Here is a 72089-nt window from a genome sequence, read left to right on the forward strand (position 1 = left end):
TTTTATTACTTTTGCACTAGGTGGCTGTGTTACGTCAAACCTCTTAATGTTATTTCAATATTATCAAGTGCAACACTTTTGGAAAGTTATTGTCTTACTGCATTTAAATTATTCATATGTTGTTTCCTCTCAATCCATAGTTTTTAGTTGTCATGTTAACCTTTTTTTGGAGAATGGTGAATTTCAAGGTTTTAGCCCAAGAATTCTACAGTTCAGCCCTTTCATGAAATGTTCAAACTCTGCAATTATTCATTTTATTCACTTCAGATGATGAGCTGGCTGGGTTCTATTGGACATAATGATCCATGCTTGAGCAGTAGTCAGGCCTGATTGGAGCAGCTCGTTCTTATAAAGTTCTTTTGTTCATTTACTCTCTTGTTTTAGCTGTTTCACTTTCTTTTGTTGTAATATTTCTGTTTCTCTACCTTTTTCTATGGCTACAGAGGAAGACTGTTCATTTCAAGCGGTAATTAGCATCCGGGAAGCTTTGTAAGTTTATGTTGCTGAAGATACTGCTGCAGCTTTCAGGCACTATCCTTGCATTGCAGCATGCACACCAGAAGGAGCTGCATTTCTGTGGCAAGCACAGCACTGGTGCAAAGAACAGAGTTAGAGGAAACATCCACAGCCTTGGGAAATTCTTCTAAATAGTACAATATTTTCTATATCTCAGTCAAATTTTAACAATACCTATCTGTCCTTCCTGTCCTACTAGCACTTCAGGGTAATGTAACCATTCAATAGGCTGCCCATCATCTGCATTTTGATTCCTCTTGGCCATCAATGCATTGATCTAAGCTGTTGTGCTAAAAGAAAAGAATTAAGTCAAAGTCAGAATTCTTCCTCATAGACTGAGAGAGTATTTCATTCAGAGGCACACCTGAAACCATAAGTATCAAAGAGATTGAGAGTGACACAGGTGAACTCTGAGGGCTGAATTGTTGTGAATTCAGAAACGTTTGTGCCTCAGCCAAAGGGTGCCGGAACCCAGACTCCAGAATTCCCAGCCACAACACCGGAACTCTCATATTTTTGCTGGGTTATTGGGAGTGAGGGGTTGGGTGGGGTCATTGGTAGAAATGGGATAGAAGATATTTCACACATCGACAGTTCGGAGAGACAGTAGTTCTTCTAAAACTGTGGCTGCCTGCAAACAGAAGCAATTTTGCTCATCCAGATTTCTGAAACAAAACATTTGGGGCAAGTGTCTAAACCTACTGGAGTTCTGTGATAAGGTCAGATAACTCTTTGGGAGTACACAGCTTCCCTTTTGGGAGAGGACCCATTCTTCTTTGGGATTGGAAAGATTAGATATCAGTATACATATGTGGATAAGGTCTTTGGAACTTTCAAGCTGTTAAATTATTTAAATATCCTGCCCTTTAAATTCTGGAAAAATCATACAGCCATAAATTGACACTAAGTTGGCAGGCTGGGAATAAAGCACTAAAGGAAAGATTGGACGTCTTCAATTGGCTCTAAGTTGACATCAAGATAATAAGAGATTATAGTGACGAATGGGAAGTCATGACTTGGCACTGAGTTAACATGTGGGTATTAGAGGCCATGGGTGGATAGGGGTTAGTGGTGGATAGAGGGGCATAGCTTGGCATGGAGAGTATGAGGAACCATGGTCATGTGCATAGGTTGGCCTGGAGGATATGAGAGGCCATAAGGCTGGGTGGATCGCATAAGTTAATACGGATGATGCCTTGAGCATGTGTGGGGTTTGTGAAGGCTTGTGGGCTGTTTTTCGTTTTATTGGTTGTTTCAAGATGGATTTGAAATGCCAGAGCACTGAGACATGCCTTTAAAAAAGGTCACACTGGCACAATGCGATGTCTCTAAATGATTTCCTGTGATGGCAGGCCTGTCCCTAATTAATGCATAGCCCCCATCCCCCCGGAATGAAAATCAGACCATTCAAAGTACTTTCTCTCATGTCTGACTCAACTCCCCTGCAGGAATGAAAATTCAGCCCAGAGAGTATATTGAGCAGCTTTATTAACAATGACATTTTGCAAACATAAACCAAAAAGGAAATGATTAGGAAATTTGTGATAGAGATCCAATAAATCGGTATTGGTAAATATGTGACTACAAGGATACTTAGTTGACTAGTTAAGTAAGCTATTTGAGATATAATCAGATTTTCAATGTGCTCAGATTCCTACATTTTCAGAAATTAGCTTAAATTCATAGGGTAATTAAGATGTGTTTGGATAGCCAGTGATGTCGAGGGATGGAGCAGCGAGCTCTGGCGTGAGTTACTGCAGCTTCAGTTTCCAATCCCAGTAATTTCCTAATCTGCTCTGCTCCACTGCACAGCACAAACTAGAGATTAATCTGGTGCTGCTTGGCAGATGCATAATCTTAATGTGAGAGCTCTGTAGCTCTCAAAGCCGATCATGAATGAGCCTAAGTCGAAGATTCCTCAACATCAGACCATTCCTAGAACAAACAGCAACTGCAAAATTGCAGAATTCGGTCAAAAATTTGGGATTTTCTATGATTCACAAGAAAAATATTTAAATGTAATAAAATCTCTCACACCAGATTAAGGGTAAGACTTGGCAGGTTTGCCTGTATTATGCTCTTTTGACTCTGTCCTTTGAACCGGCTGCAAATGTGGGACTTCATGTGTGCACTTCACCTGCAGTAATGCTAGATACCAGTAACTGGATCATACAAGTGCTTGGCTGTATCATTCACACTCGGGTTAGTTACAGTAGGACGTGTCACCCTTAATACAAAAGTAAGATACTGCGGATGAGGGCATCTGAAATAAAAACAGAAAATGCTGGGAACATTTTGATCACTGACAAGAGGTCATCAGCCTGAAATGGATTCAGTCTGACAAGCTGTGTACTTTTTTTTTTGCATTTTCTATTTTTACTTCTCACCCTTCAGTCAGTTCTAGCTAGATTTCTCACTCCTATTTGCTGGTTCCTTCCGGATTGCTATCAGTCCTGACATTGCTTCTGATATTTTACTGACTAAAGAGGCAGGTTTGCAGTTTCCAATAGCATCAATGATTCGGAAGTGGAAACAGTTGAAGTTAATTCAAATTAATGTTTCGATGGTATATGACTTCAACTTCACAATGTTAATGGAATGTAACAGGTAAGGGAGTAATCCAGTGCATGAAATCAGCTTTCAAACCTGGCTTACAATTATGTTTTCTTCTTTACTGGTGAATCACTAGGAGAATTAAAAGGGGAGATGTTGGCTGATGAGGGTGAGATGGCTATATTGCAGAGTAGCTAGAGTGTGAGGTACAGAAGATCTGACAGCAGAGGTATCTTCAGTAGCGTAAGTTGCTGACAGCATTATATGATTATTGCTGATAGGAGATTTATTAACCTGGGTCATGGCTAATAACAGCCTCTCACTTGCTTTGCATGATCCTGTTGTGACTGGCTAACACTGTACAGCCATTGCTTTTTGGATAATTTGCAGCATTACGTGGCTACACTGTCTTACAGTCTTCAAGGTCCGTGATAAAAATGCTGTGTTTGTGGTTCAGGTTCGCAAGTATTACAGATGTGTAAACTCGAACAGTGTCTATCCAGAATCAAAAGTTATCACAGAATTCACAGTGTTTCCTGCTCTCTTGATACGTGGAGCAGGAAATTATTAGAAGACCAAGGTTCGCCCTACTCCATTCTGGTATTCACATGATGCATTGGTGATGGAGTTATTGACTATTTATAACAATGAATCTCTTACCATCTGAGATGAGCTGTGCCAATCAGTTGATTGTCTATTTTGAGATAACAGTGCACTATGTTAGTTGATGCCTAGTACTTCTGATCAGCTCTTCTTTGGGCAACACTAGTTTCGTGTCTATCTGTTCTTTATTGGACAAGGTATGAGACAGAACTACCCCATTTCTCATCTTGTCTCCCATTTTCCCCACTCTTTGCCCTCTTTGAGAGAGTGACAGAAGGTAAAGTGCAGAAAAGTGAAATTGTTGTGTAAGAAATGTACAATTCCCATTGTATTCAGATTAATAGAAGCAAATAAATTCAATTACCCTGTACCTTCAGCAGGGGCAGCTTTTGATATGTGTTATCCCTTTTAATCTCAATTAATTAATCTGAGCCAATTTCTTTTGTGTGCTTGCATGCTTGTGTCTCAGTTGTGTACATTACATTGATGCAAAACAGTTTCTTCTGCACAGAGACAGAAAGCAACCAACAGAGTAAATCAGATAGCGAGCAAGACCAACATAGAAGAGAGGCAGTTTCACATTAAAAGCTAATGTGCTTCCACTCTGCAACAATTAATGTGAGAATTTCTTTTTAAGTAGTTAACAAAAATCAAAGCAATTAATTTTAAAATGTAAGTATTCTTAAATTAAAATTTTTGGGTTGGTTGCATAAAACAAATACTAAATCAGCATTAAGTGTTTTTCAAGTCTTCATTTTTTAATTGCTGGCCAATTTTCACACTTAGAGTAGTGCATGCAGCTTCAATCCCCTTACCCTTACCTGGAGAACTATGTGTGGTTTTGGGCTTTTTATCTTAAGAAGGATATTATATAGGAAGTGCAATGAAGGTTCAGCAGACTGGTCACTAGGATGGTAGGACTTTCCTGAGAAGGAAAATTCAGTCTGTATTCTCTGGAGTTTCGAAGAATGAGAGCTGATCTCATTGAAACCTACAAAATACTTAAAGGGATAGACAGGATAGATGCAACTAAGATGTTTCTTCTGGCTGGGAAGCCTAGAATCAGGGCAAGCTATTTAAAAATAAAGGGGGAGCCCCTTAGGAACAAGATGAGTTTTTTATTCAGACACTTGTGAATCTCTGGAATTCTCTGCCCCAGAGGGCTGAGAACGCTCCATAACTATGTCTAAAGTCGAGACTGACAATTTCTTAATACCTATGATGTAAAGTGATATGGAGATAATGTTGGAAAAAGGCATTGAACTGGATGATCATACTGAATGGTAGAACAGGCTGGATGGGGCTGACTGGGGTATTCTTTCACTGATGGTCTTATTTCATAAAGTAAATATCTGAATGCTGGTGGGAATGTGGGGCGAAATACTGAAAGTGAAAAACAGCAATGAAATCCCATGGACCTGTGATTAGATTTGCCATTGTTCTGCTCTGAAACATCATCTTTAAGAGGAAGTTCATTTAAGGTCCCAGCCATTAGCATAAGAAAAGAAAGTAATCTTTCCAGAGACATAAATGACAAGCTAAAGGAGAGTTGTTTTAACAAATTATATTTGTGTGGGAGATATGAGTGAATGTCAGAAGAATTGTTGTTGTTAGCTGACAGAAATGACTCAGAGGAGAGAAATGGAAGAGAACTGATAAGCATCCAATTCTGCCTTTTGATTTTAAGCAGAATGCCAGAATAAAAAAATCAGCCATTTCTGATAATCAGGGTCACTGTGGGGAGATTATGATAGGTGAGGTTACAGGATTTATACAAGACAAAAGCCAATCTTATTAGCTGACAGAGCTCAGTTACTTCCTGGTTCAGGTCGATATGAAAAAACACTTTTCACAGAACAACAGGGAATTCTTCTGATATTTTGATATAATGTCCAGCCTTTCTCACAACTATTACTACATGAAATTCAACTGGTCATTCATCCCATTGTTAGATGATGTTAAGCATAAAATATCAACATTTTGATGTTTCCAGTGCAAGAACACTGGCTATGTTATTGCGAAACATTTCAATACATTTCTGATAAGGGTGATGAATAGTTTGAGCAGAAAAATATCTGACAGAGTTTAAATAGAGATTGAGATAATTGTGCCAAGGTTTACAGAGTTTGAATGCCTGTGGGATAACTAGTTATTGACGTAAGGTCAGAATCAGCCAAGTTTGATGCAATATCATTTGTCTTCAGTTTGAAGTGTCAGTTCAGATTGCAACAAGTGTGTATTGTGGAGTGTGTCTCTTGCTGTCTTCTGTCTGACATCCATAACATTTGTCCTGATTTTCTTCCCTCAGCTGAGCTTGGATGAAGCTGCGGCTGTACAGCCTGTTGTGCAAGAAACCGATTATCCTGCTGTCACAGGATTGTGTTTGGACAATCAGGGATGCAGTGAGAATGTCTCCAATAACAAGAAGAAAAAGGGGTTTTTTTCCAAAGGAAAGAAACTGTTCAAAAGGTTGGGATCCAGTAAAAGAGAGTAACTTAAAAATGGGATCCTATAGTAGCAAGTACTCCTACTTGGGATCCAGTAAAAGAGAGTGACCTGATCTTGGATCTAGTAACGTTGTAACTCTCACCTCGCTTCCAGCAGCAGAGTAACTCCCACCTGGGATCCAGTAATGGAGAGTAACGCCCATTCAACCTCCAGTAACAGGGAGTTACTTCATCTTGAATCCAGTATATCACTTCAGATGGTGCAGGACCTTAGAAATGATTGGAAACTGAGTGGATTTGTTGACATCAAATAGGATCACATCCACTGATGCAGAACCCTGACCACTGCAAAACCTAAAGGTATTTCCACCGTCCCTTTACTGTGATTGAAAGAATGATTGGCCAGAAAATCTAATCTCCCTGCTGAGCTTTAATCCTGTAAAACCGTGAGAAGAGAATGCCTTTTTACAGATGGTAATAATTACAAACCATGAATTTTCACCCAACTGGAAATATCTAGTTTCAGATCACCTCATTTCTTAACTGTTGGAAGACCTGTCACTAATATGGTTCATGCATTGATGCTCCAGTTACTGCTTAAGAGCACAGAGCTGTTCACTTCAAGTAGCTACATGACAATATTGCTTAAGATTTGCAGAGGTATAAATCTCTGCATTTCGTAAACTTCAGTCTCAGACAGGTGGTACCTGACTGATAAGGAAATTGTGATGTGATCACCAGTTTGTTACCCAGTGTTGTCTCACTGGTCCATTCTTTATGGAGTTGCACACTGGTGAGTTCTATTCCCTTGTTATCAGCAGTCACTTTGTGTCTAGAGTTGTAACCATTTACCAAGTCCCAAAATGGCACAGGTGCAGGGCAGGGATTTACAATCAGGGCTGGTGTTCACTGAAATGGTTTTAAAAATGGCTCTATTTCATGAAATATAGAAGTAAATGGAGATATATTATTCCATGACTGATATCAGACTTCTGGAGTCCTGTTTGTATGTTAGAAATTTTCAAACAGACTGTTCAAAGTCTAGACAGTTAGGTGCAAAACTGGAAGATAACGACTTTGCCTGAAATCACAAGTGTGCAAAGTGTCCATATATTTGTGATCTGATCTATTATATTGCTAAAGGTGAGTAATTGGAAAGTTTGTCCTTTGCCTTATTCAAGAAAGACAGCTTAATGGATTTCTAAACAAGAAAAGTGGATTTTCAGATGCCAAGCCACAATACCCTGCCAGTTTTCAGCTGACACCCTCAGATTGTGCACATTTACATTCTGTGCTCCAGGCTCCTGAGCAGCTGTCACACATAAAACAGAAACTTATTTTCATACCTTAAAGAATTGCCATCATGTTTAAATTCTAGCACGCCACTTTGTAATATACAGTCAAGATTTTGTAAAGAAGAGTTTATATGATTGTTTGTGACATTTATAAATATTTTCACCTCTCGTTTTGCATGCATCATTGGGATCAAGTCCGGCTGTGCTTTGCATGGAGGACAGTTATAAACAGGGCCAAGCCCTTACTGTTAAATGCTTTTCCCTTGTTTCTACATAGAAATGTTTTTACTGAAATAAAGTCTATTTTCACAGAAACTGCCTATGCATTTTAGTAATTATTTTAAACCGGTGGGAAGGGAATGCAGGAATAATTATAGAGAGGCTATGGTGGGGTGAGCCAGGCTATGAAGCAGAAATACGGAATGTCAGGAGGGAGGGCCATGGAGAGAAACCATGTGCTAGGTCCTTTTCGTGATTCCTGGCCCCATTGATCTCAGTATGCAACAATATTAAATAATTAAATTTAACTGAGTTTAATCATTCTGTTTGCTCTGGAATTTCAATTCCTAGCACGAAGGAACGTGGCTGTAGTTCTTGAAAGTCAATCATCTCAGCCCATGGATATCATTGAAGGGCTTCCACAAGAATATTGTGGTAGGCTGAACCACCTGCAGCTGTTCCATCAATGACCTGCCCTCAGATATTTGGTGATGCTTGCACAATGTTCAGCAACTCCTCAAATACTGAAGCAGTCCATGTCCGAATACAGCAGGACCTGGACAATATCCAGATTAGGGCTGATAAGTGGCAAATAATATTCATGCTACACAAAAGCCTGACAACAACTACCTCCAGAAAGAGAAAATCCAACCATTTCTGCTCGATGTTCAATGACATTACCATCATTGGATTCTGCGCTATTAACATCCCCGGTTTCCATAGCCAGAAACTAAACTGACCAGCCATACACATACTGTGGCTACAAAAGCATGTTAGAGGTAAGGAATTCTGCTGTGAGTAACTAACTTCCTATGGCTCCAAAGCCTCTCCACTGTCCACAAGGCAAAAGTCAGGAGTGTGACAGAAGGCTCTCAAGTTACCTGGATGGATGTAGTTCCAACAATACTTGAGAAGCTTGACACGATCTGCAACAGAGTGGTCCACTTGATTGACACTCCCTTCACCATTGATGCACAATAATAGCACAATGTACCATCTACGAGATGCACTGCAGCAAGTCACCAAACTTACCTGCACACCTTCCAAACTTGTGACCTCTACCATCTGGCAGGAACGCCCCCACATGTAAATTCCCCTCCCCATCACGCAATATCCTGACTTGGAAATAGATCACCGTTACTTCACTCCAGCTGGGTTAAAATCTTAGAACTCATTTCTTAACAGCACTGAGGCTACCCCTACACCCCCAGGACTTTAGAAATTCAATAAGGCAGCTAACTGCCATTTTCTCGAAAGCAATTAGGGATGGAGCAATAAATGTCAGCTAAGCCAGCAATGCACACATCACATGAATGCATAAAATAAATCTTTGCACACAATACCAAATTGATCATAATGGAATTTACTATGTTATCCTACATATAGACACTGACTATAATGAGGCCATCAAAACACTCTGTACCATATTCATTTTCATGCTCTGCCCAAGAGTCTTTCCAGAAATCGTTTGAACAACTAAAACTTTCACTTCATATCTTTTGACTCAAAGGAAGGTAACTGGTGTTCCATCTGTTGTTTGTAATTTGGAGTCAAGAACAACTCTTCAACACAGAGCTGAGCACCGTGGAATATAAAATGTGGATTACTACATCAGATAAATTATACATGTTATGGAATTCCTGACTAACAGTACCAACACTTCTAAAGGGAATGCACTGCACTTTTATTCATTAAACAATGACCTGGTTTCTGCACTTGGAATCTATCACCTATAAAGTCCTATATACACAAATCACCCATGTGTATAAAAGAACAACAGCTGTCACCTGTCGATCAGCTATTCATTTCCTATTTTTAGTTTTGGGAACAATACCAGAGAGGTCATTCAAAGTTACAGGTTTTGAATAATGAAGTCCATATGATCACAATCAGCAGTTACTGCAAAGAGCTGGGTATTCGGGATCATTAACATGCATATTCCATACTCTGGTGCTGTATGGATGCTACAGCAAGTTGCATTTTATAGGTCTAAGTAGGTGAGGAATTTGAATGGAGAAATGATGAATTAAATATGATCCATTTTTTAAATTCCAAAATTCTTGGTGTATACAAAACAGTTTGTGTAAAGTCCAGAGGAACTGACCAGATTTTAGACTTGCAATTAAATTTTGGCTTCCCAAAACGTCATGTTATGTATCCAGTATTTCACGCCTCCTCCAATTACCAGCATGTCTGTCCCAATTTGTGCCAGACCAGCTCAACCAATCATTTGTGGGTGCTGCATTGATGTTCAGCACCATGGACAATGGAAAGCTGAAATCTCATGTAGGCAGGTCCACGGCTCTGTGGTACTTGACCTCTAATGCCCACTTGTCACTCATGGAGGAAAGAAGCAGGACACAATAGAAAATAAGAGTCCATTTATCAGAAGAATGTAATTAGTGATGCACAGTATTGATCTTTGCATAGAAAAGGACAACGTGAACCTGGACTCCCCTGGAACATGGGCCTTGGTGTTTTGCACTGTGTACAGCACTCCCTCTCCCAGGACTTTGATACTATTCACAATGGGGCAAGACCTTAGGGAATATAGGGACAGTTTGAGAAAGTTCACATGGGAGTACATTGACAATGTTGGGTGAGACTGCAATGAAAGTGAGAATGAAATGATTGGGAAAACAGAGAGCTGGAGTGAAATCAAATGGAGTGCAGTAACAGTGAGGCAAGTCTACAGGAAACCTTATGAATGAGCCCACAGAGAGTAGAGTAATAGGGGACTGAAACTGGAGAATATACAGCATTGGCAAGAATGAAACCAGAAAGCCGCAGTGCAAGTGGGAATGAGACCATTGGTCTATACGCACTGATAGAGGGGTCAGGACCATTGGAACCTTGGAGGCGATCTTCATAGTTGAGAGTTTTGGATAAATAGTGACTGCTCTCAAGGAAAATTTCTGATCCCAGTTTGCTTATGCCAAGCAGAAAACTTGAGCTGGAATGGGCAATTGTGTCAGAAATAGCAACATTTCCAGAGGAGCTTTGAGATCCTAAGCTGCCATTGCTTTGTTTGGGATTCTTCAATGTAACTGTCTGTGGTAATTGTGTCCCTCCCCACAGGGCTGCTAGGGTATTACTATCTCAGCATCTGTCAGGATGGCTCCAGCCAGTTCTCAACCTTTCCCTTATTGAGCTCTGTCCTCTCCTGGCTGTAGGAATTTGCAGGCTTTAGTGAGATTAGTCACTATGTCGTCACTTCAGACCTAATTACACTAGCTGCTTATATGTCACAACTAGTACCAATGTGAACATTGAGTAGCACCACATGGAGTTGGTAAATTATATGAATAGCAAAATTAGTGATAAAAATCCAAATAAAGAGGTGTGAAATTTTGGTCAGATTTTTTAAATGAGGGGCTTTAGGCACAGCATTTGGTTATCCCAATGCTAAAAATTGGCTTTTCTCAATGCATTGATAGTGAAGCATCACAGTTAAGTCACAGAGAGAAGAGATTGAAGCCCTTGTAATTTTAGGTTGGTTGTAGCAGAAGCCTTGGGGAGTTGTGATCTTCGGCCTGTTTATGCGTTATGTGGTCTTTCCAAGTTTCTAACTATGTACTGTCCCAAGTTTATTGAAATGGTTGGGAGTTTGTCCAACCATTAGACAATGTTTATTAGTAATTGTAACTGAAACTTAAAGGCTCTTACACTCTGTCCCTAACTGAGGCAGCTGGGTGAGGTCTGACCAGGCAATGATTTTTATTGATATACCACAGAATTCCCACTTTCTACTTCCTGTCCAGCTATCAACTCGATTATTCCAAACCAGCAAGTGTTTGATCACTTTTAATATTTTTCTTGAAAGAAATGATTGCAATAGAACTTCATTAATCAGAGAAAATTATGCAAAATATTTCTTGGTTGCCATGCAATGTGGGTGGGTGGGAATGAAAGAGACAAAGTGTGTTTGAAACACGGATCTCAGCATGAAGTTCCGGCTCCTTTCCATCCCCAAACAGTGAATGTAAACTCCACAGCACAGCTTTTATCACAATTGAAGCACACCTAGACTTTGTAAACTGGTGAAAATTGAGATATTCAATGTTGATTTTGGACTGCAAAATTCTCAAAGGCAATCAGAGATAGATAATAAATGCTCACATTTTGTGACCGACTTATAAACAATGAAAAAGGTCATTCAGTCTATAAAACTGATCTCATTAATAACAAGAGCACTTAATTCTAATTTCAATGCCTAGGTAATATAGTCATGTTTATTAACAAAGCTAATGGCAGTACATAGTCACAAGATGAAATGATTTTGCTGAGGCTTTACAATACATGATCTGGCCTAGATTTGCCAATTCTCCCAGATTGTCAGGAAATCTTGCTTCACAGCACAATCTACTTACATTGGGATGAAATTTATTTCTGCTCTCTGCACTCACTTGAGTTCTTTTTAAGTTATTGTGACCTGACTTGGTACAGTTCTCCAAGTGAAGTCCAAAAAAGTTTGTCACGGAACAACTTTCTGACACAAATTACATGAGATCTGATTATATATCACTTTCCTGCAGTTTGATTATCTGCTGTACTTGTTCTAATAAAGGTTGAGTTTCTTGCAGTCTTTGTGGTTTTATGCACATAGCTGTGGTGTGAGAAGTTAAATAACCTGTTTTTGGGGATTGGTTATCAATGACACAAATGCCAGTGCAGCTACAATGGGTTGAATAGCCTCTGTCTGCACTGTATGAATTCTGTGACTCTGTGACACAGTTGCCAATTACTTCACATCTCTCGTTGTCTTTGAGAAGGTTGTGGTAAGTCCACATTTTGAACCATTTCAATGAGATGCTCCTACAGTGTTGTTCACTAGGACATCCCAGGATGTTGATCCAGCAACAATTAAGGAATATGACATGTCCACATCAGGTTTGCATGTGACTTAGAGGGAATATTAGGTAATTGATGGTGTACCTTTGTCACTGCTTTTGGAGGTGCTGTTGAATTTCTGTTACTGATTGAGACAAAGTAAATTTATAATTATAAATTGCAAGCAAAAGTTTCCCCCCAGATCATTAGCAGCAGTGCCCAGGAGATTAACATTTCCTTCCAGAACATCCCCTGACAATCTGGGAGAATTGACAACTCTGGGTCAAGTCATAAAGTGTGAAGCCTCATCAAAATCATTTCATGTTGTCACTATGTACTGCCATTTAATTAGCTTTATTAATGACATGACCATATTATCTAGACATTGAAACACTTTATAATGATTGCTTGTCTTTTTAAAAACTGTTATAGTTGTTAAATTAAACTGTTAACATAATTAATTAAATCTTTCTGTAACTAATTCACTGCATTTTCCTCCCTTACTGTTTTACGTATTTCAGTGTCATTGGCAAATTTGTAAGTTTACCAGTGGTTTCAATATCAAAGTCAACAATATAGATCAGGTACCACAGAATGTAAAGATGTTATTCCTGTCCCTCCTAGGCCCAACCATCTTCAGCTACTTCATCAATGACCTTCTCTCCATCATAAGGTCAGAGGTGGGGATGGTCACTGATGAATACACAATGTTCAGTATCATTCAAAACTCCTCAGATATTGTAGAAGTCCATGGCCAAGTGCAGACAGATCCAGGCAATATCCAGATTTGGGATGACAAGTGGCAAGTAACATTCACACCACACCAGGACATGACCATCCCCAACAAATGACAATCTAACCATTATCACTTGGTATTCAATTGCATTACCATTGCTGAATCCCTCACTATCAACATCCTGGGCTTACAATTGACAAGAAACTGAAGTAGACCGGCTATGTGCCTGTGATGTTCTGTAACATCAATAAACACAGAACCCGGACTAAGTTTATATGCCTGTGATATTGTGGCCTTCTAAATAGTTTGTGTTATGAATAAGCTTCCAGATATTTGTGTCAGCAAGAACCCAATTCTGGCATATGCCATGCAGACTCACATATAGAAAACTACAAGATGCAGTATGCAATTAGGCACTAAAACTGAGTCGCGATAGCTAGTTAGTGCCAATAAATGGACACTAAAGGCTGCAAAGGTGACAGCAGCATTATGACTGTGATGAATCACTTTTTCCTAACAGTTATCCATCAATCCATCCAAATTCAGAGCTGAAGTTACAACTACGACCAAAACTAAAGGCAACAAACTTGTACTGAAGCACAGAGAGTACCATCTATCTCTTTCTCTATCTTTAAATAAAAAAACCTGAGAAGCTGCAGCCAACCCAATGTGAAGATAAAAGATAGCTCCAACCTAAGAAAATCCTAAAAAACAAGTTAACAAAGCGAAAGATCAAAGATACTACTAGTAAAAGGATTGTTGACGCATTGACTACCATACTCAAGATGTCTGCTGTAAGGCAACAGATTATGTCTGACAATGGTCTACTGTACACTAATGCACCCATCCAAGGCATGTGCAGGTAATGGATGTTCAACGTGCTACCTCTACACCTCACAACCTTGGTCAAATGGTCTCACAAAATGTTCTTCTTTACCAATAATAACTAACTAGTATAGGTAGTACAGCTAATATAATCACTGTGACACGATGGCTCAAGGACTCTTTTTTGCATTTCTTTGCATTCTTCTGAAACTTTGATCCCAATCTGAAGCTCTCCTTTCATGAATAACTTGTTCCTCTCATTTCTCCGAGTGGTGGTCGCCCTGGAGAAAACTCATTCTGTGGGAATGTTGCTGCATGGCCTGGAGAATATATACGGGCCGATTTTTTCTGTTGTAATTTTTTGTCCTTGGCCTTAACTGCAATGTTTCAAGGACCTCTCCTCTCTTGCCTGACAATGCATCAACTCTGGGGGTTAAAGGCAGATTACATCATGCCACTGGTGCTGGTGAAACTAACATTGTCAAGTCAGTGATGAGGAGTTAGCAGCAATAACTGAAAATGAGGTGAATGCTAGGTAAAAGCACTCAATCAGTTGTGGAACTTCCAAGAGTGCTGTGAGATGAGGGAGATGTCTCTGCATCGTTTGTCATGTAAATATGATCATGGACCCAAATGAATACAATGGGAAGTGGAATAGTTGAGATGGGTCTGGGATGGGAAGTGGATTGGAGCATATCAGGCAGCCCCTTTTCGCCTATAATGTGTTGGTCACTCAGCCAGTGTAGCACCTTCACCAAGTCTGTGTACATGGGAGCAAATGATAAGGCTGAGGAAGGACTGGTTCTGCAGTGTGCAGTGTGCAATTGGGGAGTTTGGCTGGGGTTTGACTACCATTATAATCAGGACAGAGTGTGCCACACCATCCTGACAGCTGTATTCTACACAATTGGAGGCAATGGATTAGATGCTGAGGAGCTGGGAGAATTGTCTTAGGAGGAGGATGAGAACATTGAGCTGGAGGAAGCCGTCCTTGTTAATGACTGAGTTCAGCTATGTCCAGTGCTACAAGGCAGACCACTTAATGTGATCTGGGTGCAGCAAATTGTTTTGAATGGACAGGGTCAGGATGCCAGCATTTGATTTGCACTGTGGGGGTTGCAAACTGCAGCTTGGATTCATTTCTTTTGCTTCCCTTTTTTCTCCAGGTATCACCTCGTAAGTCAGGACAGAATAATGAAGAGTTCCAGCCTCTTGATCAATACCTCTCAGGAGGAAGAGTTCTGAGTCTCAGAGATTGCACAATCAAGAAATTCCTCCACACCCTCCATTAGTATACAGGCCTTTACCTCAGTGGGTGATCTAGCTAGAGGAGGGTTAGAGTCGCATACTGGTGAACACAGAATTGAAATGTGTCCACAGCTAGAGGAACAAGAAATGGTAACGTTTGCTGACTCTGAAGAGGATTTTGAAAGAACAGGTACCTGTTGAGCTCAGTACAGCCAAGAATTCTGAAAGCAGCTATGAATGAGCTGATGAAATTGCAGAAAAAAGCAACAGAACACCTGGCAAAGATGCTTGAGATCATGCACCAGCTGGTATGAATGTTAGAGGAGTCTGTCTGATGTTGTGTCTCTGGCATAGCTGTTTCCATGGAAAGAGGTAAGGAAAGCCAGACCCAGCAGAACAACCAATATCTGCAAAATAGACATGGGTCCTTCACTCCATTGCTCAAGCTCAATAATGTATTCATTCACTGGCTAAGCAAGAGGGGACTGAGGGTCCTTGGCTTTCCTCCAGATGCCCTACTGCCTGAAGGGTTGAGGGAAGTGCTGTTGCACATCAACAGGAAGGAGAAGCGACAGACAGGCGGACGGACACTCAGGGATTGTCATTTTGTGGACACTGCCATACCACACCGCCACCTCGCCTTGCCAGGGTCCTGAATGCTTCCATCAGATCCAGCTAAGGAGGTTGAACCTGCCCCTGCAGGCAAGAGCCTTGTAGAACCCAGGCCACCAAATGATGCTTACTAAAAGGGGGGTCTGAGGCAAGCTAAGAAAGCAGTCAGCAGATTTCCTCCAATACAACTACAACTGCCAAAATGGTACCAAGATATATTGATAGTAAAACAAAGACTAAGCAATACAGGAGTCCCTCTCGGTGCATAGGAATCAACTTTCTGTACAGCTGACACAAATATGACACTTTGCATGATAGTTCTGTTGTCTCTTTCAATGAAGCCAAACAAGGCTCTTTGGCAGACTTGAATTTGCAGCAAATGGTTTGTAACACACTGAAGAAAACACGTTTTATAGTGGAATAAATGTTTTACCATTCCATATTTTATTATGATGTTCAATGAATCCACAGAATGGCCTTGTAGATTCAATTGTTCTGCTTGGCTCAACATTGCATTTGTTACATCAGGAGTTTTGAAAATGTTTAAATGGGTGGGAGTATGATTTCTCTGTGTCTTCTCACAATTATTTATTGTGTCAATTACAGACATCAATGATAAATTGATCTCCCTCAGGTGTCACATATTATTGGTTTTCTGTAAGGTGCAATCATCTGGATTGTATGCACTTTAATGGTAGAAGCTTGGCCCTCACAGACTTGTTTAGGAAGATCAGCAGCAAGAAAATAAAAGGTGAGTCAGAACAACAATTACAGGAGGTCAAATAATCTTTAAGCAGCAATTTAGATTTGTGTGAATCATAGGAGCATAAGAAATCATTCATCCCAAGCAGCAAGCTCTTTGAAAACCCAGTGAATGCTGAAATTACAACTCTATGGGTTGGTCATAGAGAGAATGTCACATGAAAAGGACATGAAAAGATAAGTGTCTTAAATAATTGAACAATATAAATTAGGTGATGCTTTTGGATGTATTGTGTAGCCAAAGAAGTTAGGGTGCACTTTACCATATATCAGATAAGATTGTGCATCATGCTATATATACTTTACATCATGAGGAAGTTTCAGATGAAGAAGGCCTTTCATATCCTTTAGTCAGAATACCAATTGTACCATTTAACTATTTCTTGAAGGAGCCCATTGTGCTGTTCTCATTCATGTTTCTTGTGAACCTGCTTCATTTGTTGATTTCCCTCTGATCGAGAAATAGCTCTTGATATTTGATTTAGATTTAAGAACACAAACCCACTTCCCCCTAGTCTTCATCTATTCCTCATATTCCCTGAATATTGACACTTACTTGCTTCCATTCCACTCAGGTGATGCTTGCAGGGTTGAATAACTGGGGTGTTCAGAAGCTTGTGCATTCTTTCCAGTGCATTGCTTTCCCCTCTGTATATAGCTGTTAAAGCCTCTCAATGTATTTGCTGCTGGAGCCAGGGTCTCCAATAAGATGGGGAGATGTTTAATCTCTTCCCGAAGTAACTGTTTTGTTAGGATCTCAGTTATGGCAGGAGACTCCCTAGAAGGGAATAGAAACACTTCAGTGATGTTCTTGAAGCTCTCTAGTCCTGTTGCCTGAAAGTATATGAAAAATTATTCCAGGATTACTGCCAGGAAAATAATAACCCATAAACACTTATCCATAAACACTAACCAGTTAGCAATTGTTTCTGTTAATGGATTTGCTATAAGTTTAGTTCTTCTTATTATCAGGTTTGATAATAATATTACAGCCAGATTCTCGGCAAGGTTCGCCAAGTCATTACAGTTCCAGACCAGACGAGGAGGGATGAACTTGATCCACTTCTTTATTCATCCAGCCCCTCAACTAACTACAAAATTAATTTACAAAGTTCCCCTCCCTTGTGGATAACATTCACCCAAGCCAAATGAATTTATACTTTAAAGGAGCCAATTTAACCAGGCTTTCTTGAATTAATAAAAGCAAGAATTTATCAGTTGCTAGGTGCAAATCAAAACAAAAACACAACACTCATACATAATGATTAAAAATGAGAATTGAGTCCAGAAAGGAGATATAAGTTAAAAGCTCCATAGGTGGTTCAAGTCTCTATCTCCATCTCCATAGGTGGCTCATGAAGAGTGGTTAGTGAAATACTGATAGTTCAGCGGTCAATTTCTAGCTTCTTGGCTTTGCAAGATGACTAAAATTCTTTTGTTCTGTTTTCTTTTGACTGGCCTGCTTGATAAATAGCTTTGAGAACTCAGAGTAAGACAGTCCTTTAACTATAAAGGAGGGGTGACTAGTGGGTAGTTCTTTGATTGTGATTTTTATTAGCATTGAACCCAGGCTAGTGCACATGAGTATGTTAGCTCAATAGCATATCTTGTTCCACTAGCACACATAGGCCATTTTAAAACTAGCTTTTGAACCCTGTTCTTGCGTATTCTTCAAAGGAGAAGACTCAAAATATATCTTACACTCATTACTGTATTTTTCTCATTCACCTCAAAGGCTGAGGTAACTCCCAGGAGATTACAATTTGTTTTGCAGTGCAATTTCACCCTTTGAGCTTTCTTTGATACATACAACTGTGACATTTCAGACTTCCAGAAAGCCACTAGATTTAGTAGAATTGGCACCCTTCTTTAAAAAACACATGTCCTTGGGTGAGCCAGGGTTATGACCTTTAGATGCAGATTTGGCCTTTCAGCTGTGTATTGTAAACACTCATTTTGTTTTATTCATTAACAGGATGTGAGCATCTCTGGCTAGACTAGCATTTATTGCACATAATTCATCGCACTTTAGAAGATGGTAGCAAGCCAGCTTCTGCGAACTGCTTCAGTGGACACACCAACAGTAATGTTAAAAAGGGAGTTCCAAGATTTTGACCCAGTAACAGTGAAGAAATGGTGATATATTTCCAAGTCAGGGTGAAGCGTGGCTTGGAGGGGAACTTTCAGATGGTAGTGTTCATATGCATCTGTTACTATTGTCCTTCTGGGTGGTTGAGGTTGTGGATTTGAAAGGTGCTATCGAAGTAGCTTTGGTGAATTATTGCAGTGCATCTTGTACATGGTGCGCACTGCTACTACTGTGTATTATGTGGTGGCTGAGGTGCCAATCAAGTTGGTTGTTTTGTCTTGGATGGTATCAGATGTCAGAGTTGCTAGAGCTGCACTCATCCAGGCAAGTGGAAAATATTCTGCCACACACTTGACTTGTGCCTTTTAGATGGTGCATAGGATATCGGAAGTCAGTTGATGAGTAAATTGCTGCAGAATCCCAGCCTTTGATCTGCTGTTGTAGCTGATTGACACAGAATACTCATTAAAACTGATCAATGGGGCATCATCATTAAACACAGGTCCACATACACAATACTCTTAAATATTGACCACACATCATGACCTCAATTACAGATACATTTACATAATAATCATCAAATACTAACCTCCATACAATGTTCTAGAAATGCTTAGCCACACACAATGATTATCAAACACTGGACCAACATTGAGGGAATGCTACTGTTGGAAAAGTCGTCCACCAGATAACATAGCTAAGTAAGGTGCAGGTTTGTTTTTGTGCGCGGACAGAGGCCCTATGGTGCAGTAGATAGTTTCCTGCCCCGATCTAGTAGCTGTGGGTTCAAGTTCCACTCCAGGACATGATGGATAAAGAAGGTGTGTTCATTATGTGGCCAAACAGGTTGAGGATCAATTTGCAAATCCATCCAACATAAGCCAGTGGCAGGTGATAAGAGCAGGCCCGGCACTTGGTCATCTGTGTTATGGGAACTGGAGCATCCAGCATCATTTCCACTGTTCCTGCCTGCAAACAACATGAGGTTCAATTCCCACTAAGTCCCATTCAAGCCCTGCCTTGTTGCCCTGTGATGGTGATCCCAGCGCTGTGGGTGGGACCTGCCTTTGGGCAGAAATCTGTCAGAGAAAAAGTTACATGTTTGTACTCAGGTATGTGTGAGAGTGTTTGATGCTCATTTAGTGTGGGGACATTTTTCAAGTGTACATTGACTCATGCTGGCTTAGCCAGACATTATCATCGACTTCAGTTGTACACAGGAATCCATTTTCATTCATCTACACAGAATGATCTACACATACAAATATAGATACTGAGCACTGGCAGTAGAATATTTGCAAAAAAAATTGGCATTTTTTTCTTTCTGTTCTTGGAACTGCGTCACAAATGGGCAAACATCTTTAAATAACACAGTGTGGAGCTGGAGGAACACAGCAGGCCTGGCAGCATCAGAGGAGCAGGAAAATTGACATTTCGGGTGGGGACCCTTCTTCAGAAACGCCTGACCTGGTGTGTTCCTCCAGCTCCACACTGTGTTATCTCTGACTGCAGCATCGGCAGTTCTTTCTATCTCTGAACATCTTTAAGACATTGTCTAGAAAATTATAATGACAGTAGTCCCATAAGTCGGTAGTTTTGAAATAGTAGGTAATCTGCGAATGGACTGACGCGTCGTTTTTGTTACTTTCTGAGAAATTTTCATTTATTAATAGATCTTTACAGAGCAGCAAACCAATATTTGCCAACGGATCACAAGGATTCAGCGCGCTTTTGAACATTGATATGACTTTATAAGCCTTCTCGTAAATAAACATCCTAAATAAGAATCTAAACAGATGGCACAGATTTTGACTTTATGCAATAGTATACGACAGGTGAAGTCATGGAAAAACAAGTCGGTAGAGACGTACTGCAGGCGGTTGGATTAATGATGTCCATTTTACACAAGTGCACATTGTTAAACTCCTCATCCCAACATCTGACTTGAGCCGAGCAAACCTTCAGTGGACTGTAACTGCCTGGAGTAGATTTCAAATGCCTGAAATTGCAGGCAGTGGAGCTCAATCGATAATAATCGGTTACAGTGACTGGTGTTACTTAAACCTCATATTACACATGACACGGATACTTGATTTGGCATCCTTAATGTTGTTGTCAGTCTTGTGATTTGCATGCATTTGATATCTGATTAAATAGAGACAGTCACGCCTGCATAAAGCAGACGCGATGCACGTAACTTGAGCAGCTAAAAGGGGCGTCAGTCTTGGGAGCGATTCTGCTATTAAATAGACTGAGTCAGTCAAAGATCCAAAAGATCTGAGACTTGTGGAAGGTGAGTGACAATCGTCTGGATAACTAACTACAAAAACTTCAGTGAGTCAGGCATGTAGAATGTAGGACAGACTTGATCACAGAATAGATTGGCGATCTTTTGAATTGTTATGAAAGAAAATCAATACACCCTTTGAGGAAGGGTCACCAGATCAGAAACATTAACTCTGATTTCTCTTCCCAGATGCTGCCAGACCTGCTGAGCTTTTCCAGCACCTTCTGTTTTTGTTCAGTACATCCTTTCCTTAGAGACAGTAATATGATTACTTTTGGTGTACATTCTAAGGAAAGAGCACCTCGGATCGAATCATTCTGGCTGATTGCCCAGTTATGTGCCCACGACAGGAAATTTATAGGGTTTAACTGTACCCACCATTCAATAGCGTGATTGCGGCCTGCAGATGTGTGGATGAGGAATATGAGTGCTAGCTGAATAGGAGGCATCTCAGTGTCTCTCTGTCGTTTCATGGGCCATTGCCAGATTGCTGCTTCCATTTAATTATCCAGCATCCAGAATTAGTGACTGTATCTCTGGATTTCATTTGTACACTTGCCTTTTATTGTTCAGTTAAAAATTTTGTATGATATTTGTTTTATTTTCATTTGGATTTGACAATATGGTTGAGAAAGGAACTGCTTTGCTCAACTTACAATTGGCATCCCATTCCAAATTAGTAATGTTTCATTGGCTGTACTTATAAAGACATATTTTAATAATTCATGGGATGTGAGCACCATTGGCTGGTCCAGAATTTTTTGCCCATCGTTAGTTACTTTTGAGAAGTTGGGTGAACTGCCACAGCCCATTTGGTGGAGGTACAGCTATAGTGTTGTGAGGGATGGATTGCATGAATTGAACAGGAACGCTGCAGAAACAGTGATATATTTCCAAGCCAGGATGATAAGGGGCTTGGAGAGGAACTTGCAAGTGGTGATATTGACAATCACCTTCTAAATAGGTTATGTCTTTGGAAAGTATTTTCGAAGGAGCCTTGGTAAATTGGCGGGCAATGACCTAGCGGTGTTATTGCTGGACTGTTAATCCAGAGACCCAGGTATCATTCTGGGGACCTAGGTTTGAATCTTGCCACAGCAGATGATGGAATTTGAATTCAATAAATATTTTGAATTAAGAGTCTAATGATATCCATGAATCCATTGGCAATTATCAGAAAAACCCACCTGGTTCAGTCGTGGCCTTTAGGAAAGGAAACTGCCATCCTGACCTGGTCCAGCCTACATGTGACTCCAGACCCATAGCAATGTGGTTGACTCATGACTGCCCTCTGGGCAACTAGGAATGGACAATAAATGCTGGCCTAGCTGGCGATGCCTTCATCCCATGAATGAATAAAAATTTCTGCAATGAGAATAGTACACACCATTATTGTGCATAGGTGGTGGAAGGAATGAATGTTTGTGGACCCGGTTCCAATCAAGTGGGCCCCTTAGTCCTGGAGGGTGTCAAGCTATTGCGTGTTGTTGGACCTGCACTCATTCAGGCAAGTGGGGAATATTCCATCACAATCCTGACTTGTACCTTTTAGATGATGAACAGGCTTTGGGGAATCAGTAAGTGGCTATCTGCTGCAGCATTCCAAGTCCCTGACCTGCTCTTGTAGCCACTGTATTTATGTGGTGAGTGCAGTTCATTTGCTGGTCAATGGAATACCCCATGATGTTGAGAGTGTGCTAGATTTGTGAGCAGATGCTGGGCTAGGGTGCAAGAGGGTAACTTGTTTGGCCATGTGACTGTATGGTTTGGTGACATGACTGGGTCTGAGATTGACGTGACTTGATGCTGGGTTAGGGCTGCAATTTTGAACCTTTTGTTGTAAAGTACATATTTTTTCCTTTATTCATTCACGGGATGGGAGCATCACTGGCTAGGCAGCATTTATTGCCCATCCCTAATTGCCCAGAGGGCAGTTCAGAGTCAAACACATTGCTGTGGTTCTGGTCACATGTAGACCAGAACAGGTAAGGATGGCAGTTCCCTTCCCTAAAGGACATTTGTGAACTAGATGGGTTTTTCCCCAACAATTGGCAATGGGCAATGGTTTTATGGTCATCACGAAACTCTTAAATCAGATATTTCGTGAATTGAAATTCCACCATCTGCCATTGTGGGCTTTGAATCTGGGTCCCCAGTGGCACAATGGCTCGGTGGTTAGTACTGCTGCCTCACAGCACCAGGGACCCAAGTTTGATTCCACCCTCAGGCGACTGTCTGTGTGGAGTTTGCACATTCTCCCCGTGTCTGTGTGGGTTTCCTCTGGGTGCTCTGGTTTCCTCCCACATTCCAAAGTTTTGCAGGCTAGGTAGATTGGCCATGCTAAATTGCCCATAGTGTTCAGTGATGTGTAGATTAGGTGAGTTATAGGAGGATGGGTCTGGGGGAATGCTCTGAGAGTCAGTGTGGACTTGTTGGGCCGAAAGGCCTGTTTCCGCACTGTAGGGATTCTATGATAACATTATCTAGGTCTCTGGTTTAACAGTCCAGCGATAATACCACTAGGCCATCGCCTCCCCTATATGCAGTTGTAAGTGTATACTGGTTAGATTCCACCTCTACATTATCATCCTAACTTATAGACTGAATGTGTTTCTTTTAGAATGGCCTCCGTGTGGTTTCTGAGCATGGTCCTCCCAGGATTTCTCATGTCTTGGACCAGTCGTGTTCATGCAGGTAAGAGGCTGAGACTTGAGTTTTGTAATGTCACAGAGTAGGAGAGAGGACCTGAGGTTTCCTACACTTAAGGGGGATGATGGCAGCAAACCACATCATGAGTAGTAGCTTATTTGGTGTAGTGAGCTGGCATGCCAGTGCAGCATGGTAGATAGTGGTGTGGATTTGAATTGACCACTCATAATCATGCACCCTAAGATCCTCGAACTTAGTTTTAAGTCACCTGCTTATGTCTGCAGCAGGGAAGAACTAAAAATTTAAGAATCCCACAGCAGAACCTCTTATGACAATCTTCAGCAATTAAGAATACACAAGTAAATGGTAAAGTATTTCAGGCCTGATAAGAAATGTGCCACAACAGGGGAATTAGCAACTCCTTGGAGAAGGAGAATTAATGACTTCAAAGCCAGTCTGCATTGCAAAGCCATAGTCTATGGGAATCGTCCCCTTTCAAAATTCAGGGGTGAGCAAAGAGCTATTGGAGGCTCAGTGAATGAAGCTTAATATCCTTGGTGAGACAGGGGATACTTTAAAATGGCACAGTAATACAGTCTGCAAAAGTGAAAAGTTAAAAAGATTACCCTAAACTCAGATTGAGCAGTCTGTCCACAGGGAGGAGGCACCACAACGAATGGCTACGGAAATGAATTTAAAGGGCCATGAAGCATTATTAATCTGTGGTTGCAGACCTTGGGATATCATGAAGCCAGTAATGAAAATGATAATCAGGCCGAGTCAAAGCCTGAGCAGGACTGATCTAACAGGGACTGAAAATTTGGGATACTTTAATCACACCACAGAAAAGGTGGGGATCCATCATAAGAAATGCAATAAAGGTGAGAATTCTTTCTTTAAACTGTAAGGAGTGGGCCTCATTCAGTAAAGCCACAATTTAAGCAGGGTCATTTATTCAGGCTGCAAACAGTGGGATACATACAGTGTGGCCATGAACAAAGGCAGGAATCCTACATGTGAAAGTTGATGGCATTTAAATTCAATTAATAAATCAGGAATTGTGAGCTTCTTACAGTAATAGTGACTGTGAAATTATTATTGTTTGTCATCAAAACACATCTGTCTCATTAAATAAAAACCGAAAGAACTGCGGATGCTGTAAATCAGGAACAAAAACAAAGTTGCTGGAAAAGCTCAGCAGGTCTGGCAGCATCTGTGAAGGAAAAAAACAGAGTTAATGTTTCGGGTCTGGTGACCATTCCTCAGACCTTTCCAGACATCTGTCTCATTAATATCTTAAAACATTTTCACGCTGTGAATGGTTGGGGTTTGCAATGCACTGCCTTGGAATGATCGAGTGATAATTCTACGAGGCCATTGCATCCCTCTCTATTTGGTCTATTGTACAGCCTCATGGGGGATGTAAGCACAAAAATGTAGGCCAGTTAGCTTAATACCGTCAATCATAAAGAAAATATTAGAAACTATTAGTAAAGCTGAGTTAACACATCGTAATATCTTAGCTTAGATAAATTCAAGATAATCAGGCAGGGTCAGCATGGTTTGTGAAAGGTTTGAACAATTTTTGGAAATCTTTGAATTGAGAACATTTGCTGTCGATGTAAGGGAACCAGCAGCTGTGGTGCGCTTAGATTTCCAGAAAGCTTTTGGTAAGGTGCAGAATAAAAGATCATGGTGTAGGGGATAACATGTTGGCATGGATTGGAGATTGGCTAGCTAACAGAAGACAGAGCATATGCATAATTGGGGCATTTTACTGTTGGCAAGAGGTAGAGTGTCACAAGATTAGTGCTGAGAATTCATATTTTTACAATTTATATAAATGATTTGGATGAAGGGACTGAAGGTATGGTTGCTAAATCTGCTGATGGCACAATGAGAGAGAAATTAAAGTAAGTTCTGAAGAGGACACATGGACACTACAAAAAGGCAAATTGTGTATTATGTCCATTTTGACAGGAAAGATAAGAAAAAAAATATTACCTGAGTGTTAGAGATTGTAGAGTTCTGAGATGCAAGGTGATTTGGTGTCCTCATGCATTAAGAGCAAAATGCTGTTCTAAAGGAACAGAAAGTAATTAGGAAAGCAAATAGAATGTTATAGTTTATCCTGAGGGGAAATGAATGTAAATTGTAAGGAGCTTATGCTTTTCCTACATAGGGTGCTGGTGAGACCATATCTGGAGTGTGTGTACAGCCTTTGTCTCCATATTTAAGGAAGGATATAACTGCATTGGAGACAGTTCAGAGAAAGTTTATCAACATAGAATCCCTACAGTGTGGAAACAGGCCCTTTGGCCCAACAAGTCCACACTGATCCTCAGAGCATCCCACCCAGACCCATCCCCCTAATCTAGGCATCCCTGAACACTATAGGCAATTTAGCATGGCCAATCCACCTAGCCTGCACATCTTTGGACTGTGGGAGGAAACTGGAGCACCCGGAGGAAACCCACGCAGACATTGGGAAAATGTGCAAACTCCACACAGACAGTCGCCCAAGGGTGGAATCAGACTCAGGTCCCTGGCGCTGTGAGGCAGCAATGCTAACCACTGAGCCACCATGCTGCCCCACTTGTCTAATAACTGGAATAGTCAGATTTTCCTTTTGAGGAAAGACTGGGCAGGCTCAGCTTTAGAGACAAATTTGTTGAAACATATAAGATCCAGAGTGGACCTGAGAGAATGGGTATGGAAAGGATTTTCTTCATATGAGAGAAACTAGAACTAAGTGTCACTATTTAATAATAGGGGTTACCAATCTAAAATAATGATAAGGAGAATTAGTTTCTCCATCAGTGGGTTGTGAGTGCTTGGGAGAATTTTTGACTGCTTTTAATGCACAAGTAGATCACTTGGTTTGCAAAGGGATGAAAGGTTATTGGGGTAGGCATGAAGGTGGAGTTGAGGTAAAATCAGATCAGTCTTGATCACTTTGGTTGGTAGAGCAGGCTGGATGGGCTGATTGGCCTACACCTGCTTCAGATATTGACATGTTTCAGCAGTACCCTTCTCTCTCCCATCCAGTCACTGTAAAAGACAGAAGGAGCATTGTTAGCAGTTGTGGTTTCCTTTGTAATCAATAGCCACAATATGAGGAAGAGTTATGTGATCTGTACTCCAAACTTAATTTCCTCCTGTTCCCAGATCTAGGAACAATTACACTGATTGTCCCTGTGTACAGTTGGTAACAACTCCATGTATGCTCCAAGAGGGACTTAACTTCTGGAGTTCCAGACTTGCCATTCCCCATTGTCTGATAACAGAGAACAGTTCCTGCTTCAGCCTGGAGGTTGTATCCTACTCCATAAGGTTCCAGCTCTAACTTTATCAAATTGCCCAGGTTTTCTCCAAGGCTCTATTTTATAACCATCTGGTATCGGACCCTTTAGATAACCATGCTTCTCGACTGACTGTGTGATTGAAGCTGCTGATATTCCTTCTGTGTGTACAGATCCAGAGAAAACCCAGGGCAGTCAATTTGTATACAACTCAGTAGAGGAAGCTATTAAAATGGTGGACAAAGCATATAAAAGGACCAGAGATGGGTGAGTAATTATCTCAGTAACACTAGCCTCAGATTGGAGCTTTTTGCATTATGTGATCTATATCCAATGCTGCCTGTTAGGCTCAGAATTGAGGATTAAGAATCTGCTGGCATGTTTTTTTTAAAGGCGTATACTGCTACGAAGGTATATTTAGCTGTGTTTCTACGTTTTGACATTTATTTCACTATTTGATTTTAGTCTTGAGTTTTCTGTCTCATTCTGACAGCGGTTATAATGAGCATGGATAAGGAAGGGAACCATGGACTGGAGAGGAAAGAATGGATAATTTAGTTGGGAAGGTCTGGTGGGGCTTTATGAAGAACTGTCATCTCTAAATTGTGCTGTGTACCAAGTGTCAGGAACTATTTACAAATCATTGTTTAAAGCACGGAACGTTCTTGCAGTGGGAAATGGTTTTGTCAACAATGCAACAACTCCTGGCTCTGTATTCCTCCAGATTTTCAAAGAATGAGAAAAATCTTATGGAGCATAACATGATGGATGTAGATAGGCTGTTTCCTCTCACTGTTGAATCTAGAACCAGGGGACCTAATCTCAGAATAAGGGTGTAGCCATTTAAGACTGAGATGAGGATAAATTTCTTCAGTCGGACTTTGGGGAAGCTTTGGAATTCCCTACCGCAAGGGGCTGTGGAAGCTCAAACATTGGGGAAGTGTAAGATGGAGATCAATGGATTTCTGGAAACTAATGTCTTCAAGGCATATGGAGATATGACAGGAAAATGGCATTGAGGGATATAATCAGCCATGATCCAATTGAATCCCAATCAGACCTGCCCAGCTGAGTAAGCTAATGTTGTTGCAATGTTCCTTAGTACTGTACTGAAATATCAACCCAAGTTACTTGCATCCATGATCACCTGGTTCAGAACAATGAACAGTAAGGTAGTGATGAACGTCCTGGAATCACTGAATCAATTTGATGTTTTTGGTCAAAGAGGAACTGAATAGTTGGATTAATGGATAAACCAGGATCAGTCAAGGATCTTCTTCATCTTTAATTATGTTGTGATTGTAATTTGTTATCTGCTAACTGACTTCTGTAATGGTGTCTTAGTTATTTATACCCTTATGGAACACCTTGGAATGTTACCCTACGTTGAAAAATCTGTGATTATCTGCTGTATGACATTTTATTGTTTGGCATCTGTTGTTTTATCTGATGACTGTTATATGATGCTTCATATTTGTTGTCTTCTTCATTTCAGCCACAAACTGAAGATTGCTAAAAGGACTTTCACCTCATCTGACCTCCTTGCCTACTTCAAGCAGCCTATGGCAGAAACGAGAATGGCAGTGAGGTCTGCAGAGTATTTAGAAAATGCACTGACTCTCATCCAGAATAACGTCAAGAAAGTCTACAAACGTTCACTGAATGCAACAGGTCAGTTTGGAAAGAGGCTGTGGACTGATATTCTGGGCAGCCATCCCTTCTGTCACCATCTGTTGGTGAAGTGTAGGTACAGCCAACTATACTTGTAGATATCTTCTGCCCAAATTTACCATGTTCCTCACTGTAACTTTTATTCCTTTGCAAAAATACAAAAGCTTTCTTACCATAGACAAGACAAATTGAACCCCAGCTTGACCGAAATGTTCTCAACAGGAACAATCTATTAATTAATTTATAGAGCATAAATCATAAAGATTGATCGTAATCAGCAAATTAATTTCCCACCTTGCATAAATTAAATGATACACCACATGTACAATATTAACTTGGGGTAGAGCCGTCAAATTTAGTTTGATCTTTGTCTTACCACAGCCAATAGGACTTTGCTAGAGATTGCAATGTTCTCACGAATGTGTATATCATACAGATCTATTAACACAGGCTGACCTGGACACCATCTTGTGGATCACAGGCTGTTCAGCTAGCTTCCTGCCCATAGAGTGTGAGGACAATTGTTGGTCAAACCAGTACAGGACTATCACCTCCAACTGCAACAACAGGTAGGTTCCGCTGAAGCTGATGAGGATTTTCTTCAGGATGAATTCCGAGTCAATTACTCAAGCGCAAACTTGATGTAATTCATCAACCATTGGAACTGCAGTGAAATGTGTTCTTATTTGAAGCAAAAATCCGACCATTTGGATTATTTTCAGAACCACATAGTAGATATCCACAATTAAAGTGGTAAAGTACAACATGTGATTTAACTAAATTCACCAGATGTTAGACAATATCCACCTGGACCACATAACCACCACACACTTAGCAATACATCTATGTAAATGAGCTGGCAATTTTAAGCAAGTTAATATGGCTGAAGACAAATAAAGGCTCCCTAATTAAACTTGAAACTGTAGAGGTTTTTTTTATTCATTTGTGGGACAAACATTTATAGCCTGTCTCTAGCTGTCCTTGAAAAGGTGGTGGTGAGCTGCCTAAGACCCTTTGAATATGTACAAAAATTGCTGGGGTGAGTCTGAATCCAGGTTTAATGCAAAAATACACAATAGTTCTTCTACCAGCAATTCATGAGTAGTTTAACATGTTATAAATCCTTTCGCAACATCTTCTATTCCAGTAAATTTCTTATTTAGAATCTCCACAGTTTCAAGTGAAGTGAAGTCAGCTTTATTTTTGTCAATTCATTCGTCAGATATGGGCATCACTGCCTGACCAGCATTCTGTTGTCTATCACTGATAGACGGCATTTAAGACTACAACTACAATGTTGTGGTCTGAGTCATATGTTGACCAGACTAGGTAAAGACAAAAGTTTCCTTCCCTAAAGGACATGAATGAACCAACAATGGCTGCATGATCATCATTAGATTCTTAATGCCAGATTTTTACTGGATTTAATTTCCATGGTTGGATTTGAATCTGGGACACCAAAGCAATAGTTGGATCTCTACCATAACAGCCCAATGATAATCCACTAGGCTATTGCCTTCCCCATGTTATTTTCACTCCTTTTATCACTTAAGTTATATTGATGTTACTGATTTTTATGTAACTATAAATATAACTTTAATTATATTTTATGTATTATGTTTTATAATATTTCAAACTGTACATAGATTTCTAAATCTTAGAGACATGAAGAGAAATGAGTTAGTGTAGGAAAATGACATTAAGCTAGAACAGCATTTGAATGGAGACTTGAGGGGCTGAATGGCCTACTCCAGTTACTTATTACTATATGTTATTTACAGATGACAGTAATTGAGGAAAATCTTTGGAATTAAAAGAATTCATCTCAGAAACTACTAAATGACAGACAAAATACTTAAGTGTGCAGAACAATAACAAATAAACTTTAATGCAGATAAGCGTAAAATATTGCATGTGAAATGAAATGTGTTCCATAATTGTGTTGCAGTAGCACAATCAACATTTGCACTCAAGGCAGGGGAACAATTAAGGCTCTTGGAGTTTTTCAGCAAATAGCCAAAATAGCAGAGTACAAGACAAAGACTTGCTGCTCCAATTGTACAGTGCTCTGGTCAGTCTGGTTCGGAGCACTCTATAAATAGTTCTGAATGTTGAAGCACAATCGACGTATGTGATCATAGATACAAACATTTATTCAGTCCATCTTATCCGTGATGATAAAGAAAGGTCTGTCTACACTAATCTAATAATCTGGTCGGAGACTATGTCAATGCAAGTCAGTATCTAAATACTGCTTAAATGTTACACAAGTTTCTGACTCAACCTCCCCTTTCAGACTGTGAGCTTCAGACTATCATCCCTCTCTGAATGAAAAACATTCTCTGCAACTCTCCTCATAGTCTTTTACCTTAAGTCAATGTCTCCTGGTTATTGACCTTTCTCTTCATGGAAAATGTGCCTTTCCAACCATCCTATCTATCCCCCTCCTAATCGTATACACCTTTATAAATGTTCACTGCTCCATGGAAAACCACCCCAACCTGCCCAACCTTTCTTCGTATCTCAGACCCTTCTAGACACCATACTAGTAGATCTCGTCTGCACCCTTTCTCGTGCAATGAATCCTTCCTATAATTTGATGACCGGAACTGCAATCTGTACACCAAATGTGAACTAACTGGTGTTTTATGCAGTTCTATCAAAACCTCCATTTGCTCTTCCATTCTGTGCTTAGGCTAGTGGAGGCAAGTATCTTATTTGTCTTCCTTATTACTTTATAAACAGCCTGCTAACTTCAGGAATGTATGGTCCCTCTGACCTCAAACACTTCACATAGTCCTATGAATCACAGTGTAATCCCTTGACTTGTTCGCACATCCCCCACCTAAATGCCTTACCTCACACTTGTCCAGGTTGAATTCCATTCACCAATGCTCTGCCCAGCTGACCAGTCTGTTGATATTCTCATAGAGACCTAGAGATATAAAGCACTGAAACAGACCCTTTAGTCCAACTCATCCATGCTGACCAGAAATCCTAAATTAATCGAGACCTATTTGCCAGCATTTGGCCCAAATCCTTCTAAACCCTTCCTGTTCATGTACCCATCCATATGCCTTTTAAATGTTGTAATTGTGCCAGTCTCCACCACCTCCTCTGCAGCTCATTCCATACATGACCACCGCGTGAAGAAGTTGCCCCTTAGATCCCTTTTATATCTTTCCCCCTCTCACCTTAAACCTCTGCCCTCTAGTTTTGGACTCCCTTACCCTGAGAAGATGACCTTGGTTATTTACTCTATCTATACCCCTCATGATCTGGTAAATCTTTATAAGGCCACCCCTCGGCCTCCAACACTCCAGGAAAAATAACCCCAGCCTATCCAGCCTCTCCCTATAGCCGAAACCTCAAGCAGTGGCAACATCCTTGTAAATCTTTTCTGCACCCTTTCAAGTTTAGCAACATCTTTCCTATAGCAGGGAGGACAGAATTGAAGTCAATATTCCCAAAATGGCCTAACCAATGTCCTGTACAGCTGCAACATGACATCCCAACTCCTATCCTCAATGTGTTGACCAATAAAGGCAAGCGTACCAAATGCCTTCTTCACTACCCTGTCTATCTGTGACTCCAAGGTCACTTTGTTCAGCAATACTCCCCAGGACCTTATCATTAAGCGTGCAATTCTTGCCTTGAATTGCCTTTCCAAAATGCAGCACCTCACATTTATCTAAATTAAACCCATCTTCTACTCCTTAGCCTATTGGCCCAACTGATCAAGGTCCCATTGTGCTCTTCTTCACTGTCCACTACACCACCAATTTTGGTGCAATCTGCAAACTCACTAACCATGCCTCCTATATTCACATCCAAGTCGTTTGCATAAATGACAAAAAGCAATGGACCCAGCACCAAACCCTGTGTCACAGCACAGGTCACATGCCTTCAGTCTGAAAAAACAACCATCCACCACCACCATTGTCTCCTATCTTAAAGCCAATTTTGTATCCAAATTGTTAGCTCTGCCTGGTTCTCCGATAGCTTATGGCTATCTTCCTTGTTATTGACCATCCTACAAACTTTTGTGTCATCTGCAAACTTCATCATACCCCCTACATTTAAATGCAAATCATTAATGTAAACACTAAGGACCCCAGCATAAAGCCGTTTGGAAATCCATTGAAGACAGATTTCCAGTCACAGAAACAGTCCTTGACCGTTACTTTCTGCTTTTGCATCTCAGCCAGTTCTGGATCCAATATGCCACTTTGCCTTGAATCCCACAGGCTTTTACCTTTTTGACCAGTCTACCACGAGGGGCTGTATTAAAAACTTGCAAAAGTCCACATAGACCACATCAAATATATTAAAAACATCAATGACTACTGGCTACCCTCTCAAAATAATTGATCAAATATGGCAAACATAACCATTCATTAAAAAAATACATGCTGAATATCCCTGTTTAATCAGTCCATGTTTCTCCAACTGCAGATATGTTCTGTCCCTCAGAATTCTTTCTAATAACTTCCCCATTACTGAAGTTAGACTGACTGGATTGTACTTTCCTGAAAAAAAAATCTGGAGTAGTCAGTCTCAGGCAGTTCTAGCATCAGGATTGGAAGTGGAGGATTAGCCCGATGTAGCTCTTGGGGTCAGTGGACGTTAGAAGGACAACCCTAATAATGTGGTGTAGTTATTAGTAAATGGAAGGACACATCTGTACAACACCTACAGTCAATAGGGTTGGATGTGCAGCCCCCTCATGTCTAAAATAGGGAGGACAATTCTGTCAGCACCTTGGATCAGATATTTGAAAGGGCAGTCCTGAGGAAACCTGTGTCAGTAGAGGTTTAGAGAAACATTCCTGACACATTCCGAGTCTTTGAGGGTTGGAAAAGAAGTCCTGAGGGAACCAGGGTCGGCAGATTATTGAAAGTATGGTCTTGCATTGGTCTTGAGACCATTAGGAGTTGGATGTAAAACAAACATGATATTAGATAAATTGACCTGGTATTGTTTGTATTTTTTCAGGAAGAATCCTTATCTGGGAGCAGCTAATAATGCGCTTGCCCGCTGGCTCCCAGCTGAGTATGAGGATGGTTTCTCATTTCCAAAGGGGTGGACTGGGAAGAGATTATATTCGCGATTTCGTTTGCCACTAGTAAGTTTAAAGATAAGCTGAGGCAAAGGATTTGATCAGTTCTGGCTCAATCACTGCTTGAACCTCAGCATTCAAAGAGAAATATACAGTCACTAAATTATTTATATAATTCAGAGGCAGTGATTCTAACTAAACAACTGATGAAAACAAAAAAGGAAAAATTATAAAGGCATGGATTCCTTTCCAGGTGTCAGCTCATCCTCTGAAACTTCCTCTGGTGAATATCAGATGTTGAAAGTTGTTAGAGCTGGAACTATAGTGCTCATTTTTCTATTAATTTGGACAGTGTATGGAAATGGATGCTGACTTAAAGAAGTTTATTCAGGAAACAGCAGCCATCTGTGCTTTGGACCTAATGGATAACTCAATATTGTGTGATTGAAAATGTTGCATACGTCGTGGTTTCCCACATTTCAATACCTTTCAATAATCTTCATATCCATATATTACAGTAGGGAACATTTTCAAGATGTAATCTATAATTCAAAATCTTGACAGCCTCACATTTTCTGAAGCTTCACCATATTAACTTGTTGCGCAACGACTGAGTTTAATGATTCAGAGTTCTCTACTGAAATTGAGGCTGATGTATATGTCATGCTTATTTATGCAAATTTATGGGTGATCTTCCATTGTTTATGGGACAACTTTCATTGTCTCCAAATTGTTTTTCTATTGATGTAATAACATGAGATTTCTCTACCTTGAGAAAACCTTCTGGTCCAAAGAGGACAGTGAAAGCACATGTTTACTGACATCGAGTCATAGAATCATATAGCATGGAAATAGACTCTTTGGTCCAACTCATCCATGCTGACTAGGTTTCCCAAACTAAACTAGTCCCACTTGCCTGCTTTTGGCCTATATCCCTCTAAACCTTTCCTATCCATGTACCTGTCCTTTAGATGTCTTTTAAATGTTGTAATTGTATCCACCTCTACCATTTCCTCTGGCAGATTGCTCCATACACGCACCACCCTCTATGTGAAGAAGTTGCCCCTCAGGCCCATTTTAAATATTTCCCCTCTCACCTTAAACCTATGATGTCTAGTTTTGAACTCCCCTACCCTGGGGAAAAGACTTTGGCTAGTCACCTTATATATGCCTGTCACGATTTTATGAACTTCTGTGAAGTTATGCCTCAACCTCCTACACATCAAGGGAAAGGTCCCAGTCTATCCAGCCTCTCCTTATAACTCAAACCCTCCAGTCCTGGTAACATTCCTGCAAATCTCTTCTGCACTCTTTCCAGTTTAATAACATCCTTCCTGTAGCAGGGTGACCAGAATTGTATGTGGCACTCCAATTATGGCCTTACCAATGTCCTGTAGAGCTGTAACATGATATCCCAACTCCTATACTTATTGCTCTGACCAATGAAGGCAAGTGTGCCAAATGCCTTCTTCACTGCCCTGTCTACCAGCAACTTCACTTCCAAGGAGCTATGTACCTGAACCCCTAAGTTTCCTCTGTTTGACAACACACCTCAGGGATGCCTTCAGGATTTATGCACCCAAACACTTGGAGAATAGTGCCTTCGTAATACATTTGAACAAGTTTACTGCTGCAGGAAGAAAATCAGATCACAAACTTGTTTGTTTTATACCGATATACAGTTAGGATATTGTGTAGGCCTGATAAGAATCACAAACTTTAATGAATTGAGTTTCTTACAGTTTCTCCACAGCTTTTGCATATAAAGTAAAAGGTAAAAATCACAATCTTAGTGGACTGTAGGCTGCTGCCTCATTAGAGAGACAACTAGTTGTGGTTATAACCTGCAGGGCACCATATCTCAAGCAAGTGGTGAAGGTTGAATAGTGGGACCATTATGGTAACATCAGCTGGCATTGGAATTAAACCTATGTTAATGGCATCACTCTGCATCATAAACCAACCATCCAGCAAACTGAACTAACTGACCCCGGCTGCTCAATATTTTTTAATGCCCATTTTCCATGGCTGTGTGTCTGGCACACATACCACTGATACATGGGAGCAGAAAATCCCCTCCCCAATGTAAGGACAAAGGTTCTCAAATAAGCCTTGTATGTCATATAGCATACTTACCATAAGTTGGGTAGGAGTGTGACCAAAGGCCCAGAAATTGGAATTCAAGCAAACCCAGGTGCTAGTTTCTACTATGTCTCTGTAAGAGACTGTTTGGAGCCGAATCTCCATCTTCCCCAAAGCTTAGTTCTGATATCGAACATGATGTGGATGATGTTGAGAACTGCCAGGTAAGGACTATCCCTAACCGTTGTTTAGGGTTCTGTCTGGCAGATAATCCAGATGGAGAGAGGTGCAACAACCTTCTTTCAATGTTGTGCAAGCCACCAAGTGGTTGATGCCCATGTATAGACCTGGACTAATGAGCATTTAGCCTCTGTTTTTAGTCTATCTAGTTCCCTTTACTAGGGGCTGAGAGAGCCATTGAAATGTACACGTTTGACTGGAGTTGCCAAAGTGGCTGGACTATGTCACTACCCTGCCTCCTTACTCTCATGTGACTGCCAGGCAACCATTCATAATAGAAGCTTTTAATCCCAGATACTCCAGTAAGGTCAGAGGTGAACGTTTTCAATTGATGCATCCTGGCACTTTCAACAGATTTGCAGCCTGTAGATTTTCAGAGCCTGACACTGTGTTCTCAAAGGTATGACTGAAGTTAATGGTTTCATGTTAATTTATTTCTTTTAATTTCTCAGGTACGAACCGTATCAAACCACATTCTACAAGTGGCCAATCAGATTGTACCGTTGGATGAGGATCATACTCACTTCTTTGTACAGTGGGGCCAATGGCTTGACCATGATCTAGGTCTGGTTCCTCAATCTGGCAGCATCGAAACATTCAATAATGGTGTTAGCTGTGATAAAACATGCACAAAAAGAAGTCCATGTTTTCCCATCAAGGTTAGGACACTTTGTACTTCATGCAAAGCCCGAATTAGCAAACTGCCAGATGATTTTCTCAAAAAAAAAGAAAAATAATTTGTTTTCCACCATTATTTTCAAAGATTCCCATCAGTCTGCTGGTATAGTTCAAATCTCAAAGTCTTTTAGAGACTCACTGTGTCTCCTTCTTTTTCCTAATCACAATTACCACTCCCTTCCTCAGAAAATGCCTCTTCTACCCCTCTGTCCTTGTAAACTGCAACTTCATCCTAATTTCCCTTCCTCTTCGATCTTTGAACATATTGTTTCCCAAATCCATGTTTATCTGCCTTGCAAATCTAATCCGATTTTATAACCAGCATGGCAATGGTATGATTCAAAGCCACAATTGACATCCTCATTGACTTTGACCTTGATAGATTATCTCTCCTCATTCAATGCAAATTCAGTGCTGCTTTTTGTGTTGTTGACTGCACATTCTGCTGCAATACCATTCCTCTATGCTACAGGTCAATCTGATCTTTCTTGCTGATTTACTTCTACTGATCTGATTGTCATCAGAACATCTCCATAAATGGTTTTTCTTCTGCTCTCTCTCTCACATTTACCTTGAAAAATCATAAGGATTTACTCTTAAATCCCTTCATTCCTTCATCTACATTCCACTATTTTGCAACATCCACTTGAGACATGCTTATCAGCTCCCAGGAATACAATGAAGAAACCCAGTTTTATCTCTCCATTTTCGGTCTCAAACCTTCCCCTGCTGATCTACAGGTCTGTCTTGAATAAACTGTAACATCCTCCAGAAAAATTGAGAGGAATCATCTTCAGTCCCAGACATTTCTGGCACATTCCTGCTAAGCTGAACATGACTATTTACAAACTTGGTATCCATTTGACCTTTTAACCCCATACTGTCTCTATCACAAAGACTTATTTTCACCTTTGCATCATCTTTGAACTTTACCCCCCACTTCAGTCCATTTGCCACCTCCAGGTTTAACAATTCCAATGCTGTTCTGTCCAGTCTCATGTCCTTCATGAATTTTAGCGCATCCAAATTATCCTCTCTACATTCCATTCATCCCTAACCCCTGTTATTACTAATCTACATTGGTGCCAGGTTCCATGATGAATTCAATTTTATGTTCTCAACCTTCTTTTTAAAATTACTCATGGCTTCTCCGTTCTCTATCATGGTAACCACCCCTGTTCTTAAAAATGTCCTCCTGAACCATCAGTGACCAAATCTTCAGCTGTTCAGACTCCATGTGCTGAAATTCTCAGCCAAAACCCGATTCTGTTCCACTTCCTTCTAGTGTTTTTTTAAGCGTTATTTGAGAACCCACATCTTTTAATAACCAATCTACTGTTCCTTTGCTAACCAATTCCACCTTTGAAATACCTTTGGAAGCTTGTGTTAAATTAAAGGCTGTATTTAAATTACTATTCCTGATACATGCCCACTGAAAACACAAAAGGTCACTTGTATATTCCTGATAAATACCTACAAGTTCTCTGTCTGTAACAGTCATACACCTAAGATACTCCTACAGACATGTGCAGCCTTAACAATTTAGAGATGAGAGATCATTAACTCATTCTGTGTTCCTGAACAACTCTTCTTACCCTTCCCCACCCATCTCCTCCCCCTCTCCTGGGTGACACCACCAACACACACCAGTAACTGTAAACAGTATTGATGTACGCACTTTGACATTAGATCAGACTCTGCTGCTAATGACAACCTTTTGATTGAATCAAATCTTTGTTATTTTCTTATTACTCTGTATTGCATATATGTAGCAGTACCATATTGTAGCTTGTAAATCATCAGCTTGCTTTTAACTGGATGCTGATTCACTGGGCAAGCATGTACCTACATCTATGAAAATTGGGATGTACACATCTGAGCTCAATGAAATCATACAGTCATAAAGTCATACCACATAGAAACAGGCCATTCAACCCCCCATATCTGTGCTGAACAACAAACACCAAACTACACCTGGTCCATAGCCTACAGTGCCCTGGCATTTGAAGTGCTCATCCAGATGCATCTTAAATGTTGCAAGAGTACCTGCCTCCACCACCCCCTCAGGCAGTGCATTCCATATTTCTACCACCCTCTTGGTGAAAAATCATTTCCTCAGATTCCCTTGAAATCACTTACTTCACCTTAAAGTTATGCCCTTTGGTCTTAGACAATGCTGCCATGGGGAAGAGATTCTCACGATCTACTCTGTCTATGCCTCTCATAGTTGTGTATACCTCAATCAGATCCATCTCCCCCCCGCTCCCCAGCTTCATCTGTTCCAGAGGAAACTAACCCTGCCCCACCTGGTCTCTCTTCTTAACTGTGATTTTTCATCTAAGGCAACATCCTCATGAATCTCCTGTGCACCCTCTCCAGTTCTTTTGATGGTGTGGTGACCAAAACTACATACAGTATTCCATCTGTGGCCTAACCAAAATTGTATAATGTTGCATCAAAACTTTCATACTCCTATATTCTATGCTATGGCTAATGAAGACAAGCATCTGTTTGCCTTCTTCACCAGTCAGTCTTCCTGTGCTGACACCGTCAGGGTTCTATGGGCTTGTATATCAAGGCTCCTTTCTCCTCAGTACTGTCCAGGATCTCCGATCACTCAACTATAATAACTGAAATATTATAGATCTTGGCATTCACTCAATGCCAGTCCAATATCCTGCATAAATATCAGTTTTTTCTAGTATCCCATCAGTTCCTCAATCCGACTAAGAGAAGAGCCTTCGACCAATGGTATTTTTAGTTTGGAAGTCTATGATAGCTAGACTTCTAACTTTTGACAGCTCCATGGATGTTTTGTAGAAATTTCCAATAAGTGTTCGGTTTGCTAACTTGAGTTACTTGTATTCTTTGACATGAACAAAGAATTGTCAGTTGTAACAGGCATTCTCATATGAACAGCCACAATCTCATCACCACCTCCACCCAACCACTCCATTCAGTCAATGAGCCAGTCTGCTATCTTCTACCTTTGTTTATAACTGGTTGAATGAAAATGAAAAGGCATCATTTTTAAAAGTGCTGTTGTTACATTTCTCCTGGATTGTTGTTAGCAGGTCCAGGACATTGATCTGCAATTTCTGGAACCTTGTGCACAATCTTGGAGACATGATGACTCTATTGATACTTGAGGTTAGGTCTCACGTCATTAAGGGAAAGGTTCTCAATTTTGTCAAAAAAAGCTGCATGCATTTATATTTGCAAATGTATCTCTGAGAGACAACACAAATCTTGAAATTTAAGTTATTAATTTACTTATGTGTGCATTGATGTTTGAAATTAATTGTATTCTTGTGCTTGTCTTCATTGTCAGATACCTGTGGATGACTCCAGGTTCAATAAGAGCACAGGCTGCATGCCTTTTTTTCGATCTGCTCCTACGTGCAACACTGGTAACCTGGGCTCACTGTCTGGACATGTTAACGTTCGGGAACAGCTAAGTGCAGTGACATCCTTCATTGATGCCAGCATGGTGTATGGTAGTGGTAAATCCATTGCAAATCAACTCCGAAACTATACAAATGATTTAGGATTGCTGGCAATTAACCAGAACCACTCTGACAATGGGCTGGAATACTTACCATTTAGCAGCAAACATTCAGAGAGCCCTTGTGCTAAGAACCCCAATGGTACTGGAGTTCCATGTTTCTTAGCAGGTAAGAATTTCAGTACATGACATGTCACGTACATATGGAATACTTCTCATTAATGTGCTACGGCATCTTCCCCAATGAAATTTTAAGCACAGAACTCCTTGGATGAAAGCTTCTTTAGATCAAGGAAACACGTTCCAAACTATTCTGCTGAGCACTGTAACCAGTGAGTGGGGTGAAGTCTGTTAAGCATGCTTTCTCTACTCACATTTTAGATGCACTGTGCCTACATCACTCAGATTTAGTGGATTGGAGAAGGAAATGTTAAATCCAAAACTTTCAGAGCTGAAAATGAATTAAATTGCAAATGAAAGGCAGGAGATGGACTGGTGCTCGATTATGAAATGCACTGGTTAAAATTGCTGAGCATTTACATTGCCACTTAGTAGATGAAAAATAAACTGCCCCCATTGTTTCCAAAGGGAAGCCAAAAATTAATCTAAAAATTGAAAGAACTGTGGATGCTGTAAATCAGGAACAAAAACAAAGTTGCTGGAAAAGCTCAGCAGGTCTGGCAGCATCTGTGAAGGAAAAAACAGAGTTAACTTTTCGGGTCCGGTGACCCTTCCTCAGAACTGAACGTAATTAATTAATCTTTTCCTTAAGCTTTCTGTTTTGAGAATGGTTTAATGAATTGTTATATAGATTTTTTTTGATCAGGAAACCTTCCTTCATTGGCCAGGTCACTTATTATTCCCAGTTAATGAAACCAATTTAGTTCTATCATGGGAATTTGTTCCTCTTCTGTTGGACTTTTACTGCTACTGGTATCAAGGAATAGCAGGGAATGGTTCATAAATGTCAATTTGTTGGTCAAATATGTAGACTCATCTCATTGATGCTCGTGCAGGGGTATGGGTCCACGTTAGGTTATGAAGCACAGCGAAACGCAAACTAAAAAGTGTGCAAAAGTAAAAGAAAAAAAAAAATAGTCTCAGAGTGGAAATGTTTCTGTCGGAAAAATTTTAAAATGTTTTTCTACAATTGTGCAAAATTGCTATCAATATGGCCTTCACCTTATCCACAGGAGATGGACGAGTAAATGAGCATCTGGGGATATTATCCTTTCATGTACTGTTTCTGCGGGAACACAATCGCTTGGCGAGAGAGCTGAAGAGGCTGAATCCACACTGGAGCGGTGAAACAATCTACCAGGAGGCGAGGAAAATCATGGGCGCATTTCAACAGGTAAAATATTGCAAGTGACATCCAAACTAAAAGATACATTTTGTACAGTATATTATCTGATCTTTTTATGCTGCATCCTGACCTACTTTAGCATTCAACCAATGCTCAATTGTAAGTTTTGCTGAAGAGTGCTAGAACGCCCTTAAATTGGGCAGTCAGAGTTCAATGAGATATTAATAAATATAGTGAAATTGTAGAATTGTTTTTCCATCATTAATGCTTCCATTGCATTTAGCAGAAATTGTATCTGTACATAAAGACTTTTTAGGTTTGGTAGATTATAAATAAAAGGTTCACAATTGATTAGCAGCTTTTATAACCTCAGAATGTTCCAAAGCACATTGCAACAAACCAACAGAGGATTTTAGAAGTGTAGTCACTGTTTGCAATGCAGGAAGCTGGGTTGTCAATTTACAAAGAGCAATCTCCCACAAATAGCGATCCGATAATGACTAGATTCATTTTTAAATGTTAGTACAGAAATACATATTAGCAAGGACACCGGGGATAACTGACATGATCTTCATCAAAATAATGCACCAGAGGGAGTAATGAGGCCATACTCTAATGTCTCACCTGGAAGATGGAATCTCCAACAATGTAGCACTCCCTCAGTGCTGTGGGAAATCACAAAAGACTCAGCCTGGATTTTTGTGTTAAAATCCCTGCAGCAGCACTTGAAACTACAGTGTTCTGACTTAAAAGTGAAAATGCTATCAATTAACCCACTGCTGTCTATGCTTGAAAATAAAACAAGTAAATTTAATGAACCTTAATCATGTTTTAAATTTTTGCAAAATCCTAACTGCATCTCTGATTTTCAATTATTCTCTTTTCCTGCCAAATTCCTGATCTTTATGCCATTATTGACAACCCTGATCCATAGAACCCCTACAGTGTGGAAACAGGCCATTTGGCCCAACAGGTTCACACTGACCAAGCCTCCAAAGAGTATCCCACCCAGACCCATGCCCCCACCCCTTCCCTGCATTTCCCATGGCCGACCCACTTAGCCTGCACATCCCTGAACACTATGGGCAATTTAGTATGGCTAATCCACCTAACCTGCAGATTCTTAGACTGTGGGAGGAAACTGGAGCACCTGGTCGCAACCCACACAGACACAGGGAGAACATGTAAACTCTACACAGACAGTCGCCTGAGGCTGGAATCGAACCCAGATCCCTGGCGCTGTGAGGCAGCAGTGCTAAAACTGAGCCACCGTGCCGCTCTATAATCACTTCTTTCGTGACTAATTGGAATATCAGTTGTTTATTGGATGCTTGAGCTCAAAAAGAGTTGCCATCAAATGAAGAAAACTTTATTTCACTTAGCATTGAGTGAAAGACTGGTGCTTTGTTCTAGTCTTAAATCCATACTTTTGTAGAGATCTTTCTTCTTGGTAGACAATACATTTACCCATTCCTCTCCCTGACTCCTTTTTGACAGATAATAACCTACAGAGACTATGTTCCTCGACTGATTGGTTCAGATGCAATGCAGAAATATCTTCCTCCATACAAGGGTTACAATCAATCTATTGATCCTAGAATTGCCAATGTTTTTGCTACAGCCTGTTTCCGGTATGGTCATGTCACCATTCAGCCAATTGTCCATCGTTTCAATGAGAGCTACCAAGAACATCCACTTTACCCAAACCTGCTCCTACACAATTCCTTCTTCTCTTCTTGGAGAATTGTCGATCAGGGTAAGTAATAAATCTCAACATAAATTAATCAAATGCTGCCACTGAAGCAGCAGTGTAAAAACAAACTGCCTCTGGATGTTGCTCAAACATTACACCCATTTCTCAGCAGTCAGTGCACATTGAAGAATGCCAGTGCACCACATGGATGTGTTGTATTAGTAAGTTGGAGCATTGTCACCAGTGAATCTGACACCATTCCAGAACAGGCAAATACCCAAGATCTCCAAGGATGCCACGCAAAGAGTTTGAGCTGCACTTCACCAATTCCTATTATTGTAGTGTACAACAAATAATTTGCAGAGGTTGTAGAGATGTGATCTAGCCCAACAATGTATGCTTCACATAAAGCAACACTGTTGACAAATGTAAATTGTCATGTCAGTTGTAAATGTAAATGTCTTCTGAATCTGCCGAATGGCATGACTAACTTGCTGGTGTTCCATAAAAATTTATAAAGGGCCTTTAATAATTGTTTGCAATGTAGAATGCTATTTCTTGTATTTTGGGGAATACTGTTGTGTTTAAGTTTAAGATGTGTTGAGAGTTGTGTGTGCATTTTTGTGTGTATTGTCATTAATGCACACCCACTCAAAAATGTAAATGCATTTCTGTTAGCAGCTTTTTAGCCTGTTTATGATTACTCAAACATTTTTCCACAGTTTTGTTCCAGATTTGCAATTTCCCTTGTAATGCTGAGTAAGTTTAGTGATTACAGGATGATTCTCATAGATGTTCAGCTACAGACTCTCGCTCTCTTTTTATAAATAATCTAATGTGCCTGATTTTGTGAGATGTTATGCTCTTTAGGCGTGAATGTTAGTACAAATTAGTAAAACACTTGTTGATTTTTTGCATCTAACATTATCAACGTTTTCTACTACACATTAGTAAAATTTGTTATGCGTTGTCCATTTTAATACTTACAGATGTGGTGAAAGTGTGTTTGCATATAACAATGTACACTGATTTTTCTAAGGATACATTTGTCTTCATGTGAGTATGTTTGTGCACTCAGGCCCATGTGAGCATTGTACATTTATGGAAATACAGATACCATGTACAAATGCATTCATCTTTTGGCATGACAGAAGACAGTCATCTGACTTTAGAATGACAGGACTTGAAGTAAATCTTTGAGGTCTCAATGCAATGAGGTATAACTGCAATATTACAGTGAACAATTAGAGCTATTGGTTTTGTGGGAGGTGGCTACGAAGAAACTCTGTGTTTGATCAAGAGCTAGGTGCTTATTACTGTCTGTAATTATTAGTACTCCCCAACCAATGGAAATTGAAGATAAGAAAACAAACTGAAAAATACTGTGGAGAAAACCTGTTACTAATATTAATTGCCATGATGTTTTATTCTTTCAGGTGGAATTGATCCAATCCTTCGGGGGCTACTGGCCAATCCAGCCAAGCGTCAGGAACAAGATCGGATGATAGTAGATGAACTTCGGCAACATTTATTTGAGTTGACAAGTCGCCTACCATTGGACCTAGCTTCGTTAAATTTGCAACGTTCCAGGGATCATGGACTACCAGGTATTAGGAAACACTTACACACATTTGAGCACATGAATAATTTCTTATACTTACAATGAAGTGCATCCCAAGATAAAAACATATACAGACATAAAAATACGTAAACATTCAGATTCACATGCTATACACACAAATGCATGTATGTAAGCATGCAGTCAATATAAACACATCCATACAGACACACATTTGTACACTTTTCCAGCATACTTTGTATTCAAAGTACTTTGTGCTCATTGCAGAATGCTGCAGCAATGTCTTCTTATGAACAGAAATTTAACCTTAGTACCTGATGTGCAAGGGATAGCATTCTTGCAGTGCAAACAATTTCCTTCTATACTGTTGGGATATATGCTGGAAATGGTGCAAGTTTCCCACTTGTAACTATTGTAACAGGTGGAAATAAATGATGGTGAATCATGTGAAAGGTGTTTGTTCTCTAATTTGGTTTGCACTACTGTAAAACACTGTTGCACCTCAAGTACTAATTATAAACAATTTTATTTTCTAACATCATTCTCGTAATTATTCTGCCTGCAAACCGTAGTGAATCTAATGGTCTAGAGTAAGAGGGGATCATGATATATGAGGTGAGGTTGAGGGGGGACCTGATTGAGGTCTACAAAATCATGAGCAGTACAGACAGGGTGGATAGCAAGATGCTTTTTCCCAGAATGGGGGACTCAATTACAAGCGGTCACGATTTCAAGGTGAGAGGGGAGAAGTTTAAGGGAGATATGCGTGGAAAGTTCTTTACGCAGAGGGTGGTGGGTGCCTGGAACACGTTGCCAGCGGAGGTGGTAGAGGCAAGCATGATAGCGTCATTTAAGATGTATCTAGACAGATACATCAATGGGCAGGGAGCAAAGGGATACAGATCCTTGGAAAATAGGTGACAGGTTTAGATAGAGGATCTGGATCGGCGTAGGCTTGGAGGGCCGAAGGGCCTGTTCCTGTGCTGTAATTTTCTTTGTTCTTTGTATTACAGGAAATGGTCATGGAGTGGTGGGGATGGGGGGGAACAGGATTTTGAAAGATCCGGGGAATTTTAAAGGAAAGGGAATGTATGCAATTTGACATTTTTGCAGTTTTATACACCTTATCTGCCTTTCAAGGATATTAATGACTCCACCAATAAAGAGGACTGGTACCATTCCTGGAGAACAATCTTGCCATGTGAGCTGGGTTTAAATGGTCTTGCAATTCATCTTTCATTCCTGTGTGTTTTATGCCTTGGCTCCTTCTCCTACCAGGAAAAATAGGGATTGGTTCGAAGGGGGTTCAGGGTGTCCAGATCTGGGTCTGTTTGTTGATTTTAAAGATCTGCTGAATCTCCTTAGCACTGCGAAAACCCAGCCCCACGTTGCTAAGACATCAAAAGAGGAATTTAATTATTAAAGAGCTGTCGTACCTAATGCAATTGATCATAGTGTAATTAATTACATTAGGAGATAATTCCCTTTAACATCTGAGTATCATCCCTGAGGGCATAAATTCTCTTGTGGTATTAAGTACCTTGAATGCTTTGTACACTCCCACGTAATATGTCATCATCAGTTTTTGAATAAGACTTCCTTTGTCATGTAATTTTGTTGTTCTATCATGATGCCCCATTCTAATAAACAAGCACTGCTTTATGCTTACAGTCTACTACCGGCTACCAAGTCTCTGTCGCCGCTGTTTAATATTTAACCATTAGAAAATTGACAGCCATGACCTTGGGTGAGAATGCAGTTGGCAGTATAAATGAGTTGTAGAAATCATTGGAGAGTCCAAGCATGCTCACATCCAGTAATTTATTATTGCCTTTGTAGGTTATTGAGGTTCTGACATTGTGCGATTAATACTAGTATTTTACAACAATCACCAAATAATTTGATTAAACTATCAATATCGCAGTGAGTAATTTATTATATGGTACATGATGCAAGCAAAGGAGGTCCCAGATCCCATTCCTAGAGTGTGCATATTCATGGCTCTGTTTGTAGAGTGGTGGGGAAGCGACAATTGATTCCTATTTCTGTACGTGCTGCTATTGGAAGTAACTGGCTGGTCTTTGGGCAAGACAGCATTCAAGTCCCCTGTAACAGAAATGCCTAGCTGGCCGAACTCTCACTTAAATGTCCATGAGAGTTGAGCTGGAACATGGGAGTGGAAGTTGAGAGAGAAAATTACATTGAGAGAAGAAATGAACAAATTGTTTTGTTTCCCTTCCCTCTCTTCTGATCACAGGTTACAATGCTTGGAGGAGATTCTGTGGTCTTTCTGAGCCCAAGAATATGACAGAGCTTACTGCAGTCCTCAGAAATGCAAACTTGGCAAGGAACCTGTTCAAGTTGTACAGAACCCCCGAGAATATTGAGCCGTGGTTAGGGGGAGTATCTGAGCCAGCTGTGAATGGTGGAAAGCTGGGCCCACTGTTTGCCTGCCTTGCAGGGCAACAGTTCAAAAACCTACGAGATGGAGACAGGTAAATGATAACTTATTATATGCATGAAAATCAACAAGAATATATATGACAACTTCACCAACTCATTCATGCAGATGAATAATAGCTCCTAGTCAGAGCTCAGAACTGAATTTTAAAGCTTTTCCTTGAGTCCCAGCCTTGAGCACCATTGAAACTCTACCACTGTAGGGAATGATTTTAGACAATTCTTGGTTCAATTAAATTTAACACCATGTTCTGGAGAAGGGCTCACTGACTTCCTCACCATTCCTAATTCCTCCTTCAGCCGTTCTCAATCTGGCCTCCAGCTGTTACTAATGTTGCCAATGGCTTGAGGGGAGAAAGCTGGCATTCACTCAGCAGATTACATTGATGTGTGCAATCTAGTGGCTGGACAATGTTGGAGGAAACATGCATTGTGGGGAACATAGGGGTAGTCTGTTCAAGAGAATGGCCGCCTCTCGGCTGAAGGTTCTTTACTGTGGGTTATTTGTCTTTGGCTGTCATGTTGAGCTCAGTCCTGTCTTCAACTGAAGAAATCTGGGCTAATTTTCATTTCTGGATAACAAAACCAAATGAGGTTAAGTGTTTTAATTTATTTCCTGTGACTCGCAAAGGCTGCGATCTTTCACTGTCTATGCTTTGACTCTACACAATGTGCACATGGGATCATTTTCTCAATAAGAGGAAGCTAAACAACTTAGAATAAATATAGGCCATACAACAGCTAGTGAGATGCTAGTATAGTGAGTAACTTCGCTACACTAATTACCCAGAGGTCCAGGCTAACACCCAGGGGTCATGAGCTTGAATCATGATAGCTGGTGGAGTTTAAATTCAACTAACTTAAAATCTGGAATTGAAAGCTAGTCTCAATAATGGTAGCTACAAAACTGCATCAATTCTAATTAAAAAGAACATTTGATTCATGAATACCCTTTAGGGAAGGAAAATTGCTCTCATTATCTGGCCTCCATTACATGTGACTCCAAACCCCCTGAAATGTGGTTGACTCTTAGTTGCTGCTTAAAATGGCCTAAAAAGCCACTTGGGTTTAAGGACAATTAAGAACGTGAACAAATGCTGGGCTTGCCATCAATGCTGACATTCCCAGGTAAGAATAAATTTCGAAAAAGTGGTCCCTGATATACTTCTGCTGAGGAAACATTAGTAGATTGGCAGCATATCCAGGAAATCTCCCTGCTGCATAATTGGATCTTTTGATTGAACACCAGTAGATGCAGTCTGATCATAGTCTCACACATAGTACAGTCTGAGAATTGTCCAAAATGCCAATATAACATCCTGGTTTTCCTTTGTGCTTTAGATTCTGGTGGGAAAATGAAAAGGTTTTTACTACCAGCCAACAGCAGGCTGTACAGCAAGTCTCACTGTCCAGAATAATCTGTGATAACACCAGGATTGAAGAACTCCCACAAGATGCCTTTACATTCAGACCATACCCTGAAGGGTTTGTCAGGTGTGCACAGATTCGACAGGTAGACCTGAATGCCTGGAAAGAGAATTTGGAAGGTACAGTATTGCAGGAGTACAGTCACGGTTCTCCTGGTCTATCAATGTCAATTTTGTTTCGCCTATATGTGGCTGAGCTGGTGGTTTAAAGAAAAAGCAGGAGATCGAGTTAGAGGAACTTCTTTAGATAATGTGAAGGTGGAAGCAATTACTCGTTAGAACAAAAGTTTATTGTTTGTTTGATGATCAAATAAGTCAAAGTAATTAAGGTCTCTAGTTAAGAATATAATAATGATACAATTTATAATCTCCCACTTGCAATTCTGATTGACACATGGACATTGTGTGTGTTCAGTGCAATGGTTTGATCGTGTAGGAAGTTTTGGATGACTGTTGGATGAAATATGTCCTTTCAGATCAGAAATGTCGTCCCGAACTTTGAATGGTTTTTCATTTTAACATTCCACCTTGCTCTCATGCTGCTGTCTGATGTCGATCTCTTGCAGTGTTTTGGTGAAGCTCAAAGCAAATACAAAGAACAGCAATTCATCTTTTAACTGATGAGGCATCTCAGACCCATCCAGATTGGACCATGAGTTCAACAATCTCAGACTATAACGTCTGCTCCCTTTTATTTACCCTCTCTTTGCATGTTTCAATTTTAGTTTTTTTTTCCTGGCTTTCAGAGAGCAGCTGTTTTCTGTCCTGTCATTCACATCTCCTCTAAACAAAGATGTTGTTCCTGTACAAGTCCCACAACCGCTCTCATTGGCCTTAGATCAGCCTGACAATTAATCACTCCTGTATTCAATCCAATCACAGGCCATTTTTGTTCTTTCTTTTCTTTCCTTCTCCATTTCACTTCCTTAAAACATATTATCTTTCCAATGTTTCCCAGATCTGTTGGAAGGTCACAGACAGGAAATGCTAACTCTGCTTCTGTCTCCATCCGTACTGCCTGACCTGCTGAGTATTTCCAGATGTTTTTGCTTTTAATACAATGATGGTTCTTTTATAAGGCAGCAGAGTAGAAGAAGCACCAAATAGTTTGGTTGTGTGTGGATGAGCAGGAGGCCACCAGGTTGCTGCTGACACTGTGGCTTACTCCTTTCCACAATTGCTCTCCCAAATCATCACCTACAACTGGATCAATCTCTGGATAGTCTGATTTAGTGTCAACCTGAAGATGGTTACACTTAGCACCCAGAATTCATTATTGGCATGGCAAAAAGGTTCACTCAGATTGGAGCAGGCTTTCTGCTGCTAGGATAGGGTGACCAGATGGCGCCATCTGCTGGTCAGCTGTTTGACTGTTTCAATCTATTTCCATTTATCTCGTAAAATGTCACTCGTTCCACCACCACTACTTTTCTTTAAACTACACAGTAATGCATTTTAATTTGCCAACTTTGTCATGTGCTTCAACACCAGAATGCATCTATGATTTACAATCCTTTAAGTTTGTAAACTGTGCTATTGTGCTTCATGTTCTATAAAGGTGTAAGAGTTTGACATGTGTTAATACTGAGGAAAATGTTAAATACCTCCCACTATGCTGTTCACACTTGGACTACTGGGCAAAACAGTTTAGGATCTTGAAGGGTTAAGGCTCAACATCCAGGTCTTTCATATAAGACTCTGTAACTCTGCCTGCAATATCAATGCAACTTGTAACTAATTGGTAACATACTATAAACTACTTCCTGTTCAATACAAGAACTTTTTCTAGTTTAACCAGGAATTGTTTTCCCTTACCACATTAAACCCAAAAGAGCATACACATCCCTATACTTAGAGAGCACTGTGACAGCAGACAGATCCCATGGTGAGGTACAGAGTTGGTTTGATTGCTCATTCAACATGGTGATCGGGGTGAGATCTTTAGACTCCACTTAAGCCACTCATTCTACAGATAGTCAACAGCAGGAAAGAGCTGAAGATTAAAGTACCTTACAGAAGAAACACTTGAAGTAAGATTCAACAGAAAGAAATCAGTCAATGGTTAAAGCATATTAAATCTTGTAAAGGGTGCACTGCAGCAGGACAGTTCGGGACTCCATGAGAGGGAGTACTTTATTTCAAAGCAGATACAGACGGCATTATGTGGCAGTGACCTATTGGAGTAGTCCCAAATCAATGTTCAACAGGAGAGCGAATGGACATCAGAGGCTTTGGGAACAAAGTTTAAATCTCTGGTGGGCAAGGAGTGGGAAAGTGAAAAGCAATGGAAGTACTTACAACTCAGACCAAGAGCCAAAGCAAGTATGCACTGCACATTGTGGTTATAGTAGGGAAAATTAAACCATAAAAACAGTTCCAACTGAGATCATAGACCCAAGAATGTCGCAAAGCCAGAATAAAATTGGCAAAGAGGCAGATTAGAAACCTTAGCAGGCTTGATGTAACAGAAGTAGAAACTTAGGACTTTTTTTCTGCAAGAAAAGGCATTAGATCCTTCTTTCAAACCATGTTAAAGACAGGAAGCATGTGTTTTAACTGTAAGGAGCAGAAATCATCCAGGAAAAGATCGTGAAAGAAATAGTGATCATTATTAGAACCACAGACAGTAAGAGTCAGCCCAAATGAAATTGTTAAAGAAACAGGATTCATCTTCAAAAAAGATGAGGGAGTCATTTAGTAAAACTATGATTAAGGTAGGCATTGTTTATTAAAGCCACCCCCAGCAGGATTTATTCAGTAAAGTTACCAAGGAAATGCAATAATTCATTAAGGCCAGAAACGGGAGAATTCATCCAGTGAAGCCATAAAAGTTGCAAATTATCCATTTAAGGTTTTCATAGCTATCACATAAAAACCAAAAGAACTGCGGATGCTGTAAATCAGGAACAAAAACAAAGTTGCTGGAAAAGCTAAGCAGGTCTGGCAGCATCTGTGGAGGAGAAAACAGAGTTAAAGTTTCGGGTCCGGTGATCCTTCCTCAGAACTGATGGTGGCTGAGAAAATGTCAGTTTATATGCAGAAAATAGGGAGATGGGTGGGGTAGGGAGTAAACAATAGGATAGAGCCCAAAGAGAGAGAAAGACAGTTGGACAGATAGAGGAGTTGCTAACGATCAGGCTGGGAGGGTGAATAGTTGTAAATGGGGACTCTCAGTGACTAACAACAGGGGGTGTGTAGTGGCAGGCTATCACATGTCTGCTAACTTCACCCCCATGCCTGTCCCTATCCTCCACCTCAGCCAGGAGCTAGCTCTGAAGCTGCCACTTCATAGCATGGGGGACCGGGGGTAGGTGGGAGTGTTGGTACTGGTGGACTTCTATCTCCCATGCACTAATTTTTGAAGACTGTTACCCAGCACAATTGATGTGCCAGTGGGCATACATCAAGTAGCCCATCATGACTGAGATCTCAGAAGTTGCTCCACTGATCCAGATCCTTGACTTCACAGAAGACGGTTCAATTGTCCCTATGGAACTTTATCTTGGTCAATCACCTTGAGAAAGAAAGTAAGGCTTTCTCAGCAGAACGCTCACATTCTTTTTTGTCACATGTCAGATTGGACAAAAATCGGTAATAAATAAAGACAGATCACAGGATAGTCCCTTAAATGATAAAAGAGATGTTTCATGTTTCCTTACAAGTCATCAATCAGTGCCAGTCATGAGAGAAGTCAGTATACTCAGGTCATTGGCTAAGCAATTCCCAAAAAAACAGGGAATGATACCCATGTGAATAAAACAATAAGTGCAAAGTTTATAATTGACAAAATGAATTTCATCAAAGAAAACCTGTGTCACTGTTTTTCTGGAGAGATGGTCACTGGAGTGATGTGAGATGTTGCATTTTGGTAAGTTAAACCAGGACAGGACTTACACAGTTAATGGAAGAACCCTGAGGAGTGTTGTTGAAAAGAGAGATTTAGGGGTGCAGGTACATAATTCCTTAACAGTGCATCACAGGTAGACAGGGTGGTGAAGAAGGCATTTTGCAACCTTGCCTTCATTGGTCAGAGCATTGAGTCAGAAGTTGGGACATCATGTTACAGCTGTATAAGGCATTAGTAAGGCCACAATTAGAGTGTGGCATACAATTCTGGTCACCCTGGTATAGGAAGAATGTTATTAAACTGGAAAGGATGCAAAAAAGATTTACAAGGATGTTACTGAGGCTGGAGTTTCACTTATTAGGAGAGACTGGGTAAGCTGAGACTTTTTAGGTGACTGAGGGGGTGACCTTATAGAGGTTTAAAAAATTATGAGGTGCACAGATTAAGTGGATTGTCAAGGTATTTTCCCCAGAGTAGGGGAGTCCAAAACTAGAGGGCAAATGTTTTAAGGTGAGAGGGGAAGACTTAAAAGGGACCCGAGGTGCAACTTTTTCACACAGAGGTTGGTGCGTGTATGGAATGAGCTGCCAGAAGAAGTAGTAGAGGTGAGTGCAATTACAACATTTAAAAGATATGTGAATAGGTACATGAACATGAAAGGTTTAGAAGGGTATGGTCCAAATAGACCAACACGAGGAGAGGCCACTTTGGATTTGGTGCTTGGCAATGAACCGGGCCAAGTGTTAGACCTGTTGGTAGGAGAGCATTTTGGCGGTAGCGATCATAACTCTGTTACTTTTACAATAGTCATGGAAAAGGATAGGTACATACAGCAGGGTAAGGCTTTTAATTGGGGGAAGGATAATTACAATTCTGTTAGGCAAGAACTGGGTAACATAAATTGGGAACAGATGCTGTCAGGGAAGAGCACTATTGAAATGTGGCGATTGTTTAAGGAATGCATACTGTGTGTGCTCGATATGTTTGTCCCTAGCAGGCAGGGAAGATGCGGTCGAGTGAGGGAGCCTTGGTTCTCAAGAGAGGTCGAACATCTGGTTAAGAGGAAGAAGGACGCTTATGTAAGGTTTAGGAAACAAGGAATGGAAAATGCTCTAGAGGGATACAAGTTATCCAGGAAGGAGCTGAAGAAAGGGCTTAGGAGAGCTATAAGGGGGCATGAGAAAACCTTGGCAGATAGGATCAAGGAAAACTCCAAGGCTTTTTACACGTACGTGAGGAATAAGAGAATGACCAGAGAAAGGGTAGGGCCAATCAAGGATTGTAATGGGAATTTGTGCACGGAGCCTAAAGAGATAGGAGAAGTCCTTAATGAATACTTTTCTTTAGTATTCATAACTCAGAGGGACCTAGTTGTAGAGGAGGACAGTGTGAAACAGGCTGGTTGGCTAGAGGAGGTCGATGTCAGTAAGGAAGATGTGCTGGGAATTTTGAGGAACTTGAAGATAGATAAGTCCCCCGGGCCTGATGGGATTTATCCAAGGATTCTATGGGAAGCGAGGGAAGAGATCGCAGGGCCTTTGGCAATGATCTTTTCATCCTCACTGTCCACGGGTATAGTGCTGGAAGATTGGAGAGTGACAAACGTCATTCCGTTGTTCAAAAAAGGGAATAGGGATAACCCTGGAAATTACAGGCCAGTTATTCTACGTCAGCGGCGGGCAAATTATTGGAAAGGGCTCAGCGAGATAGGATTTATGATCACTTGGAAAGGCACAGTTTGATTCGTGATAGTCAGCATGGATTTGTGAGGGGTAGATCATGCCTCACAAACCTTCTTGAATTCTTTGAAGAGGTGACCACACATGTGGATGAAGATAGAGCAGTGGATGTCATATACATAGATTTAAGTAAGGCGTTTGAAAAGATTCCCCCTGGTACGCTCATGCAGAAGGTAAGAAGGCATGGGATAGGGGGAAATGTGGCAGATTGGATTCAGAATTGGCTGACCCTTAGAAGACAAAGGGTGGTAGTGGACGAAAAATATTCAACATGGTGCTCAGTTACGAGTGGTGTACCACAAGGATCTGTTCTGGGTCCTGTTCTATTTGTGATTTTTGTCAATGATTTGGATGAAAGAGTGGAAGGGTGGATTAGCAAGTTCGCGGATGATACGAAGGTGGGTCGCATTGTGGACAGTGCGGAGGGCTGTTCTAGGTTACAAAGGAACATTGATAGGATGCAGAGCTGGGCTGAGAAGTGGCAGATGGAGTTTAACCCTGAAAAGTGTGAGGTGATTCATTTTGGAAGGACAAACTTGAAAGCAGAATATAGGGTTAACAGAAAGATTCTTGGCAGTGTGGAGGAGCAGAGGGATCTTGGGGTTCATGTTCACAGTTCCCTGAAAGATGCCACCCAAGTGGATTGAGTTGTTAAGAATGCGTATGGTGTTTTAGCTTTCATTAATAGAAGGATTGAGTTCAAGAGCCGTGAATTTATGCTCCAGCTATACAAAAGCCTGGTTCGGCCACATCTGGAGTATTGTGTCCAGTTCTGGTTGCCTCATTACAGGAAAGATGTGGAGGCGTTGGAAAAGGTGCAGAGGAGATTTACCCAGATGTTGCCTGGAATGGAGGGAAGGTCTAATGAGGAAAGGTTGAGAGAGCTAGGGCTTTTCTCTTTAGAACGACGAAGGATGAGAGGTGACTTGATAGAGGCGTACAAAATGATCAGACGTATAGATAGACAGCCAGAGACTTTTTCCCAGGGTGGACGTAGCTATTACGAGGGGGCATAGTTTTAAAGTGAGTGGAGATAGATATAGGGGAGACGTCAGAGGTAGGTTCTTTACTCAGAGAGTGGTCAGGGCGTGGAATGCACTGCTGGAGAGGATAGTGGAGGCGGCCTCATTAGGGGCATTTAAGCAGCTAGTAGATAGGCATATAGATGATAGTAGAAGGTAGGGGTGGAGGTTAGATAGACCTTAGGATTAGGGTAAAAGTTCAGCGCAACATCGTGGGCCAAAGGGCCTGTACTGTGCTTTACTGTTCTATGTTCTATGTTCTAAATGCAAGCAAATGGGATTAGGGCAGTTTAGGAAACTGGGTCAGCATGGATGAGTTGGGCTGAAGGGCCTGTTTCTGTGTTGTAAGAATCCATGACTCTACGAATGCAGTGATGAAAATTGAAATAATATTTTGCTCTGATTCAGATTTTATGCCTCAGTGTCAGTATTGTAGGCAGTTGCGGTATTATAAGTAGTTTCACATGCACACTTTAGGAAGGATGTCAAGGCCTTTGAGAGCATGAGAACAGACTCACCAGAATTGTTTCAGGGATGCATGACTTCAGTTCATAGAAAGACAAGGAGGCTCCTGTTGAAGAGAGAATTAACAGGAACATTTGGAAATAAGATTTGACAGAAGAAATAAGGAGAAGCTATTCCTTGTGTGACCAGAATACTTACAACATTTAAAAGGCATTTGGATAGGTATGTGAATAAGAAAGGTTTAAAGGGATATAGGCCAAGTGCAGGGAAGTGGGAATGGTTTAGTTTAGGAAACTCAGTCAGCATGGACGAGTTGGACTGAAGAGTCTATTTCTGTGCTGCATGACTCTATGGTTTGATTTAAGGTAATTGGTAAGATAGCCAGAATGAATTGTTATGATTTGGAATGCATTCTTGAGATGTTTGTGAAAAAGATGCAGTAGTAACTTTTAGATGGGCATTGGATAAATACTTGAAAATTGTAGCTCTATGGAGGGAATAGGGACTAATTGAAAACCTATTTTAAAGCACTGGTGCAAACTTCATGGGCTGTTTGGCCTCATACTGTAAGAATTGATGATTCTGTGTTTTTGCATGATGTTTTCCACTTGAATCTTATTGATATATATTCTGCAGCAGCTTGACTTGCCTTTCATTGTTGTTTTGACCATTGCAACCTCCTCAGAATTACAGCACATTTTGTAATCCAAAATTTGGTTCTGTGCTTAGAACCTCACTCTAGCATTTATTTTATTTACTCCTTTACAGTGACCCCCTGCAGCTCTGTCCCAGCTGTTGAGCATGCCCATTTCTCGATCTGTCAGTCCTCGGTCAGGTATAGCTGTGAGTCTGGATTCAAACTGGTGGGAGAGGACACAATAACTTGTCTGAGTAATGGACAGTGGAACCAGGAACCACCGAGCTGTACAGGTAAGAGCTGCCGACTGGCCATTGTGTAACTCTAATACAGTACAAAGCTGTCCTCTGGGGCTATCAAATTGAATTAGATACTTTTTCAATTGGTTTAGAAATTCAGTTCCTGACAAAGTGACATATGTCTGCCAGGGACCTTCATGCTCTTATTTTCTGACAAAAACAGCTTTGATCCATGCACCTTCTCCACACTGAGCTTGCACTACGACTCCGTTTAAATAAAAACAGGCTGCGGGGAATAGCAAGTCTTTTGCAATCCTGTTTAATTTAATAAACATTGGTGCTGGTATTTGACATCTGGTTATCAGCCTGAAACACTCCTAGATCAGTAGTCTATTTAGTAGTCAGAGTTCCTTCTATAATGTTTCATGAAGCAATTTCTGATCTTCCTCGCATCACAGTGCACACCATGACCTAAAGTTCTTTCCTCCATAGCTGTCTCTGTGCGCCCTCCCCACTGCTTTGTTCCACGATATACCACAAAGCAGTTTTAGCCCCAGCACTGGTACACACCCATAATAAAGCCTTGCGGCCCAAAACTGAAGTCTACATAATGCATGACTTGGGTTATCATAGAATCCCTACGGTGTGTAAGCAGGCCATTTGGCCCATTGTGTCCACACTGATCCTCTGAAGAGCTACTCACCCAGATCCACCCTATCCCTGTAAGCCTGCATTAGCCATGGGTAAACCACCTAATCTGCTCATCCCCAGACACTATGGGCAATTTAGTATGGCCAATCCATCTAACCTGCACATCTTTGGGCAGAAACTGGAACACTGGAGGAAATCCACGCAGACACAGGAAAAACGTGCAAACTCCACACAGACAGTCACCAGAGGATGGAATTGAACTCGGGCCTCTGGGGCTGTGAGACAGCAGTGCTAACCACTGAGCCACCTTGCTGCGTGTAGCATTATGTAGTTCCTCAAAATGAGTCATCAATTTCTCTTCAGTCTAAAGAATGGTTCAGGAGTTTTGTTGGTGGCTATCTAGCAAGATTATGAATGCACTTATTGTAGTTCCTTCGGACACATTCTTTAGAGTCATGTTCACATTTCACGTGGAATCTGACCACAGGGAATATATTTACAGAGTGGCTGCAACAACACTTACCCCGTTCTCGCCTTCTTGCCATTGTGATTCATTGTAATGTTTTATTTTATTCTGCAGATATGGCAATGACTTAAATATGATTCTGCACCATTTAGTTCTGAGAAGAAGGTGATTCTAAGTATGTATAAGGCATCCAGGACGCTAGAGTCCATTCTATGTGAGCACTACCCAAGTTTAAAGAACAAATCCCACGGTCAACTTGATCACCTCACTCCATCTTTTGAAAACTAGTTGCAACTTTCATCCAAATATTGCTGATTTTCAGAGGATTTATGTTGACAGACTGGAAATTTACAGAAAATTCTGGTGATCTTACTGCGTTCAAGAGTGGAGAATGTACTAAGCAGCTTGCATCCAGCATACTGATTACACTTGATTACTGTTCCTAGATGCATTATAATCCTGTTACAGAATCAACAAATAAAAACAGTGAACACAACTATTACCTCAGGGCTGATTGTTTGAAGCAGAATTCATATTTGTGTCAGACTATTAGCCTATAAATTAGTGTGACTATTAATCTGTAAACTTGAGCTCATTCAAACATGAGGTCTGCCCATGCCCTCACTCACATTGAGTTCTATGTGCTCATCACAAGACTATATGACTTAGGAGCAGAAGCAGGCCATTCAGCCCTTCAAGTCTACCCTGTCACTCAATGAGATCATGGTTGATCTGTTATCCTCACTCTTGTACTTGTTGGCCAACTTTAGCTTTCGTCAAGTAACACTTTGACTTCAAAATACTCATCCTTGCTTTCAAAGTCTTCCAACATTTGGCCCGACCCTATGCTTATCAGAACCATTTAGCTCAGTTGATCAGAGTGTATTAATTAATAACACTGATAGTGTGGGTTCAATTTTTCTAACAGCTATGCAGTTCTCGAGGCTTGATCTTGACTTGTCCTATTGTGGTATAATGGCATTACAGAGCCATATGTAGCAACCTACAACAATAAGAATGCTTCAGGTAGAGATAGAGGGAGGGAGAGAGATCTATAACCTAGTGACTTAATGCTGATAATCCAATACTATTCTCTTCAGAATCTTGATTTTAATTTGTCCCCAATTAGTAGCTGTGTCTTCAGCTGCCAAAATGCTAAGCTCTGGCACTCCCTCCAAGGTATCTCACTGTCTCATTATTTTTCTTTCATTCTTTCTGCCAAACCTCAGAACTGATCCCAGTCCAATCTTTTGATCATGTTCCTGTCCAATAGTACCTTATGTGGGTATGTGTCAGATTTTGTTTTGTGCTCCTCCTGTGAAGTGCCTTATTATGTTAAAGGTGTGATTTAAGTACGAGTGGCAGTTGTGAGAAAAGATGGAAAAGACAGAAAGGAACGTAGTATGTATATGTTGTGTCTATAATGGTGTGTGGAATACACTGATCAAAATAGGCTTCAATATCTGGCCAATTAGTATCACTAGTTCTGATGCATGTGTGTTGTCAATCATGCTTCATATGCACAGCATGTTTGTATCTGTGTCTGTGTGACTCAAGTGTAATGGAGTCTTTGACTATACAGACACATCAAGCCTTATATCCACTTTCCCTGCCCAACAGAAAATAAAAGCCCTTTTGCCCATTTCTGCACACTCACCTCTTGAGATCCATTGGGGATAAGTTTCTGTGGGAATCTTTCTCTCACTTTCCATAATTTTGGTGAAAGATCTGTGGGTGGTTTAAATTCCACTCTATTTCTCTGCCTTATGCCCAGTCAGGGCTAGCAGTGGCCCATGAGGCCGTGGCAAAAGCCCTATTTGTCAATCTCCCTTTTAGTGACATTTTCATGGTGGACATCTGTGCTCCTGTCAGGTTTCCGAAAGTTTACCTTTTCATAGCCTTGGATCTTTCTGAGACTTTGTAGTGAATTAGTTTAACAATCTGCGAGACCGGTGTGTCTCACGTAATGTGAACTTTTCTTTGCTCACTGTTGTGCCTAGAACCTCATGTGTACCTACACATATCTCTGAGGTACTGTTGGGGTTAGGATAGCAAACAGCCAATCGCCCAGCAAAAAGGAAGTCCAAGCCTTACATTTTGTCAAAAGAAATTCAAAGTGCCTCAATTTTGAAACATCCCTTAGTTTTTACTTAAAACTTAAATTCCTGATACTCAGAATGATCTTTGTACTCCCCTTGGTATCATCTCAATGGCAGTAATATCCTGCTGATTTCTGCATGTCCCAAATTGCACACAGCGATCTCTAACAGTCTTCACACTTTAGATTTATATTGTCTCTGGCCAAGTATCTGGTTTCCTCTTTGTTATAGACGAGTTACGTGCTGAAGTTTTCATACATTTACCAAATTCTTAAGAATTGAAAAGGCCAATAATGATCTCAGGGCTACATCATCTCCTTCATAATGCTTTTCCAGTCTCAAATCTTATCATTTGTCAATTATCTACCTGGTAACAGCATCCTATTCTCTGTCTCCCTGTAACTATTAGGCAATCTATGAGAGACCTTGTCAAAGTTATTCGAGAACTCCAAAAGTGTTTCATCAATTGGAATTTTATGTCCAAAGCAGTAATGTCTTTCAAGTTGATAACGACGAAGTAGGTACCTTTCCTGATTTTTTGTTTAATTATATTTGCAGAAGTTGTACTTTCCTAAATGTCACCCACTGTATCATAAAATAACACGAAAGGCTTTACATCAGATTTTCTGCACAGTTATTACTTCTGTACTGATTGTAGGATGTATGAGTATTTGATTTGTAGACTGAAATTGAGGTAAGAAAATCAATTTAACTGCTGACAAATGTCAAATAATTTAATTTTATAGGGGAATTCAAAATTACTAATGTTCAACATGTCAGGAAATGGAACTGAGCTAAACATAATTTATGTCCTGACATTAATATCTACAGCATTAATAGATGTTTGTCATAACTGTTGATCAATTTTTGTTTAGGTTCTAATCAAGTTACACATTCTGGACTTGCAAAATGAGTGCCATGAAATTGAAAGAAATGTTTATTTATTGACATCACATCATAAACTCTTACAGAAGATTGTTTCTTTCTAAAAAAAAAATTCCAGGTTATGTGGGCAATTTATTTTAATCTCTTGTAGACTGCTCTTAATTTATTCTTTTTTTCAAAGACATTTGTTAAGCATTTATTTCTTGTTATGCTGAATTATCTCATTGATAAATAAATTTATCAGGCTTAGCTTGAATGTAGTAAAGTGACAGTGTGACATTTACTGCCTTTCAGAGCACACAAGAGAGTGTAATTATCACCCTACCTGCATTACACTGTAATAAAGGATAATTATAGGTTCCAGAATGCACAATGCCACCCATAACATGTAGACAGTTATAGGTTTCATTCATCTCAAGGATTCTATCTGTTCTTATGGAATCCACCTTTTTCTGTGAGAATTTTATCAAAAAAACAATTAGGAGAAAGCTCGAATCATAACATTTGATCTTTCTAAAATTGTATCCTTTGTTATTAACATACTGGGTTAATTGTGTTTGTACTGTTGGTGGGAAGTTGCTGGTTGAGTTGAAGGACTAAAAGAGAACAAAACATTTTGCCGGGTATAGGGAAAATCCAGAAAATGAAGGAGAGAGGGAGAAAGAGAGAACAATTCTTAATAAGAGAACAAATATTTCAGTGCTGGTATAAACACCATTTATTTGACCTGTGTCAGACAAGGAATTGCATAGGATGTAACTTGATTGCTGCTAATTCATTTTACTGATTCTGAACAAGCAAAGAGTAATCACAGCAACAGAACAACAATATTGTAATGATAAAAGCATCAGAGCATTAGCTGAGATCAACAACATCAAAACAAACAGATTACTCAATTTAAACAATGTCTTTAGTTATTGGAAAGATCTTGCATTTATTGTAAGCCTCTGCATGTACATTCAATTGAATTGCAGTCACTAATAGGTAGGCACATGGATCAGCCAAATTAAGCAGCTCTAATAATCACAAACAATAGATGAAGTTACCTGTGGAATCTTTGGTTGTAATGATGGCAAAACTGTCAGTTTAACGTATAGCCATCCAAATAAAAGCATATCTCAAAATCCAGCATTTCTGATTATTTCACTGAAGTGGCATGCCCCGAAGGTCCAAAACTTATGCTGCAGTAAAGTCTTCTGCTGAATTATAAGGGGTTTGGAAGAAGTTCTGAAGAAGTTGGGGGTAGGAAAGGGCAACAGGGGAAAGGGGGGGTGCTGGGGGTGGGTGTGTGTTTGGGGTGTGGGGGCTACTTTCACAAAACACAATACCATCTTGACGGAAAATATTTTATGTGCTGCTCTGCTGATTACTCCATATGTATTTGAGAGCAGTCCTCTGCAAGGATCTGGGAAAGTAAAAGGGGTGTACAGTCACCACCACAACCTTCACCAGGGCAAATGGGGATTGGAAATAAATGCTGTCTTGCTATCGTCACTCATATCCCAGGATCAAATATATAAAAGGGTGAGGACTGGAATCATATCCAGTAACTGTATTGCCAAAGACCATGCTTTAAAAGGGACCGAAGGGGAAGACTCACTCCATTTTGTTAAGTACTTTCTTGACACTGGGGGAGAGAGCACGTAATAACTGTATTCCTATATTTAATGGTAAACTTCATCCCCATCCACCTCTCTTGTATCCTCATAGTTGAGAAGCAATTTGGCGTCAGGGTGTAGCCCAAGCATCAACTCCTGAGCCGTCTTTCAGAAAATCTGTATTCGCTGTATTTCCTTCGGATGTCACTGGTCGAGGTTCTGAAAATATTATTTAATAAGTTAATGTTTTTAGATGTTACCTCTTTGGCACATTTGTAGAATTATCAAATTGTCCTACATGTAAGCTTAGCGAGGAAAATTCTTAATTGGTGCGTATTATTGGAAAATACTTGAATTTTGGGGCATGTTGTGAAGGAAATGTCAAAAGTCAGCTTCTCATTAAGTGCCAAATACTAACACCTGAAGCGAATCGGCCAGGCTCATTTATGCTCTAGAGACTCTAGCTTAAGGATAAAGGAGAGCCAAAGCTGCAGTGTTGATTGGCCAGAAGATTAAGGACTAGATGTTTCAGGACATCCTCTCAAAACATACAAGTTATAGTTAGCAGTGAAAAAGCTGACACTAAGGCTTCAAGACTGATCGGCAAGAAGAATGATTTGAATATTAGAAGTTCCAGGACCTTCTGTTAAGGAAACAAATTAAATTCAGAACATATGAATTAGGAGCAGGAATAGACCAATCAGCCCCTCAGATCTTCTCTGCCTTTCAATGTGACCATGACTGATTTGGTTGCAAACTCCACTCTGCATTCCAGCCCTCCCAATAACCTTTCACCCCCTTGCTTATCAAAATTGATCTACCTCTGCCTTAAAATACTCAAAGACTCTGCTTCTACCATCCTTTGATGAAGGGAGTTCCAAAGAACACAACCCTCTGAGAGAAAAAAAGTCCTCCTTACCTTTGTCTTAAATTGACAACACTTTATTATTAAATAGTGACTCCCTAGTTCTACATTCTCCTGAAGGAGATTCCAATGCTCTCCGCATCTATCAAGATTTGTTTCATCAAATTTCCTCTTGTTCTTCTAAACTCCACTGGATACAAGCCTAGCCTGTCCAGTCCTTCCTCATAAGATAACACACCCACTTTAGCTATTAGTCCAGTTAGCCTCCTCCAAACTGCTTCTAATGCATTTACATCCTCAAATAAAGAGGGTAATATTGTACACATTATTCCAGACACGGTCTGATTATTGTCCTGTATAACTGAAGAATAACCTCTCTAAGTTTGCATTCATTTTCTCTAGTAATGAAGGATTTGCTTTCCGAATTACCTGCATATCAACAGTTTGTGATTCATGCACTCGACATCCAGATCATTCTGCATCTAAGAGCTCTGTAATTTCTCACAAATTTGTACTTTTGTCTCTGTACAAGTATGTCCCTTTGTATTTGTCCTGCCAAGATGGACAATTTCTCCACATTATATTCCATTTGTCATATCTTTGCCCTTTCATGTAACCTAACCATATCCCTTTATAGCCTCCTTATGTCTTTTTCACAACTCACCCTTCTATCTATGCTATGGGGTTGGAAATTAAAAATAGACACGTGTCGTAATAACGATATAGGGTGTTGGTAAGGCCACACCTGGAACTTTTGGTCTCTATATTAAAAAAGGATATACTAACATTGGAGGCAGTTCAAAGGAAATTCACCAGGCTGATTCCTGGGATAAAAGGGTTGACTTATCAAGAACGACTAATTAGATTTGTTGAATAGTTGGAGTTGGCTTGCACAGGTAGCCTCAGTAACTAGAATAGGTTTTGAGAGTTACAGAGATCGAGAGGGAGAGAGGTTTCTTGTTCCCTCAACATGGCTGCAGTTACCACGGCTATAACCTGCCTGGACACTTTTGGCAGGACATGGTTAATTTATGAAAAGCTTTCTGTTGAGTTGAAAGGACGTTTTTGAGGATGTTGTCTCAGATATTCCTGGGGAGCTCTGATTTAAGGTGGTATCTCAAAGCCTTAAATGATCAAACTTCAGATTGCTGCTATCTTAACTTTTGTCCCACAAAATAAGGTTAATAATTCTGGAATTCCCTGTGGGACGCTTCTCCAGTGTCTTTTTTGTCTCAAAAGTTGTTTCTGAATTTTCACAACTTTAAGAATCTATTATTTTGTCCAAAGGGTGACCAAATTCTAAATGGTTCCCTTATAGTTGCTACAAGAAGGATGCATCAGACTGTCCAGATATTTTCCAATCAACCCATTCAGAAATGTTATTACACAACTCTGGAGCAGGTGGGACTTGAATCCAGGCCTTCTGGCTCAGAGAAAGAACCAAAAGAACACTCCTACACACACACACGCACACACACATGCGCACACACAGGCACACAAATACATGCGCATGCGCACACACACACGCACACAGACGCAAGCACACAGACGCATGCACACACACACGCAGACATATGCACGCGCACATACACACACATACACATGGACGCATGCGCACACACACACACATACGCATGCACACACACACGTGCATACACACACGCATGCAGACACACAGACACATGCACACACAGACGCATGCACACACACACACAGACACATGCAAACACAAGCAGACATATGCATGCGCATGCACACACACGCAGACACATGCACACACACACACACACACACACAGACGCATGCACACACACACAGACGCATGCACACACACACAGACACATGCACACACACACGCAGACACATGCATGTGCACATACACACACGTGCACACAAACACAGACGCATACACACACATGCGGACACATGCACGTGCACGCGCACACACACGTGCACACACAAACACATGCACACACACATGCAGACACATGCACAAGTACACACACACACGCATGCAAACACAAGCAGACATATGAATGCGCATGCACACACACGCAGACACATGCACACACACGCACACAGACAGACGCATGCACACACACATGCAGACATATGCATGTGCACACACACACACACGTGCATACAAACACAGACGCATACACACACATGCAGACACATGCATGCGCACGCGCACACACACATGCACACACACACAGACACACACAAACAGACCCATGCACACACAGAAACACATGCATGTGTACCCACACACATACAGATACATGCGTGCACACACACAAAAATAAACACACACACACACAGATGGTCACACACAGAGAGACACATACACACATGCACAGAAACAATCTTGGCTGATATGAATCAACAAGAATCAGTTATGCAACTTCTTGCAGCCAATTTTACATACTCTATTCATTTTTGGTTTTAAAAAAAGTCAAATTAACCTCTTTATTAAATATAAAATGTTACAATTACATGCTATATAGTCTAGTGTTATAGCTTTACCAGCTAGGTGCCTCCGATTTAGGAATACCTGGTGCTGTCCCTGCATGTTGTCCTGAACTCCTGCTTGATCCAGGCTTAAATTCCTAGCTGAATGGTCGTGGTGGGGTGAGGGAATATGTTGGGTCATGAGTATAAAAGCTGTTGTCGAATACTATTCTGTGGCTGATGCTCCCCACCGGCTCAAGAATGCCCTGTTCTGAACTTTTAGGTCTGTTCTGAATCCATCCCATTTAGCACAGGGGTAGTTGTGCTACACAATAGAATACCGCATCCTCAGTGTAAATTTGGCACTTTCTCCACAAAGATAGAGCATGGTCACCCCTCCAGCGGCCACCCTCTGGGGAAATTATCAGATAATTGCAGACTGTGAAAAATATTTTTCTTCTTTTTACTCCTTTAAGTCACTTATTACAAAAACCTATCTATTTGACCAAAATTGTTATGTGACATGGAAGAATCTTTGTTGATTCTGGTTCTGACCATTTCTTTACTCCCTTTTAAGTTAGCAGACAGTTTGCTTTGATTAATAAACAATTAATGTTTGATTAAAGTTGCAAGTCTTAATTTCAAAGTTTTTGCACTGGGTTTCAGCTCTTACCTGTACATCTAGGTGGTGCAGAGTTCCATTGGCCGTTATTCAAACATTTTAGGGTATCCTTTCCAATCAACTTGAACCCTGAGTTACAGGTGTATCTGACCAAAGATTTACAGATTGAGAAATGGGCATCAGCAACAACAGGGATAGAGCCACAGGGGGTTACTGCAAAGGGAACAAATAGAAGCTGTCAAGATTGGAAGTCTAAATATAGAGGAAGTGTTTGAGTAAATGTTATAAAACAATAATATTTCTAAGCTTTGCTCCCTGAGTATAAACACAGCTTCCGTATAATCTAACATTCTGTTGCATATTTTTATGGAACGGTAATTCTTTATTAAAACGTTAATAAATTCATTCTATCAATCTAAACAATGCTATTGAAATGCTAGAGTGAATGATTTTGATTTACTGAGTGGTTTAATAACAACATCCATACATTTGAGGAGTCATATTGGACTAGAAAAGTTATCTGTGTTTCTCTTTCCACAGACATGTCTCTCCAGCATTTTCCACATTTGTCTGAGATTCCAAGTATCAGTACTTTGCTTTTATTCCATGAATTTGGGTCAAGCCACATTGATTGAGAAGAAGGCAAGGCCAAGAACTATCTTCAGCCTTGCGCTTCTTTCTAACACTGCTTATTGCATGTTAAGACTAAATACTGTAATACATAGCATTCTGTGATATCCCAGGCTGAAATTTCATATTACATTATTGAGGCCATTCTATTAACCCTACCACCTAATGCTAACTGGTCTACACCACATGCACATGTTTCTAACATTTAGCAAAGCTAGATGACTGGCTTCTGCCTAGCTCTCCATAGGTTTTTCTCTGTTCTGTCTTAAATCCACCCACACTGTGGTGCTAATACCCAGTGAGGACATCATCACAATATTACTCCAGGGTCTTAATGCCCTTACACAGCAATTGCCAGTTCGGGTAACACCAAAAGAAGATTTACTTATAGGCTTTGCATAGACAACTTGAGTCATGAGGAGACTTAATCAGTATTGCATTCCTTTTGGCTAATTTGCATACTGGGGAAAAGGAAATGGATAAGACTTAATTTGAATTGAGATTTTGTATAGTAAATGCTTATTCCTCCACAGTCTTGCCTTTCTGTATCTCTGTGATCTCCATCTAAGTACTCTGCATCACTCAAATTCTGACCTCCTATGCAGCCTCAGATTCTTTTGTCCTGCTATTGGTGATAGTGCCTTTATCTGTCTAGGCCCTAAGATCTGTAATTCCCTGTCTAAATCTCTCCAAATCTGCATCTGTTTCTTTAAGATGTCCTGTAAAACTTACTTGTTTGACCAGTCTTTTGATCATGGGTTCTTCTGTCTCCTTCCTGAGCTCAAAGTCAAATTTGACACAAAGGAATTACAGACAGCTAGTAAATAAAATATTTTGCTCAAGTAAGAAGGTGCACTGAAAACAGGAAACAATGAAGGCAGAACTGACTAGGGTGAACTGTGAAACTAGGTTAAAAGATAGGTTAGTGGAATTGCAAGTGAATATTAATAACTCTCATAAGAAGTGGTGGCAAAATAATAGATGCTTGGTTATAATTTTTCAAAGTTCCTTAGTTTCAGAAGGTCGCAATGGATTGAAAAATAGCAAATGCAACTGCTTTTCTCAAGAAAAAAGCAGGCTAAAAGCACAAAACTAGAAAGGCCAGTCAGTTAGCCTAACATATATCAAAGTGAAGATACTACAATTCAGTAATAAGAAGCTTGTGGCAGGACACTAATAAGGTCAAAACAGAAAGTGCCAGGGAAACTGGCAGTGCCAATGAAGTGAGAAACAGAGATAATATTTTGAATCCAGTACTACTCTTCCTGGGAATTAGCTCAGAAGAAGAGTCATATTGAACTGAAAACATTAGCTCTACTTCTGTCTGCACAGATGCTATTATAACTGTTGAGCTTCTGCAGCACTTTGCTGTTATTTCAGATTTCCAGCATCTGTAATACTTTGCTTTCATTTAGAAAATTGTGATGTGATCAGGCAGAACCAACCAGGCTTTGCGAGGGAGATCATGTTTAATTAATCTATTAGAATCTTTTGACAAAGTGACATTTACAATAGACAGAGGGGACAACTTTCTCCCTATCTGCCCTGTCAATGCCCCTCAGAACTTTGTATACCTCAGCCTTTTCTACTCCAGTTATCAAATCTCTCTTCATAGCTGAATTACTCTAGTCTCGGCAACATTTTTTGAAATCATTTATGGGATGAGGACATCACTGGCTAGGCTAACATTTATTGCTGAGAGAGCAGTTAAGTATCAATCACATTACTGTGGGTCTAGAGTCACATGTACACTAGATGAGGTAGGGATGGCAGATTTCCTTCCCTGAAGGATATTAGTGAACCAGATGTTTTTTTTCTGAAATTGACATTGGATTCACGGTCATTGTCAGAATCTTAATTCCAGATTTTTTTTAACATGCTGTTGAATCTCTTCTGCATGTTCTCTGATGTATCACATCCTTTATACAGTGTAGTGAGGAGAATTGCACACATCATTCCAGCCATGGCCCAACTAATGTCCTCAACTATTTATAATATATACCAATTACTTGGACGATGGGACTGCATGTATGATATTTAAATTTCCAATGTAGGAAAGTAAGAATCATCATAGAATCCCTACAGTGTGGAAACAGGGCCTTCGGCCCAACAAGTCTACACCGACCCTCAGAGCATCCCACCCAGACCCATCCCCCTATAACCCACCTAATCTACACCTCCCTGAACACTAAGTGGAGGTAGCAAGTCTCAGCCTGGTTAAGTGAATGGGCAAAAAATTGGAAGATGAAATATAATGTGGGTATGAATGAACCTTTGGCAGGGAAAAGAGTTGCGAAGTTGCTGTGGCAAGTTTTTGTCTCCTTTTTAGGAAAAAAAGAAATGTAATTGCTTTAGAAACAGATTGGAGATGCCTACTTTACTCATTCCTGGGAAAAAAAATCTAATTGTATGAAAAAAAGACTGAATAGGTTAGACCTGTATCCAGTGAAATTTAGAAGAATCTCAGGTGATCTTTCGTTTTAAAGAAGATCTTGAGAGGTCTATATAAGATGGATACCTGGAGGATGTTTCCTGAGGAGAAATATTTCTATTAGAATGTCGACACCAAATGATTAAAGGACTAGAATTAAAGTTATGTTATTCAATGTTTTGGTTTCTTTTCAATTTGAGGAGATAGTAGCAAAACCTGTTTCAAGAGTCAATGATAGTTTTACGAGTTTTATTTCATTTAACACAATCACTTAAACAAACCCCCTCTGTCAATTGCATGTTAAAAATTTAGTTGAATTCACAATATGCTTTGTAGGTCTCAAATATCAAGTCTCATTCTGAACATCCTGACATTAAATATTACGACTGGTGAAAGCAGCATTATCGGACATGGTTGCTCAGAGCTTAAAGATGCACTGGTACATCAATTCCCAGAGAACTGGATGCCTCCACGCAGCATTAAGTTGATCTGTATTCTTTTAGCACATTGCAGGGCCGATCTTGACATTTTAGGAGAAAACAAAAGAAGGCAATAGAAATAAGGTTGCCTAATGTGGAATCTCTTATGTCCAATCTATCATATATCAGCACAGTTGTTGAAACTGCTTATTAGCTATCATCAGTCACTAACCCAGTTTTAGGAGAAACACAATGAACCCAATATCTTTGGTCAGAATCCTAGGAAAGGTCCAACAGTGTCATACCATTAGTATTCTCTTTCCAGGCACTCAGGTCTACCCGTGGAATATGTTTGCACTTGACATATCCTTCTGGATATGGCCTGTACCTAAACACATCCCGAGGGAGTTCTTCAATCTTGCTGTTCTCACAGATCAGTCTGGAGAATGAAATATGTTGAAGAGCCTGCTGCTGGTTAGCAGTAAAAACGCCTTTGTTTTGCCACCAGAATCTGAAGCACAAAGAACAAGATTATTCAGAAGGATGTAAGTGCTCTGGCCTACATTTATCTCTCAAACAATCCCAACAAAGAAAGACTAACCAGATATTGGTACTTTTAAAATTTCACTGGGAATAATTGTTAGCTTTGCAACAATCACTCTACAATGTCATTCATCTATGTGAAGAATTTGGGACATTTCCAAGAGACGTGGAAGACACTCTTTCTGAAGAAGGGTCCCAACCCGAAACATCAACTTTCCTGCTCCTCTGAGGCTGCCTGGCCTGCTGTGCTCCTCCAGCTCCACACTGTGTTATCTCTGATTCCAGCATCGACAGTTCTTATTAACTCCATCATAACAACTGCTTTCTTGTTCTATTCTGCAGTTTATACCTGTTAGCACTAAAGGGCATTGAGAACTAGTCCTCACCTATTCTCTCAGCTATGGTTAATATATGGGATCAAAAGACATTATATAGGAATAAATGCGTTCAGATATATTAAAATGTTGAAATAGTTCATCATGTTGACTTGCCTAAGTCTTTCTTAACTCAGGAGTTCAGACTCTGCATCTGTCACATGGGACCTGGGTTGGTACAGATACACCTACTCTTGCATTACCAAAGCCTGGAGGCCTATTGATGGGTCTCGGGCCTGAAATGTGGCATACATGTGAAGGAAATAACACTTTCACAGTCGCATTTTTCAGCAGATCTGTGACATGAGGCTCATGGTCCACAGCTTTCTGATCTGAAAGGGAAAAGGGAAGAGAAGCTAGCTTTTTTTATGGTCCACAAACCTCCTCTGGCATTCCATGTCTGTTTGTCAAGGGTTGGGGTTGCAAATATTCATCAATACAAGGACGTATGGGTCAAGGATCCAATGGTAATTTTAATCGTGATAATGTTGGAAATGGCTGAAATTCTAGAAACTGCAGTTGAAAGGATGTGCTAAACATGATACTAATGTTGTTGCAAAGGAGCTGGGTGTGGTGATGCTGAAGGTTATGGTGGTAGATGTGAGATGAGTAGTGGATGAGATGGAAGAGTTAGTGCTAGAAATGCCAACCTTTGATCCATGTTTTCATTAATCGCTGAGAAACAAAATTTCGGCAACTTCGAGAGCAAAACTATTTCATTGAAATGAGAAGAGTGCAACAAGGTATACAAATTGATCACTTTGAAAGTCTCAACACTTCTCTTACCTGTCTCCATCTCTCAGGTTCTTGAATTGTTGTCCTATCAAACAGGCGAACAAAGGGCCTACCCTGCCACCCTCCATGAAGGGTTCTGAGATGCCCCCCACCCACACATCAATGTTATCCGGGCTTCCATACAAGTTAAGGAGATTAGTTGCAAGTTCCATATTATTAAGAACGAGAGAAAGATCCACAATATTTTGGGGCTCAGAAAGTTCACAGAACCTTCGCCATGCATTGTAACCTGGATTTAAAATACAAGGCAAAATTAGTGCAAGAAAATACAAAGTATGCAGATTTTACTAATTTCAAATTAAGCACAAACAAGGCTATTTCTCAATGTGATGGCTGATCCATGTGGATTTTGTGCTTAGTGATTTATAATCAGAATGTGCAGAGAGGCAGTAAAATCATCAACAAATACACTTGAAACTGAAAGAGCTGAATTAGCAAACCAGCTTTCCACTGTAGTTATTTTCTATTACCTTGAAGCCCATGGTCCCGAGAGCGCTGTATGTTTATGGCAGACAGGTCCAGGGCTATATGTTGTGGTGGTACAATCAGCTTCTCACGCAGTTCATCTGGCATCATGGAGCTTTGAGACTGCAATTTGGCAGGGTAACCAAACAAGCCCCGAATGATTGGATCAATTC

At 40.4% G+C, this 72089-nt stretch overlaps 3 protein-coding genes across 3 annotated transcripts in view; 2 read left to right on the top strand and 1 right to left on the bottom strand.

The window, feature by feature from the left end:
* Positions 1-7729, top strand: part of LOC109913295 (peripheral-type benzodiazepine receptor-associated protein 1-like) — a 208984-nt gene extending 201255 nt beyond the window's left edge. The window contains 1 exon segment of the mRNA XM_048612371.1: positions 5981-7729. Coding sequence (XP_048468328.1) covers positions 5981-6166 — 186 coding nt within the window. The 3' untranslated portion in view covers positions 6167-7729.
* A 17500-nt stretch (positions 7730-25229) lies between these two features.
* On the top strand, positions 25230-58121 carry LOC109913294 (myeloperoxidase-like). The gene is made up of 14 exons (XM_020512782.2): positions 25230-25341; positions 27147-27240; positions 28469-28644; positions 29081-29213; positions 33640-33769; positions 36478-36684; positions 40035-40377; positions 41402-41562; positions 43012-43270; positions 44644-44814; positions 47044-47281; positions 48588-48793; positions 56515-56676; positions 57854-58121. Exons 1-14 carry the CDS (start codon positions 25230-25232, stop codon positions 57868-57870), a joined length of 2409 nt encoding a protein of 802 aa, XP_020368371.2. The 3' UTR covers positions 57871-58121.
* Positions 58122-61461: 3340 nt separating this feature from the next.
* LOC109913296 (lactoperoxidase-like) overlaps positions 61462-72089 on the bottom strand; it is a 25085-nt gene continuing 14457 nt past the window's right edge. The window contains exons 6-10 of the mRNA XM_048612372.1: positions 71922-72089; positions 71443-71680; positions 70045-70250; positions 66311-66472; positions 61462-62540 (exon numbers count right to left, since the gene is read on the bottom strand). The exon at positions 71922-72089 is cut by the window's right edge and continues 3 nt beyond it. Coding sequence (XP_048468329.1) covers positions 62452-62540; positions 66311-66472; positions 70045-70250; positions 71443-71680; positions 71922-72089 — 863 coding nt within the window. The 3' untranslated portion in view covers positions 61462-62451. The remainder of the gene's footprint in view (positions 62541-66310; positions 66473-70044; positions 70251-71442; positions 71681-71921) is intronic.

The sequence above is a fragment of the Rhincodon typus genome, chromosome 26 (assembly GCF_021869965.1).
Source record: "Rhincodon typus isolate 14 chromosome 26, sRhiTyp1.1, whole genome shotgun sequence".
In the NCBI taxonomy this organism is placed as follows: domain Eukaryota; kingdom Metazoa; phylum Chordata; class Chondrichthyes; order Orectolobiformes; family Rhincodontidae; genus Rhincodon; species Rhincodon typus.

Coding starts and splice junctions, on each gene's coding strand:
- LOC109913294 (XM_020512782.2), top strand. CDS start 25,230: ATGGTTTGTGAAAGGTTTGAACAATTTTTGGAAATCTTTGAATTGAGA. Junction 40,378..41,401: donor AGTTCCATGTTTCTTAGCAG/GTAAGAATTTCA, acceptor CCTTATCCACAG/GAGATGGACGAGTAAATGAG. Junction 41,563..43,011: donor TCATGGGCGCATTTCAACAG/GTAAAATATTGC, acceptor CCTTTTTGACAG/ATAATAACCTACAGAGACTA.